This window comes from Mustela lutreola, chromosome 3 (genome assembly GCF_030435805.1).
Source record: "Mustela lutreola isolate mMusLut2 chromosome 3, mMusLut2.pri, whole genome shotgun sequence".
In the NCBI taxonomy this organism is placed as follows: domain Eukaryota; kingdom Metazoa; phylum Chordata; class Mammalia; order Carnivora; family Mustelidae; genus Mustela; species Mustela lutreola.
The window spans coordinates 45755574-45827662 of NC_081292.1; positions in this window are offsets into that span (position 1 = coordinate 45755574).

The window sequence follows — 72089 nt, forward strand, 5'->3', positions numbered from 1 at the left end:
TCAAATACGCAACATTTGTGGTCTTGCCTACTCCCCACAGCCCATCTGCTTCTTCCATTGTATATGCCACTGCTAGTGCTCTTCTTGTCCACTATTACCACCCCACCACCTTACTTCCAACCTTGAAAACACCAAGCTTTTTCCTGCTTCTGGGATGTCAACATGTCTTTCTATCTTTCTAGAAGCTCAGATCAAAGTCACTTCTTCAATGGAAAGACTTCTTTTCACCCCTCTCATAAAATTCAGTTGTAAATTTAAAGGCTTTAAATCATACAAAGTATCATCTTCAACTACAAGGAAATGAAACTAGATATCAACAACAAAAGGAAATATGGGAAATCAACAAATATGTGAAATTAAATAATACATCCCTAGGTAACCAAGGGGTCAAAGAAGAAATCACTAGGGAAATTAGCAAATGTTGAGGTGAATGGAAACGAAATACATAAAATCTCATGGGACGCAGCTAAACAGAGCTTAGAAGGGAATTATTAGCTATAATACCTATATTAAAAATTGCCAAATTAATAACCTAACCTTCCATCTTAAGAAACAAGAAAGAGAAAACAAAACTCAAAGCAAGCAGAACAAAAAAATAATAAAGGTTAAACTGGAAATAAATTTAAAAATAAGAAAACAATAGATAAGGCAAATGAAAACATCATCATGAAACATCCTTTGGCAACAAAACTCATTAAACTTTAATGAGACTGGAAAAGAAAAACTTAAGATGCAAATTGCTAAAATCATGAATGAAATGGGGGAAATATTGACCTTATAGAGTTAAAAAATTATAATGAAATATTAAGAATAATTATATACCTAAAGTTAGATAACCTGGATGGACAAATTCCCAGAAATACACAAATTACCAGATTTGACTCAAGAAGAAATAGAGAACCTGAATAGACCTTTACAAGTTAAAAAAAAAAAAAAGAATAATCAAGAGCACTTTCCACAAAGAGAAATTTAAACCCAGGTGACTTTACTAATTAGTCTTCTAGGAGTTTAAAGAGGAATTAGTACCAGTCACTCAAAACATTTCCAAAAAGAAAAATAAAGACATGAAGATTCATTCTATGAGGCCAGTATTAATCTGATAGGAAAATAAGTCAAAGGCATCACAGGAAAACAAAGCCACAAACCAATCACTGGTTAATATAGTTGTAAAAATCTTCAGCAAAATACCAGGATCCAATCACAGCAACATATAAAAAGGAATGCAATTTTATTTTTAAATACAAGCCATTCACTGTAATACACAATATTAGCAGAATAATGGGGATAAAAGGACATACTATCATCCCAATGGATGCAGGAAAAACATCTGAAAAAAATCTGACATTTTCATGATAAAAATCACTCAACAAACTAAGAAGAGAAAGAAATTTCTTTATCCTCATAAAGAGGATCTGTTAAAAAAAAAAAATCAACAGCTGGCATCATAATTAAAACTGAAAAATGGAATGTTTTCCCCTAAGATGAAGAACAAGACAAGGATTATTTACTCTTGCTCTTCCATTCACCTTTGCACTAAAGGTTCTAGCCAGGCAAATCAGCAAGAAAAAAGAAATAAAAGGTACTAAATTGGCAAGCAGTAAAACTATAATACAGATTATGAGATCACATACATATATATATGATATCATATATATAAATATATATACACACATACATATATATGAGATCATATGTAAATTATGAGTCTTAAGAAATTCACATTACAACTAATAAATGAATTTAGCAACATTGCTGGATATAAAATCAATATACATACAGGACCAACTATTTCTATTCATTAGCAATGAATGATACAAAATTAAATTAAGCAAACAATTTCATTTAAAATGACATCAGGGTGAGCCTGGTGGTGGGTATTAAGGAGAGCACATACTGCATGGAGCACTGGGTGTGGTGCATAAACAATGAAATTTGGAGCACACACACACACAAAATTAAATTAGATTTTTAAAAAAATGTCTTCAGGACCAACTGTACTCGAACTTTCTCACTGGGCTCTTCTGGGAAAAAGTAAGCTTCAGCTGAGGGAGAGTTTTGTCATAATTAACATTTGGAAATTTGATTACTACTTTCCACCAATGAGCCTAATTCCTGAACTAAAATGTTCGCAATGTAAAACTACAATATGACCATAGGAAAGTTCGTTACCTAAAGGTGGGCAGAAATATTGTAAGATTAAATTATTCTTAAACAAGTGTATTTGGAAGAATATAAAAAAGAGTTGTGCTCTGATTGTATTATATTCTGGACTGGTTCCATTTAATGGTGACAACTGGCAGGTTCAAGAGGCACACTGTCTGATTTGTTCTTTATTTATTGTTCAACACCTTTCCCAATGGCTGACCCATAGTAGTACTTAAACAGTATCTATTAAAACCAAACAAATGAAAGAAAAAACCATTAGAAAAGACTTCTAGACCCTACTTACATGCCCCATCGCAATCTTTTTTAGGTTGTATATCCTTCTCCATGACTCAATACTTGTTAACAAAAGATTACTGAATTCTGCCAAGAAAACTTATATCCTCAGAAATATTCTAATTTCCTGTGCACAGAAAATATGACTTGGCCAAATTTTTCCCCAGGTAACAGTGTCAAACAATGATGGGGTAAATACTTGAACCAAGAACTTTTTCAATAATGAATAAAAAAAACTCATTATTTAGACAATCCAAGACAAAAAGGCCTTTATGGTTCAGTCTTGTCCATCTCTCTTCATTTATGGATAAAACATTTGTATTAACTTGAGCTACTATAACAATTATAACTATAACAATTAGACTGAGTGGCTAAAACAAGAAACATTTATTTTTTCAGTACTGGGAGATGGAAAGTCCATGATCAATTTGGTTCCTAGTGAGAGCCCTCTTCCTGCTTTCCAAACCGATTTCTAGCTGTATTTTCATGTAGTGGAGAGACATTATCCCTCTCCTGTCTCTTATTAGAAGGTCAGCCCTACTCCCATTCATGAGGGTTCCACTGTCATGACCTAGTTTTCTCCCAAATGCTCCACCTCTAAGGGCCATCATATTGGGGACTCAGGCTTCAACATATGAATTCCGGGGGCATACAAATATTCAGCCCATGGAAGTATTTAAGATCTCCAAGAAAGCAGAGGAAAGGTAAGAATGCTTATCACCTACTGTGGGACATGAGATACTCAGAAAGCTGGGATGATTGGTTTCTAAGCCACAAGGCTGACAAGTGAGGTTTTTTTAGGTAAAACCCAGCTTTATGGCTTATTTCATTATTAACAATTAGTAAAAATAATAACATGTTTATTGGTCACTATAACTGCAAAACTCATTAAAGTGAGACCTTCAGGTTAGTCGGGTCAACCGCCATGATCTTCTCTGACTGAAGTATACAATAATTGTTTTTTTTTGGTTTGGTTTGGTTTGGTTTTTGCCCAGGCTGAACCATAGGCATGAAAGTAGTTAATTTGTATGTAAAGCCACAATCCTAATTTTTTAATAACAGCTTTATGGAAATATAATTCACATACCATAAAATTTCACTCTTTTAAAGTGTACAATCCAGTAGCTTTTAGATATTCACAAATTTGTACAATTATCGCACTTAGTACTTTCATCACCCCAAAAAGAAATCCTGTATCTGTTAATCCCTAGTCCTTCTCTCAGCTCCTGGAAAACTTTTTGTCTACTTTCTGTCTCTATTGATTTGCTTATTCTGGAAAATTCATGTAAATGGAATCCTAGGACATAGAGCCTTTTATGCATGGCTTCCTTCACGTACCGTCACGTTTTCCAGATTCATCCATGTCATAGCATGTTTCAGTATATCATTCCTTTCTTCAAACAATATTCTATTTTATGGTTATATCGCAATTTGCTAATACATTCCTCAGTAATGGATATTTTGGCCATTTCCACCCTTGCACTGGCATAAATAAAGCAGCTACCAACATTTGTGTGCAAATATTTGCATGTACATATGCATTTGTTTCTTTTGGATGTATACCTAGGAGTGGAATTGCTGGGTTTACTGGGCTAAAAATGCCACCCAAACATATCCCTTCATTTCCATACAACTTTTAGGATCACCCTGTCTATTTCTGCAAAAAAGACAGCTGGCATTTGGATTAAAGTTGCGCTGCATCTGTAGAACTACTGAGGAAATGCCATCATTTTAACTATAATAAGTCTTCCAATCCCTTAGCATAGAGTATCTTTCTATATTTTGAGGTCTTTTCGAATTACTTTCAATGACATTTTATGGTTTTCAGTATAAAAGTCTTGGGTTTCTTTATTAAATACATTCCTGTATATTTTATTCTTTTTGATGTTATGGTAAATGGAATTTTCTTAATTTTTTTGGATTGTTCCACAAGCCAAACTTAATTAACTTAATTAACTTTATCTTTTAAAAATCATTGCTAATGAATACTCTCTCTTTTCCACTTCCTTATCACTTCTTTCACTATACTATTTTTTTTAGGTCTTGGTCTAAAATCTAGAACTATTGTTATATTTTAATGCAAAAACACTCTCTTCTACAATGTATGGCTCCAGAGGATTTTGAAGAGTGTTAGAATGGAAAGCACATTGGTGATAATATAGCCCAATCTGTTCCAACACTGTTGGGAGCTATAGGGTCCAAAAGGTTCAGAATGTGAGGAGTGAATGTATGGAAAAAATTATTATTTTTACTCTCAATTTAGGACTATTTCTCTTTATAAGATCATGACTTTAATTTTTAGTTCTTTGATATTTAAGTTATTATAGAATGAGAAGTATGCCAATTTAATTCTCTCTGTTAAACACCTAACAAAACACATAGATGCTTTAAGTGGTTTTATTTCATTGTGACAATCACACCCATAGGACACAGGGTCCCATGGGCAGATTTTATGTTTTATGTTTTATGAAAATCATGCATTTTAATACTTTCTCAGATCAATTTCTGTGTACAAGGCTTGTGAAATATTTTCTTTCTTTTTCTTTACATAATAATTATGTAGTGCGGTATGACTGGGAAAGGGGACAAACACCAGCTTGATCCTCAAAGTTTGGGGGATGAAAACATTTAGACTTCTGGGTGTTTTTAGTTCCTTTTGATTAGAGAGTTCAAAAAGTTTCAAATACCTTGTTTTGGTGATAAGAACCACATATTACCTTTGATTTAATGACTGCCTACAGTTGCAATGACAGTACCTCATGCTAGCAATAGACTGTGTTTACCTCAGCTATTCAAATGCAGAATTATATCTGTGGATTAAATTGGATAAAATGCTCTACCAGCTGGACTCATTGGTACCAAATATAATTTTCCTATGGGGAGAGGATTCAAACTTCAGGGAGAGAAGTGAGAACAGTGGAAGGGGATAGTTTTGTTTTTTTTTTAAAGTGTGCAGTTAAATCTTATGTGAAGGTCAACTCTCCAAACATGTTAAATTTGAAGATTTTCCTAATTCAGTGTGTAAGATGCAAAAGTATAAAATAGTAACATGCATGATTCTTTCAATGTTTATATAACAGGGTAGTGTTTCAGCTATAGACAAGCATAAATAAGTGGCCTCTATGAACTCACATATATTGTTATTAAATAACCCAGAAAAACATATAAAAGCTCTTTGCCTATAGAAACAAATCTTTCTGGCACAGCAATAACATTTCCACCCACTGCTGAATCACCAGAAGGCTTTAACATCCATTTTTTGGGTTTACTTTAAAAGCCAAGCAGTTGCCAACAATTCTGCCACTGGGAAAACATACGTAGGCAAACTAAGTCATTGGTTAACCATCCTAGAGTTACTTGTAAGCACTGACAGCTTTCTAAACCAGTGAGTAATCTTAACACACATAGATAGATTTTAGGGTGTGCAGAAAAACTCCCATCCTGTGCCACTGGAGTCTACCCAGATAGCTGAGCAATTTCAGAGCCTTCTTCCTTTCCACTGTTTTTAAGCAGAGAGCATACTTGCTAAGTGATTGCAGAGCCAATAATGGCTTGAGTTGCTCATTTGGGGAATTCAGTAGGAAATGAGTACATTATTCCCATCTTATTGACTTATTTAAGTATATATGTGCAAGTTAAGGTAGAAAAGATGGGGACAAGAGGTGTGACAAGCATTGCTGAAACAGTAACTCTTTATCCCTGACCTAGCCATGTAAAAAAAAACCACTGTAAAATTTTCCTCAAAGGGAGCATTTTTTAACTCCAAACAATTTCCAAAGCCAGAGAGTATAATGTCTGTGGAGGATTCTTTTTTTTTTTTTTTTAAGATTTTATTTGTTTATTTGACAGACAGAGATCACAAGTAGACAGAGAGGCAGGCAGAGAGAGAGGGGGAAGCAGGCTCCCTGCTGAGCAGAGAGCCCGATGCGGGACTCAATCCCAGGACCCTGGGATCATGACCTGAGCCGAAGGCAGTGGCTTAACCCACTGAGCCACCCAGGTGCTCCTCTGTGGAGGATTCTAAAGGTGAGATATATGTATACACACATACACACACACATATATGTGTACACACACACACACACACAATACATATATATTCTAAAGGAGCAATATATATACACATATATGTAGTTTATATATATTAAATTACAGTACATTATGTATTTATAAAGGAAGGGGAAAAAAGTATTTGGGCAATTTGGTCTATGTTTTAACCTTAAGCTGACCCAGCAGATGCCGTTAAGCCCCTTGAATGATAAGAATTGTCATTTAATTGCTCTGATAGTTAATACCCAAACAAATATAGCAATAAATTAAGGCATACCATTTACTAAGGACCCATAAATAGACAAATAATTTTATGATTAGGCATCACTGTTTTTAAGACCTAATAATGTTAGAATTCTAAGCTCTATTTAGCATAAGCAGAAGGCTCTATCCTTTCCTTTCACAGGGTTAATATGCCTAGATTATGGACAACCAGTGGCATTCAAATTGGAAAGTGCACTCGTTAAGGGCCCCAAGGGTGGGGGGGGGGTGGATTTCGTGACCACCTTTGATCATTTCTTGTCATCTTAACACACTTTAAAATATGTTGACCTATTGTTCCTATCTTAGTGCACATACCTCAAAAGAAAGATGTTTATTTCCATGAGCAGACATTTTGTGAAAGGGGGTCTTCAAACCACAGGATTCTAAGAAAGTTACTATTTTCACTGATGCAAAATTTCAGACAGATTGATAATGTTTTTCCATGCCCACAAAGCCTTCTGCTAGGTAACGCTTAGCACATCAAACATCTTGGAGAGAAACTGAAGTGGAAATAAGAGTAACAATAATTTCTAGCTTTTTTTTTTCTTTCCTATTTCTCATTCAAGCTATAACTCTACTGATTTCAGTGGTGGTTTCTAATGAAAATTCTTAGAATCTCATGGCCATGAATGTGAGTTGGTTACAAGCAGATCATGTGAGAATAACCTAGGCATTCTTGATCAGGATATGATGAAGGATAGGGTGGATAACTAATAATTCCCCTCAACACATACACACACTGGCTCTTTTCTGGGCTAGTTTTGACTTTATTTCTTTGGGTATGATGGGGATATAACTTAGTTTTATTCAGTTCCATTTGTGGATGTCTGTTACCAGTTACAAAGTTGGTATTTCTCCACCTATGAATCCATGCATTGCCTTTTCATAATTAAATAATTGAACTTGAGCTCTCCTTCAAAAGTCTACATTCTTATCCTTTCCACCCTTCAAGGACACGTTGTACAGGTACAATAGCTCCTGACTGTGAGAAGAGTTCTGTGCCCCGAAGAGATGGCAATAAAGGTATTTTTTAATAGCATGTTCCTCCAAAGTGCTAACCAACTGCCATTTCAGTAATATTTGTAGAATGCCAGCAAGGTAGATAGTATCACCATCACCACTTTATGGATGAGGAAACCAACAAAGCATGACTAGATGACTCACCCAAGGTCAGGTGTGCTATTGAATCTGACTCCCAGGTAGCACCATTGTATGTCCCGAGAGTATTAATACATACAGTATTGCACTCTATTATTGGCTCACTGGATTTTCCATAACCTGTGCTAATGCCAACCTAATATTCTAGGAGTATTTTCTTATTGACCAATGAGAAACTTACAAGAATAGAGAGTTAAGGAAGCAGAAAAAGTTGAGGTAAGGTCTGTCTCTGAAATCAAGCTCATATATTCCACATAAAGTGACATTTCTAAGGCAACTTATTTTGCTAAGTTATTTAATTGGTTTGTGGAGTGTGCCAAAGTGGCATACTCCCTTTTCTCTTCAAGAGAACTAATTATCTCTGGGTTCTCATTCTCAAAACATTAATGTTTCTTCCATAATCACACAAGCAAGTGCCTCATTTTTCTCCTTCTACCTTGGAGCTATTAATGTTCCCAAAAGAAATGATTTGGTTCAAAATGGCCAAAACAAGTGCTCCTGATATTTTTTTCATTAAAATTAATCTTAAATACAAAAATTTTAAAAGTTTCTACCAGTCTGGGTCAACTTCCAAAAAGAGTCATCAGGCTTTGTATACTATGTCTAGTTCTTTAGGAATTCAATTCTGCTTTATGTGGCTTCGCACAAACAAGAACTTGGGTGATGTTGGCATAAAAATGGCAAGGGTCTCAACAAGAACTCAGGTACCTTGTGAGTGTGAGATCTAACAACATCTGCACTAATGGGCGATCTTAAAACCAGGAGACTAAAATCATATCACAGACATGAATCATAATATCCTCCCATTATTATAAAAACATATATATGTTGATGAGGTATTACCTTTATCATTTTTTAAAGCGATAACTGGCTGGTGGTAAGTGAAGAAAAGAATGAATCTTCAGATATTCATGTTCAGCTTACGGTCATACGACCTCTTCACCAACTGAATGCCAACCTTATGTTTCAAGTAAGAGAAAACTTGAAGCTGATTAAAGAGTTCCTCGTCCATCCTACATTCATACCACCTTATCAAAGGTGTTTTGTTTTTATTCTGTGAGAATATTTTATGACTTCTTTACTCACCTATCATTCTATGGCTATCACTTTAAAGAGTTATAATTTTAAAAAAATGATGACTCCAAAAATGAAATTTAAAAACAACTGCCTTGATAAAGCCTCTATTCAGGTAAAGGTTATTCAACTGTAAAAGGATTGCTACCAAAAAGTTTCATTTTATATCTGGCTCAAAGGGCCATCTTTAGTTTACAACTATGAATATTTAAAAAAAAAAAACACTTTATTTCCACAATTATCTCCATTTATCATTTTTCTTATTTTTATCCTAAAATGTTTTACCTATCTTCTTTCACCTGGGCACTGGCTGACTTTCACTAGAGTATGACTGTGTTGTCCTGACCCACAGGAGAAGGTGACCAAGCAAGAACACAGTGTTCTCCCTCTCCCCAGAAACTGGTTTCTCAGATTCTATAGAAGGCCTGCCTGGGGCTTTTCTCAGCATCAGGATTCATGTTCCTGCCTGACCTTTGCTGCTTGACTTCTTTTGATATAGAGTTGAGTTATTTCCAAGGTGCAGGTGCTTCCACTGTAATCAGCTCTCCAATGAGAGCTGACCTACAGATGTCCGAAAGGGCTCACTTCAGCAAAAGTAAAAAAGAAGGGAAAACATTTTTTGCCAAGTTTAAGGCTAGCCATCAATGTTACAAATTGTACTGGGAAAATAAAAACTTCCAAAGTTCAATCAACACCAGGAAGAGAGAGAAAGGAAGATAGGTTTTTTGGTCTTCAGAATAAATATGACGTTCTAAAATGGTGGGAGAAAAGATATGTTATGCTCCAGCGTCTTTGACTCGCTGACCTTCGAATACTGATAGCAATCTTAATGTCACAGAACAATGGAACTTTAAAATTAAATGGAAAATTGTGCACAGCAATAATGTTAACCCATAATGCCCGCAGCATAAATACTGCATAACTAGAGTAGAGGAAGGCTTGAAGGAAAGAGAATGGAAACTTACAGGAAATTTAGAAATTATGAGAAGAAAGGATCCTTGCATCAATACCCAAATGAATTTTATTCTCTTAACAAAATGGTAAAGCTATCCACAGATATTTATCTTTTTCCCAATTATGAAGCTATGAAAATATGCTTATGACAATCACTTTATAGCAGTTAATCCTCATAATAGGAACATTCCTGCCCACTGTCTCACTCTTAAGAGTCTAAGCAACTTAGTCAAGGTTATGCAATAAATCTGTATTTCCGTCACAGATATGAATCCAGATTCCAAAATCCACTCTTTATCAGGTCACTTTAATATCTCACTAGAGGAGTATACATAAATGACCACTCAGAGAAATTGAGTCAAGCATTTTAAGATCATTTAATTAAAGAAACAACTGATTCAAAACATGATCTATTGCTTAAGTCCTCCTGTGGACTTTCCCATTGCATCAGATCAGTTTGTGTGATGTTTAGGTAGCTTCACTTTTCAAACCAATGTAAGATAAGGCAACAGATATATCTAACTGGCCCCCTCCGGTGCCTACCATAGAAAAAGTTGCCATAAATGACTAACTAACATGTTAGTATGGCAAAATCTCCAAGAGAGAGTGAAGCCTCTTTGACATTAATCAGTATTTGTTGAATCCTTGCCCCAGCAAGATGAGAGGACAAATGAACAGAGAATGGGTCACGACTCATTAATACTTAGCTTATTTTAAACTGGAGCAGTTCAAAGAAGATAAATTTCTTATCAAATAGCTTTGGTGTTTTGGAAGATTAAGACTCAATTTCAGCATCTTGTTTATTGTCTTTCTCATTTTGAATATAGGTAACTTTATCATTCTGAATCTCCCCAATACGTTTCCTCTGTGTTAAAATAAAGAATAAACTAAAGGCTAAAAAATTCTTATCCTTAATACCAAATACAACACTAGTCATTGTATTAATCAAGTCTTTTGTGAGTTGAAGATTTATAGCTCTAAGAAGACAAGACATCAATTGTGAAAATAAGCAAAGGATGCAAATTAAGGTTGAGTGAGAAAAAGTTAATCTTAACTGATGTAAAGGCAAATAAAGAAGTTTGGTTTAATAAACTCAGTGATTACTTTAAGCAACATCAAATCTTTATAATGATGTCAGTAATGGAGTATATAGACTGAGGCTTTTCAATACACTTTAGTGACTGAAATAAAATCTGAAAAATATGATATTCTGAACACACACATATTCTAGGCAACAGTAAAATTAAAATTAGGATTATACATTTTATAAATTTTATAATCATCAGGCTTAAAAACAAAGTTCTACCTATCTCAACTAAAAGAAATGGTAGACAACACCTTGATATGAATATTGTGATAACCAAAAAATTCCCATTTATATGCAATGTGACAATGATCATAAATAAAATGTGACTAAGGTCGTGAGCAGGGTAAATTATTAATATATCCATTAATTGGGAGCTTATTTATAGTTCCATTTGGTAGGAAAAATTATTAAACGGTGTCTTGTTGTCTCAGAACTATTGTTCTGTTAAAAAGAAATGGATGACACTGGGGATTGGCTAGGGCATTCAAGACGTATGCAATGCACAAATCCATGCCAAGTTCAAATACACCAATCCCTACTAACAAACAACCATGGCACTAACAGATGGACTAGACTTCAGTATGAACAGATTATTTTAATTAATCAAAGAAAAAGAAACAGATAATACTTTGTATTGCAAATAGACCATTACAAACTGCCTTGAATATAGAAGCCTGGTAGAAATATTGATTAATTCAGTATGCTAATGGGATACCATAAATACAGAAGCTGCATCTAAGGTTATATAATACTTAACTGGCCTCTCCGCCCCCAACACCATGGACTTCCTCCCATTCTCTCAACTGCCTCCAACACAATCTGTCTAAAAATGAAATTTCTATCATGACAATTTTTTTAAAGATTTTATTTATTTATTTGACAGAGACAGAGATCACAAGTAGGAGGTGGGGTGGGGTGGGAACAGGCTCTCCACCGAGCAGAGAGCCGAATGCAGGGCTTGATCCCAGAACCCTGAGATCATGACCTGAGCTGAAGACAGAGGCTTAACCCACTGAGCTACCCAGGCGCCCCTCTCATGACAATTTTTAAAAAATACATAATGGCTCTCAGTACAAAACTCAACTTTCTTAGTCTATCTTCCTCACATGGCCCTTTGAGATTTGGTTCCTATATATCTAAACAGCCTTGGATCCTGATGCTTACACATGAGCTTTCTGCATTCCCAGAATGCTGAATAAACAGCAATTCCTTGAGTGTGCCCTACGGTGCTGTTTCATGCCTTGTTCCCGATAGCAGTCACCATCGGCACACACCTATATTCCCCCTCAGCACTCCCTCATTTCTGTAAACACCAGTCTGCTGGCTTTCACCTACAACTCTTTGCCTGAAAGCTTTTCCTGGTGACCAGAGTCCAAAGATCCTATGCCTATGGAACATCTACAATCCTGGAGAATTAACATCACCTGGCAGGATCTCTCAACCTTAGAATAACTGGAATTGATGAATAACTTCAAGTGATATGCCAGCATTCTCCCGGCATATAACTTCCCTGGCATTCTCCTAAGAGACTAATCCCCAGTTGATCACAGAGATTACTTTCTAGAAAAAATACTCTACAGTTGTTCTCATCTTCCTTGCTCTCACCTCCCACTACATTACCAGATCCTCCTCCCAAACAAGCTGCTTATACTCAAACCCTTGTCTCAGAGTCTGCTACTAGAGAGAATGCCTCTCAAGATTGTTCCCTTACATGTACTGTTTCCATTTCCTGAGAATATTCTTCCCTTCTTTCATAACCACCTGAGAATTACTGGGAATCTTTTAAGGCAAAATCTATTCCAACTTTAATGTCATACAAATCACCAGGAGACCTTACTGAAATGCAGATTCTGATTCGGTATGTCTAAGGCAGGACCTGAGTTCTAGAGTTCTACAGGCTCCCAGATAGTACAAATTCCCTGGTCTGCAAACCTTACTTTGAGCAGCCCATAATTCAGATACTGTTCTATTAAGCACCTTCTCTTCTGGAAGTCTTTCCTAAAACTTGTTCATTCCTGTCCTGATGACTATTTTACCTTTTCTCCTATGTTTTTATCATATTGTGTGGTAATTCTTTGTTTACAGGCCTTCCTCTCCAATGAGTCTGTTCCTTTAAGATGAAGATTATCTTTTTATCTAGGTACCCACAGTAACTACCATGTTGCATTACCCATACCTTATAAGTGCTTGTGAACTGACGGGTTAATGGACAAATTATAATTTTAAGGCATCCTTCACTAACATTTTTATATGTGTATCTATTGTACTCTGGAACATCCAACTAATTCAGTTAAGTGTGTTCTAAATATGAGTTACATAAATTCTTCAGCTTTCTATTTTATTTTTCATGGCAAATTATGGACTTTAGAACTTCTGAACAATAGAAAAAGTTATAGAATTTCTTCACTAGGGATATTTAATAAGATATATAAACATCTACTTGAAATGGTTTAGTTAACTCCTATTTGAAGGTCAGAAATAACAAATAACCACTGGAATCCCTTCTCTTTATTTGTATTTTTTAAAATATTTTATTTCTTTATTTGACAGAGAGAGAGCACAAATAGGCAGAGAGGCAGGCAGAGAGAGAGGGGGAAGCTTTGCTCTCTGCTGAACAAAGAGCCCTATGCAGGGCTTGATCCCAGGACTTTGAGATCATGACCTGAGGCAGAGGCTTAACCCACTGAGCCACCCAGGTGCCCCTCTTTATTTGTATTTAAAATCTGTAGGCGAATGTGTGCAAGTTAGTCAGTCATTGCATAGTGGGAAGCAGTGTTGGTTGGAAATAAGAGGAAGGTTACAATAAATTAGAACTATAGGAACATCTTAGGAAGAAGTACTTTAGGGATTATACTCCTTCACCTGCTACAGATTGCTAACAAATACCATTGTCCTCAGAATCTCAGAATTCAACTCTTTATTCATTCCAGCTGCTTCCTCCTTAAGAAAAACTCAGTATACAGTGGTGAAACTAAATCTATCAAGGGAATAGCCTATACGGTATCCTTAGATAGACAACTAACGGAAATAGTATCTGATCTTTCTACTTTAAGATGCAAGAACAGAAACTAGGGTGTTTTTAGCATATCAATTTCTGAACTAGATAATAGCCCTGATAATGGACTAAAGTCAAGTGAAATGTGAAGCCCACAGTAGTGTTTGCTGGAAGTCAGCTCCTATCTCATTCCAACCTAATTCTCTTACTATCAGAAATCAACCTTGAACATATGAGAAAACTAATCTCATGACAAGGAAAATGGCAATTGAAAGGCCCTGACATATTAAGATGAACTAGACCAGAACATGAATAATGTTTTATATTTTATTTGTATCTAGTACACTGTATTGTAACGCTTACTATTCAAGTCCATATTTTTACTTGTTAGGTCCTCAAAGGCAAAAATCATGTTAATTTTTTAGCCCAGAACATTGCCTGATCTACTGTAAGTATTCAGTTAACCACTGTTGAGTTAATTAATCAATCAATAATTGAATTATGGCCACACCATAATTTTTTAAACAACACTAAGCAGTAGATTAAAGGTTTAGGAACACATGGGGCACCTGGGTGGTTCCATTGGTTAAGTGTCTGCAGGGAAATAGAGAAAAGTTGTTTAATGAGTATAGAAATTAAGTGTTGCACAATGAAGAATTTTAGAGATAGACTGCACAAAAATATTAAACACTACGGAACTAAAAATGATTAAGATGATAAAGTACATATTATTTGGTATAATTTACCACAAGCAAAAGTAAAAGTAAGTGAGAATAAAAAATAGCAGAGAAGACTGAAGTTAGACATCAGGAGATTGAGGATAGTGAAGGGGATATGAAAATTATAAGTAGAGTGTGAATACCTATTCTTTCTTTAAAATTGGGGTTGAGGGAAACTGTTTGAACATAAAAGCTTTCAAGAAAAACATAAAGATCAACAAATCTAACCACCTAAAACGTCACACATTTGATAGTCAAAACGTCAGATGAAAGAAAAGAGGCAAAAGTCCAATGAAGAAAAACATTTGTTAAATCACCTATAAAGGAATAATATTCTTAATATTTAAATAGCTAATAATAACAGCATTATGGATCATCAACTATGTGCTAGGCACTGTTATAAGCACTTAACATATTTTATCTAGTTATTCCTCAGCAGTACTCTGAGACATAACAATAACAATTATTCCCCATTTTAGAGATAAGAATTCATGCATATGGTCACTTGCACATGCAACTTGAAACTTGGTGTCCCAAAGCAAGTGGCAGACCTAGTATGAGTCTCAGAAAATTCACTCTAGAGAGTCTAAGGTCTGAAACACTTAGCTCTATTAAGAAAAACACAAACACTCTAATAGGAAAAAAAAAAAGACACAGGATATGAATAGGTAATATTTCAGGAAAGAAAGAAATTGTCAAAAACCTAAATGTGTTCAGCTCACACACCATCAAAGAAATACAAATTAATGTGGTACCATTGTTTACCTTAAGCTGACAGAGATTTCTCTGTTAAGATATTCAGTGAACACAAAGCTATAAGACAGATTGTTGAAGAAATGAGTTGACCAAGATTGGAAATTGATGAGGCAAGTATTGTAAGAAAAAGAGACAGAGACAGGAGGAAAGGGAAGGGAAAGGACAGGAAAAGAAAGAAGAGGAAAAGAAAGGAAGGGAGAGGATAGAAGAAGAGAGGAGGGGAGGGAGAGAGGAGGAAGAGGAAGAGGAAGATGAAAGGAAGAGGAAGAGGAAAGGAAAGGAAGAGGAAGAGGAAAGGAAGAGGAAGAGGAAAGGAAAGGAAGAGGAAGAGGAAAGGAAGAGGAAGAGCAAGAGGAAAGGAAGAGGAAGAGGAAAGGAAAGGAAGAGGAAAGGAAAGGAAGAGGAAGAGGAAAGGAAAGGAAGAGGAAGAGGAAAGGAAGAGGAAGAGGAAAGGAAAGGAAGAGGAAAGGAAAGGAAGAGGAAGAGGAAAGGAAGAGGAAGAGGAAAGGAAAGGAAGAGGAAGAGGAAAGGAAAGGAGAGGAAGAGGAAGAGGAAAGGAAGAGGAAGAGGAAAGGAAGAGGAAGAGGAAGAGGAAAGGAAGAGGAAGAGGAAGATGAAAGGAAGAGGAAAGGAAAGGAAGAGGAAGAGGAAAGGAAAGGAAGAGGAAGAGGAAAGGAAGAGGAAGAGGAAAGGAAGAGGAAGAGGAAAGGAAGAGGAAGAGGAAAGGAAGAGGAAGAGGAAGAGGAAAGGAAGAGGAAAGGAAAGGAAGAGGAAGAGGAAAGGAAAGGAAGAGGAAGAGGAAAGGAAAGGAAGAGGAAGAGGAAAGGAAGAGGAAGAGGAAAGGAAGAGGAAGAGGAAAGGAAAGGAAGAGGAAGAGGAAAGGAAAGGAGAGGAAGAGGAAGAGGAAAGGAAGAGGAAGAGGAAAGGAAAGGAAGAGGAAGAGGAAAGGAAGAGGAAGAGGAAGATGAAAGGAAGAGGAAGAGGAAAGGAAAGGAAGAGGAAAGGAAAGGAAGAGGAAGAGGAAAGGAAGAGGAAGAGGAAAGGAAGAGGAAGAGGAAAGGAAAGGAAGAGGAAGAGGAAAGGAGAGGAAGAGGAAGAGGAAAGGAAGAGGAAGAGGAAAGGAAAGGAAGAGGAAGAGGAAAGGAGAGGAAGAGGAAAGGAAAGGAAGAGGAAGAGGAAAGGAAGAGGAAGAGGAAGAGGAAAGGAAAGGAAGAGGAAAGGAAAGGAAGAGGAAGAGGAAAGGAAAGGAAGAGGAAAGGAAAGGAAGAGGAAGAGGAAAGGAAGAGGAAGAGGAAAGGAAGAGGAAGAGGAAGAGGAAAGGAAAGGAAGAGGAAGAGGAAAGGAAGAGGAAAGGAAGAGGAAGAGGAAAGGAGAGGAAGAGGAAGAGGAAAGGAAGAGGAAGAGGAAAGGAAAGGAAGAGGAAGAGGAAAGGAGAGGAAGAGGAAAGGAGAGGAAGAGGAAAGGAAAGGAAGAGGAAAGGAAGAGGAAGAGGAAAGGAGAGGAAGAGGAAGAGGAAAGGAAGAGGAAAGGAAAGGAAAAGAAAAATGAAACAAAACAAAATGAAACAAAACAAAAAGAAAAGGAACGGAAAAAGAGAGCAAGAGAGGAAGGAAGAGAAGGAGGTAAGGAAAAGAAAGAAAGAAAATAATACCTCAAGCAAAGGAGAAAAACCCTGCCATCTCTCTCCTTTTACTGTTTTCATTTCCATAGAAGTACATGTATCTTTCAAAATAACCAGTGTCCCCTATCACTGTAGGGAGAAAACTGCCTATTACAGAGGTGTTGAAAAGCAAGCATCCTCTAAAATGTCGGACTGGGAGGCTACTTCCTATCCAGGGATGCTCCTTGTCATCATCATAGCCAATAGAACCAATTTTTCTTCCCGTGACTGCCTTACTCAACTGCCAGCTACCCTGAGCTAGATATTGCTACCACAGCCTCACTATGTTGGCCACCAGTTTTTGTTTCTGCTCACACTTTTGTGTAATTTACTGTAAATAAGCCTCTACTCCATCCTCCATGCTCCGCACATCTGCTGGCTTCCAGGGACTTCAAGGATGAAGACGGACATAGTGCATGGATTCACCAGAACAGCTTCTGGGAAGTGACTCATTGCTTTCTTTCAGCTTCCTTCCTGTGGTGATCATTTATTAATAATGTCCTAGTTATACTATGACCCACGGCACACTCCTTCCCAACAGGTGTGATCAGCTCTTCATAATTTGTCTTCTTTGTTTCTTCCCTTCAAAACTGAAGAGATTCAAAAAGCAGAAGTGCTCTCATTCCACCCTATTTTGAGAAGGCTGGAATGTGATAGAGTAATCATTTCTTAGGCTCAGATTGTCTGCAGGGAAGCAATCATTTTAAGTATTTTCTTTTTTTTTTTTTTAACTGGAACTTAAATTCAGTACATAGTGGCTATGATTATCCAACCAACAATCTCTTATCAAAGAATCATTTAGCACCAACAATTTAGAAAGCATAGTTCTGGATTCTCAGGATACATGTCATGAGATAATGGTTCAGCCCTTGAGAGCTTCCAATGGTAAAGAATATACAATAAACAGGGAAACAGTAAGCTTGAGTATCCTAAAAAATAGAAGTGATGAGCCTGGTGGTGGGTATTAAGGAGGGCACGTATTGTGTGGAACACTGGGTGTTATACGTAAACTCCAATGGATCTTGGAACACTGCATTGAAAACTAGTGATGTATTTTATGGTGACTAACATAACACAATAAAAAATAATAAAATGAAATTTTGCTAAAAAAAGAAAATACAACAGAGGAGGTAGGAAATAACTTGTTTAGATAAGAAAGTTCTGAAGTCTTCTCTGACAAGGTAGTATCTGATAGGAGACTTGAATGTTAGGAAGGTGCCAGTCTTAATAGCTTCTGGACTCTTCAAGCCAGGAGTGAGTGAGATCCAGATGGCTGAGAGACTAAAAGAAGTCAGGGAGGCTGTGACTCAGTAGATGACAGGGACAAGTGGAGAAGATGAGGTCAAAGGGGCAGAAGTAAAGTTTAAGGGCACAGTGAAAAATTTAGACTGTCTGTCACAAACCATTGAGGACTGAGAAGAAAGTGATGCAGTTGCCTTCCTGGAACCGTGAGGACACAGGAAATACTTCCCTACATCCACCACGGTGAAAATAAAGCTGGTCTGAGGGCAATCATTCAGGGACCAGACAAGACCTCCTACCCTGAAAGAGCTCCCACGTATCCACATACTGCCTTAAGTTTAAATAACAAAAATTGATTTTTTTTTTCACTTTTAGAAATCTCTACTGCGATGTGAATACTAGATCATAGTAAACTATTGAAGTCTTTAGCACATCAGCGTGGATTAATGAGTCAGTTTGCATCCCTTGAAGGAACAGGCAGGTTTGGGAGTAAGGGGGATGTAGAAGATGAAACTCCTTCAGAATGGCAGTCCATTGCCAAAATGGGGGGAAGTGGGGGACGTTCAGGCAGTAGAAGTACTGGTACTGGAGCAAGGAAACACCCAAGGCAGAGAAGATGGGCCAGATGGCAAATAGACACAAAGGACAAACCCGAAACGCTCACCATGAAAAGAGTGGTTAAAGCTAGGACCATGCTTTTGGTGGGAATGGCTCAAACAGTCATATATGGCTCTTGCTGGTGGCTGTTACTGGCTATAGACCAGAAATCAGACTTTGAGGAAACCAGAATCTTTTATCTTACCTATCTGATAGATGAAGGGAAAGAAAAAAATCAAGAAAGCATCACTTTCCTACCACTTACACCTTACACGATTTAATGAACAGCTAACTGCTTATATCAAAACTGTGAAAGCAGAAATACCAACACATTTAAAGTCCCTCCCTCTATTCGGTTCCAAACGTGGGAACCTAAGCCAAAATCTCCTATCCAAGAAGATATTTAAAGATACCCTGCTGAAGAGTTCAATAATATTAACCCATACTGACTTAAAAATCTAAGGAAATTTCAGGGCTGCCTGAGTAGCTCAGTTGAAACATCTGCCTTAGGCTCAGGTCATGATCCCAGGGTCCTGCATTGGGCCCTGGATCAGGCTCCCTGCTCAGTGGGGAGTCTGTTTCTCCCTCTCGTCCTGCCCAGACCCCGCATTTGTGTTCTCTCTCACAGATTCTCTCAAATAAATAATCTTTTAAAAAAAAATCTGAGGAGCTTTCCTAAAAAGCTTAAAATGAATCTTTGTATTTCTTCAGACAGTCCTGTAGATACTCCTGAGAAAAAGCAACATTTTCCTGGGAACTTTCAAACAAAAACAATTTTAAAACCTAAACGTCTTTTGCTTTTTGTTTGTTTTAATTAGAAAGCTAGCCTTAGAATCTATGACAACCAATGTCTATTTTTTCATGTTTACCTTATCTCCCCCATTTCCCTGTAAAATCCTCAAGGACAGGTGCTGTTTCCTTTTAGAGCTCTCTAGAATACACAGTGGACACTCACTAAATGCTGTTGACTATCTATCTGACACCACACAAACATGGAACAAAAGTAACTGACACCATCCTTACAGAAAAGAATTAAGGAGACAAAAAATTGGCATTTCACATGGTTGATACCCACCTTGCATCATTCACAGACGAAGCAGAATTTCTAACTTTAGAGTGGCTCCACAAATCCCAAATAACATTTTGAGTTTGTTATAGAATTAAGATTTTTTTTTATCCATTTATCATGATCAGCAAGCAATAAATTGACCTGGATAATATGTGGCCAAATTTAGACCAGATAGATGAATCTGCATGTTGTTAAATATTTGCTATTTGTTTTTAAATTTCAAAGTCAGACACTTTATATAGAGTCTTTTGCAGATGCCTTCCTCTGCTTTCTTCCTATATAACTGGAATCTTACTGTGGATTTATCTTCTCTTGGGCATTTTAGCATTACTGGGGAGGAAAATGCATGCATTGCTATGGTCAAGTGTAATTCTCTTTATATATTTAATAATCAGGAAAATCAAGGCCATTTCTTTTTTATTTCTGTATCTTTTACTCTGTGGATGATTCATGATTATGCATAATAATGATGCAGTCTTACTTGATCATATTTATATCCATTTATATTTTAAAATTATCATGCTGACTTGATGCCCATTTGTCTTTCTTATTCAGTGATGATAAGATAGTTGATTGAAAGCAAATGTGTAAGAATGCTTAATTTGCATATTATCTGAATGCCTTCAATGTTTTTTCACTTTCCTCTCCAAGCATCCTCCCTTGTTGACAGGAAAAATTTAGAGAGAAGTTCCTGCTGAGCAGCATTTCTGAATGACGAGCCAATAATATCCACAAACCACAGGCCATTTGAATCCTGCAAGGAAACCACGGTGGGACTATATCTAATAAGCACCCAAAATTCTGATTTCAAAGCCTGGTTCTAAAGGAATTCCAGTTCTTCAGAAAGACATTCTATGGGAAAGTAGAAGTCTGACTCAGATGTGGGAGCTGGTTGCCAGGGGTAACTCAACTGAAAAAAGAAAAGATTATATTTCAACTACCTGTAAATTTCAAAGAAGGTGCAACAACCTAATTTTCCTGGTGGGAAAAAGATCCCTTTCTCCTTCCTTTGAGAGTGAAAAAAATGTCTCCTCTTGCTGATGAAAGACCCTTGTCGGAATTCACGCTGTTGACCTCAAGCGAGACTGTAATCTCTTTGCCTGTCTGTGCTAAGGAGAAATCAGCAGAAATTCAGAGGGAGGTTCAGGGCTTACTAGAAAATGAAAAGGCTAGAAAAGAAACCCCAAACTCTATTTGCATCTACCATCTTCCCAATGAAGAGTCCATGTGCTAATGAGTAAGAGGAGTATAAGGAATTGGAGAAGGAATGCCTTCCCCAATAAACACTCGAGGGCACACTGCTAGGAGTCAAGCTTTCATCAGTAAACAAGGCCATCCAATCCTTGCCTTCATGGAATTTATGGGTTAGAAGGGAAGACAGTCTTCAAGGATGCTATTGTCATCTAACTTCCTTTCTGAGATCCAAGCAGATTGGCAAAAGAAAATTATGTTTAAGCTCAGATCTAAAGGATAAGAACCAAGAGGCAGACACAGGAAAGAGGGGATTTTTAAGACAGGGGTTACAGCAAGTGTGAAGTGGCTACAAAGATGAAAAAAAAATTAAAGGCACTTTGACATCAAACTTACATAGCATTGACTCTTCCTTGGAGATATATAGAGATATACATTTGTGGACAGATACAGACAAAACCTCCTAAAGTATTCTAAGTGCTTTAAAACATTAAATCATTTGAGTTTCAAAACAAAACTATGAGATAAGTACTCTATATCATTTTTCAAGTGAGGAAACAGGCATATAGAGTTTAAGTGAAGCTCTTGAGATCACAAACCTACAAATGTAGAAGCAGGCATTCAAACCAATGTAGTCTGCTCCAAATTTTGTGTTCCTAACCACTATGGTAAAAATCACTCCATATACCTTCAAGCAAAGCATAGTAAATGAACCTAAACCTAAAACCTAAACCTAAACCTAAACCTAAACCTAAACCTAAACCTAAACCTAAAAATCAAAACGTGATTGGGCAATGACCTAAAATGCCTCAGTATTATGGATAAACTACCTATTACACTTACATTAAAAAAAATAAAGTTCTACCATCAATTCACTTTTAGAAGTTCTGGATTCAAAAGTCTAATAATGTGTGTATTATACATATAACTTATTGAAGTCTCAAGAAAACAACATCATGAGCTAGGCACTATTATCCTTTCTTTACCAATTCTATAAATTAGGGTTCAAAGAGATTTAAAAAACTACCAAGGATTGTACTTTTATAAACAGTATAACAGGAAATCAAACCAGATTGGCCTTGTTATAAAAATCTGTATTTATTTTCCTATTACTGTCCGTTATAAACTAAGCAAAAAAGTTTGTATAACATTTAGATCTCTAAGGGTGACCATTGTATTTTACAGATTATAGAGATTTTTTAAAACTATCTATTAACTACCAAGCCTTTCATCTTGTAAGGTCGCAGGGAGAACACAAGCATAAGAAAACAGCTGCAGGATCAACTCTGACTTCAATTTACACATAAATTCAGGCTTTTTTAATCAGAGGTAGAGGTGCCAAGAAAAAGTAAAGGTAAAAGAGCTACCCAAGGAATTAAGAAAAATAAATAGAGGAGCTTAAACGAGAAAAATCTGCAAATGGATATAAGAACAATAAACAATGATATGAGCTTATGGGAAAAAGATAAATCCAGAGGGAGAAGAACTCTGAAGGTTGAATCAATATCCCTAGGTCAGTCAGAAGAAAAGAAGTATGTTTAAAACCCTTAGAAATGAGAAAAGGCAGTATCTGGCTAATCCTTCCTTAAAAGTTTCAAGAGATTTGCCCTATAGAGATCAATGAGAAAAAATAAAAAATAAAAATCTTGTAGAAAAAAATATTTTAATATTTCTTATTTCTGGAAATTTAAAAATTTATTAATCTGCTTCTGAAAGCTGACAAAGGTGTATTAAGTTTTTGAAAGTTTTATGAACATTTCATAGACATGGAAAAATATTTACAATTAATGTTTTCTAATGTAAGTTAACTTAAGAAAAATGTAAAAAAAAAAAAAAAAAAAAAAAGGTTGACCCAAGAAAAAGGTCTTATTTCAACTGGGAGAATTAAGCCTCTTATTTCTAAATTGTATTTGTCCTTCCATAAGAAAGATCCCTTAGCTCCCAGCTTCTCCCAAGGTGGGAAGGATTTGGTTTATGCATCCAGTACCTCAACTTTTTCAAAGGGACTTCCCACAGAACTGGTTTCTTGGAACTTTTCAGTCTCTGATAAGCTTGACAAAGACTAGCTTCCTGAGGGAGAAAAGAGAGACAGTGGCTTGGGTTGGTAGATTGCAGAACCCCTCCCTCCAGTTAGTAAGAATAAGAGAATTAAAAATCCCATTCCCCCCACCCCACCCCAGCTGAAGGCAGGGTGAGGGGAGTTGCTATGTACATCTGAGGCCCCAATTTTTCTGGGGTTGTGCAAAGAAATGGCATACAACTTGCCCATCTCAGAGTACAGATGGGTCCAGAACAATCTGGTTGCCTGGAGGAAAACAAATTTTTAATTGATAGACACCATAACTTCTTCCTTTGACTCAAAGAGTAAATGGACAATAACCACAGCTGTCTGCTTCTCCCTGGGGAGAGAAAGAATTGGTCTGGTCATTCAATTCCACAACTTTCTTACTCATTGCACAAAGGATAGACTTCTTACCTGTGTGTCTCAGAGTGCTGAGGATCTGACTTAATTTAACTACCTGGGGCAAGTAAGAATAGGGACAACTGTCAGCACACTGTGAGCAGATTAAAACACCACAGCAACAAAAGCAGCTACACTCTTCTGGAGAAAGAGTTAAACAGAGCATCTAACTGTCCAACTTTTCTGCAAATGCTCCCCAAAACTGGCTTCCATCTCATTTGTTCTGGTGCACTGACAGAACCCAGCATATTTTAGATAACTGAGGGCTGTAAAGAACAAAGAAAACAGGTTGGAGTAGCATCAAGATTTGAGAATCTCCCAGAATCTTTGTTTAGATTGATTGGTGGGGCTATTTTCCTGTATAAGGCCAATCCATGAAAAAAAGGAGAGGTGGCTACTTTGTTGAATGTGCGGACACCAACACAGAGAGTCAGGTAAAATGAAGAATAACCCAAAAATGTTTCAAACAAAGGAATAAGATAAATCTCCAGAAACAGACTGTAAGGCAATAGAATTATGTGGTTTACCTGACAGGAGTTCAGAATAATATCACAAAGATGCTCACCAAAGTCTAGTGAACACATGAACCACGTGAGAATTTCAACAAAGAGACAGAAAATACTAAATAGTACCAAATAAAATTTATGGAACTAAATAATACAATACCTGAGAAAAGCAACTTGTCGTATATATTAGGGAAACTTCATATGACTATAACCTACTTCTTCAGCAGAAAACTTGCAGGCCAGAAAGTAGTGAAATTATATATTTAAAGTGTTGAAAGGAATTGCCAACCAAGACAATTATACCTGCCAACACTCCCCTTAAAAATGAAAGAGAAATAAAGACTTTCCCAAATAAAAGCTGAGAGATTTCATCACCGCTAAACTTGCTTAACAAGAAATGCTAAAGGGAGTTCTTCACATTGAAACAAAAGGATACTAAACAGCAACATGTCAGCATGAGAAAACAACAAAGTCACAGATAATGTAAAGAAACATAGAATACTGTATTACTATAATGGTGATAAGTCACTTTTAATTCTAGTACAAAATCTATAATAAAGTACTTAAAAAGCATAAGTACTTAAAATAATTGTAACTAAAAAATGTAACTAATAAAGGTAAATTGTGACAATAAGGTGAAGTGGGGGGGGGGATTTAAAATGCAGAGTTGTATGTAATTGAACTTGAGTTGTCAGCAGCTAAAAATAACCCACTGGAACTATAAAGTATTTATGGCAACTCTGAGATAACAATAAAAAAGAATACCTAGAGAAGTAACAAATGAAAAAGAGCAAGGAATCAAAGCATATAGATACCAAAAATCAATAAAACACAAAGGAAGAAAAAAAGGCAAATAAAAGAACTACAAGACAAACAGAAAACAACAAAAAGGCAAGAGTGAATCTTTCCATATCAATATTTACTTTCAATATTAATAGATTTAATTCTGCAAACAAAAGACATATAGTGTGGCTAAATGGAAACAAATAAACAAGACCCAATTATATGTTGTCTATAAGAAACTCACTTTAGATTTAAGGATATACATAAATGAAAGTGAAGAAATGGGGAAAATATTCCATACAAATGGTAACCAAAAAAGAGTGGGGGTGACTATACTTATATTAGACAAAATAGACTTTACATCAAAAACTGTCACAAGAGACAAAGAAGGACATTACATAATGATACATAAGTCAATCCACCAGGAAGATACAACAATTATAAATTTACATGCATTGAACTTAAATACATGAAGCAAACATTGAAGAACTAAATGGAGAAACACACAACAATACAAGAATAGACTCTAATACTCCACTTTTAATAAGGGACAGCCTATCTAGACAGAAGATCAATAAGATTAGCAAGAAAACAAAGGACTTGAATAACAATGGATTGAATGGACTTAACAGACATAAACAGAACATTCCATACAACAGCATCAAAATACACATTCTTCTCAAATTCACACAGAACTTTCTCCAGGATATAGCACAGGTTAAGTCACAGAACAAATCTTAATAAATGTAAAGACTGAAATCACACCGACTGTCTTTTCTGACCACAATGGAATAAAATTAGAAAACAACAATAGAAGGAACGCTCAAAAATACAAACATATGTGGAAATTAAACAACACACTCAATAACCATTGGTCAAAGAAGAAATCAGAAAGGAAATTAGAAAATAGCTTGAGACAAACACAAATCAAAACAAAACATGTCAAAAAGTATGAGATGCTGTAAATGTAGTTCTAACAAATTTCATCACAGTAAATGTCTGCATTAAAAACAAAGAAATATCTCATAAACAAACCAGCTTCTACATCAAAGAGCTAGAAAAAAAAAAAAAAAACTAAGGCTAAGCTTAGCAGTAGAAAGGAAATAAGATTAGAGCTGAAATCAACAAATAAAGGGCATAAAGTGATAGAAAAAATTAACAAAACTAAAAGTTGGTTTTTTTAAAAGATAAAATTGAAAAACCATAGCTAGACCAAGAAGAAAAGAGAAAATACTCAAATAAATAAAATCAGGAATAAAAGAGGTGATATTACAACTGAATAATCTGGAAGAAATGAAATGGATAAATTCCTAGATATATACAGACTACCAAGACTGAATCATGAAGAAATGGAGTTTGAAGAGATATATAGTCTCTATGGAGATTGACTCAGTCATGAAAAATATCCCAACAAAGAAAAGTCTAGTACCAGATGGCCTCATTGGTGACTTCTACCAAACATTTAAAGAATTAATGCCAACCCTCAAACTCTTCCAAAAAATTAAAGATGACTGATAACTTCCAAACTCATTCTATGAGGCCAGCATTATACTCATATCAAAGTCAGATAAAGACACCATAAGGGAGGAAAACTATAGGTCAATATCCCTGATGAATATGGATGAAAAAATTCTCAACAAAATATGAGCAAACAGAATCTAACACCATATTAAGCATGAGCATGATCATATGTCATGGTCAAGTGGAATTTATCCCTGGGATGCAAGGATGCTTTAACATATGAAAATCAATATGACATGAACAGAATAAAGAACAAAAATCACATGATCATTTTAAGAGATGCAGAAAAAGGATTTGACCAAATTCAACACCTTTTCATGATAAAAACTCTCAACAGACTAGAAATAGAAGGAAGGGTTATATAAGAAAAAGCCCATAGCAAACATCATACCCAATGATGAAAAGCTAAAACTTTTCCTCTAAGATTAAAAACAAGACAGGGACTTCACTTTTGCCACTTCTATTCAACAAAGTACTCTAAGTACCAACCAGAACAATTAGACAAGAAAATAAATCGTAGGTATCCAAATCAGAAAGAAGTAAAATTGGAGACATGACCTTATATATAGAAAGCCTGAAAGACCCCATTAAAATACACCTTTTAATTTAATTTTTAATTTTTTTATTTTTTATAAACGTATTTTTTATCCCCATGGGGTATAGATCTGTGAATCGCCAGGTTTACACACTTCACAGCACTCACCAAAGCACATACCCTCCCCAATGTCCATAACCCCACCTCTCTTCTCCCAACCCCCCTCCCCCCAGCAACCCTCAGTTTGTTTAAAATACACCTTTTAGAACTAACAAACTCAGTAAAGTTTCAAGGTATAAAATCAATATTTAAAAACCAGTTGCATTTCTACACACCCAACAACAAGCTACCCAAAAAGGAAATTAGAAAAACAATCTTACTTACAATAGCATGAAAATGATAAAAAATTTAGGAACAAAATTAGGAATAAAATAAAGGAGATAAAATATTTCTGTACTGTAAGTGACAGAACACTGAAAAAAAAGATATTTTAAAAGATACAAATGGAAAGGCATCCCATGTGCATAGACTACAAGACTTAATATTTTTAAAATATCTTCACTATGCTGAGAGATCTATAGATTCCATTCAATCTCTATCAAAATCTCAATGATATTTTTTATAGAAATAAAAATAATCTAAAATTTATATTATACCGCCTAAGTTTCTAAATACCTAAATCTGTCTTAAAAAATAAAAACGAAGCTGAGTGAAGTCACAGTACCTGATTTCATAATATATTACAAAGCTCTGGTAATCAAAACAGTATGGTTGGCATAAAAACAGACATTTAGACAAATGAACAGTAGCGAGAACCTAGAAATAAATCCATGCATATATGGTCAATTGATTTTTAACATGAATACCAAGAATACACAATGGGGAAAGAATAGTTTCTTCAATAAATGGTGTTAGAAAAACTGAACATTCCCATGAAAAAGAATGAAACTGTATCTTTATCCCATACCATACATAAATATCATTCAAAACAGATTGTGCTAACATAGAAGAAAAGTTTCACAACATTGGTCTTCAAAGAGATTTCACATATATAACACCAAAAGCATAAGCAACAAACACAAAAATATACAAGAAAAATAAACAAACAGAGGCCCCCAAACAAGCAAAGAACAAGTCATATTAAAAAGCCTCTGCACACTAAGGAAATAAGCAACAGAATAAAAAAGCACTCTACAGAACAGAAGAAAATACTTGCAAACCATATTTCTGATAAGGGATTAATATCCAAAATATATAAGGAAATCTCACAACTCAACAGCAAAAAACCCACTAATAATCCAATTTTTAAATGTGATAAAGAATTGGATAAACATTTCTCCAAAGAAGAAATACAAATAGCTAGCAGGTATATATTTTAAAAAACTATTCAACATTACTAATCATCAGGGAAATGCAAATCAAAACCACAATGATTTATCACCTCACACCCATCACAATGGCTATCTTCAAAAAAAAAAAAAAAAGAAAAAGGACAAGTATTGGTAAAAATATGGAAAAATAAGAACCCTTGTATACTATTGACAGAAATGCAAAGTGGTACAGCTGCTATTAAAACCAGTATGGAATTTCATTAAAAAAAAAAATTTACAACTGCCATATTATCTAGCAATCCCACTACTGGATACTTATCCAAAAATACTGAAATCAGGATTTCAAAGAAATATTAGCACTTCCAGTTTCATTGCAGCACTATTCACAATAGCCAAGAAATGCAAACAAACTACATATTCATCAACAGATAAATGGATAAACAATGGTATATATACCTTGGAATATTATTCAGCTTTTAAAAAGAAGGAAATTCTGCAAAATATGACACCAGGGATAAACCTTGAAAACATTATGCTAGATGAAAGACAAATACTGGGGCAACTGGGTGGCTCAGTTGGTTAAGCATCTGCTTTCAGTTCAGGTCATGATCCCAGTGTCCTGGGATCAAGCCCCGTGTCTGGCTCCTCACTCAGGGGGAGTCTGCTGCTCCCTCTCCCTCTGCCTCTCTCCTAGCTCATACTCTCTCTCAAATAAATAAAATCTTTGAAAGATAAATACTGCATGATTCCACTTATATGAGGTGTCTAAACTAGTCAAATTCACACAATCATAGAATGAAAATTATGGTCACCAGGCACTGGATGAAGGGGGGAATAGGGAATTACTTATCAAGTTTCAGTTAAGCAAGATGAGTAAATTCTAGAGATTTGCTGTACAACATTGCACCTATAATCAGCACTGATATGCTTAATAAACTTCTGGAAAAATTTTTAAAATAAACATAATGAAATGAATACATTATTTCAGGTATTTTAGAGATTAAATATATAGATCAATAACATCAGCAAAGTAAATATTACCAACTTTATGTCAATACATTTATACATTTATAACTAAAATGAAATGGACAAACTCCTAGAAACCCATAAGTGACCAAAAACTAACACAAAAAGGAAATACAAAATTAGAATAATTCTATTAGAATTAGATAAATAAAATCAGATGTCAAAACTTTTTCCAAAAAGTATATACCAACCTGAGGTCATTTAACCGACAGATTCTGACAATATATAATTTTCATCTTATAAAGCCATAACAGAAAAAAAAAAATCTGACCAAATGAATTTTATGAGACTAGCATAACCTTAATGCAAAAAATTGACAAGGAGAATACAAGGGAAAAAGTACAATGCTAACAAGGTATTAGAGAAAATATGGAGTTACAAAACTAAAGTTACAAAATAAAGCATTGGCAAACTGGTTCCAACAATATATGAAAAGGATATTTCATCATGATCAAATTGGGTTTCTTCCAGAAATGTAAATTAGAAAATTGATTAATATAAATCACCATATGAATGGAATATAAATTTCTTTTCAAGAAATTTCTTGAAAAGAAATTTATATGTATTCACTTTTAGAGAGAGAGAGGGTGTGCTAGCAGGATGAGGGGCAAAGGGAGAGGGAGAGAATATCGAGCAGACTTCATGCTGAGCACAGAGCCAACATGTGGCTCGATCCCACAATCATGAAACCAAGAGTCACACACCCAACTGATTGAGCCAGCCAGGTGCCCACATGTGAATGGACAGTAGCAGAAAAATATCATGTGATTATTTCAATTGGTTGAGAAACAGTCTTCAGTGAAATTCAACATCTGTTAATTTAAAAACAAAAACAAAAGCAAAACCTCGATCATCAGGGAAAGTAAAATTAAGTCACCCATTTCACCCACAAGTTTGTGGAAAATTTAAAGCCAGAGATTATTAAATACAGGCAAGGATATGGGACATTTATAGATTGCAAGCAGGACTAAAATTTGATATCCTTTCATTGTGTTAAAGATGCACCTCCCTTACCACTTAACAATCCCAGTTCTATGTACATATACTAGAGGAACTGTTGAACAGATACACCAGAAGATGGGCAAAGAATATTTATAGCAGTATAAATTGTTGTAATGAAGAAAATGAAACCAGTCTATAGATTTATCAATTGTAAGATAAATAAAGTTTGTATGAAAAAGTCTACAGTAGCAAAAATGAATGATTTACAGCCACATACTTCAAAATAAATGAGGCTCAGGGACATAACATTGTAGGGGGGAAAAAAGGCAAATCACAGAAGAGTAAACACAGTATGATTCCATTTCTGTAAATTTCAAAAACCTATAAAATCAAACTACATTAACTAGATAGAGATACAAACACATAAAGTAGAGGTGTGGAATTAAGGAAAGGCACACAGAAAAATTCAGATGTACTGATAATATTCTAATTCTAAAACTGGTGATACCCAGATGTTTATTTTATTACTATTCTTTTTATCTTACTCAGATATTATTAATATTCCTTTCATCAACTTTATATTTAGAAACAAATTAAAATATATCAAATGAAAAATATAAGGATATAGGTTTTTTTCCTGTCCCAATGTGACACAATTTCAAGTTAGTATTAGAAAGCTGATGCGGAGGTTTTCTTCTTCATAATGAGTGGCTTCTAAAGAATTTAGTTCTGCACAGCACACAAATTGTTGGCATAAAGATGGCTGCAGAGTATGCACAATTTATTGTCCTTTGAAAATCAATGTGCTACTTAACCACTTTGCTAAGTAACAGAAAGATGCACAAGCAAGAGTTTGTAGATTCCCAAATGCCCTGCCTGTCTGGTTCACTTTTGCTCATCTTTCTATTTTATGTAACTCATTCTGTACAAACATATTTCTCATCTCTTTTTTTCTCTACCCGAAATGCTCAAGGACATAATGGATAAAATGGAAAAATTCATCTTCAAATCAATACAGTTCTAAAAAATAATCTGAAAATATTGCAGTAGTCTTGTATTTTCATGTTGATGGCAAATTTTGTACTCCCATGGTTTTACACAGCAATATTAAGACTTGAGTTACATGAGCCATACAATGAGAAACTTGCCACAAGAATAAATTAATATTAAACATTGATATTGACACAATGATTTTTATTACTATTAAAGTAGTAAATGCAGTTAACATAGAGTGCCTGAAGTCAAGCACTCTATAAGAAATAGCACATTTTCTTATTACTAAGATATAGTTTTATATTCCAACAGTGTTGACAGAGCAATTGTTAGTCTTTTATCAGTAAATTAATTCCACTTAAAATACATTCTACCTTGGATATATAGTTCCATTTTAATATAAATACCATTATAAAAATATACTCTGTAGTATTAATTTGGAGGATCTTCAACGTTTAAGGTGGTATACCTTTTTGTTCTTAAAAATTTGGTTAAGGTTCACCCACTTTCAACATAGCCATTCAGTTTTTAAAAATTCTTGCGAGCCTGCAAATTAAAAGTATGGTAACAAGGACAGGGGATGGAATACAGAAGAAAAAGAAACACTCCATACACTCTCGTACAAGGCAACACATTAATTTTTTTTATTTAAATGATAATATAAAGCAACAAAGAGACATCACAATGATAAGAAAATTATTCTTAAGTGTGTAGAGGGGAAGAGATTATTGTGGATTTTTACATTTTTTTTAAAGATTTTATTTATTTGAAAGTGAGAGAGAGGATGTACATGTACATGAGCGGGGGTAGAGGCAAAAGGAGAAGGAGAAGCAGACTCCCCTCTAAGCAGTGAGCAGGGATACCAATGCAGGTCTTGACCCGAGCACCTGGGATCATGACCTAAGCCAAAAGCAGACACTTAACCTACTGAACCATGCAGGTGCAGGTTTGACCAATCTGGAAAGGCTAATGAAAGACCTGATATGAAAGTTAGATATAAAAGAATGAGTACAATGTAGATAAGTAGGGAGACTTTCATGCTAAAACAATAATCACATCAGAGAATGAAGACAGACAAGCATAAAATAAAGAAGACAGTGAGTAGAAGATTATAGTCATTGTATTACCGTCTCTACCTTCTCAGAAGAATGAAAGACTTATGGCATGACCACATGAGCAGGTGACTACTTCTGGCCTACACATTAAATTCTCGTCCAAGACCTACCACCAGAACTTCTTTTCCCTTAGCCACAATGGCTGGCAGTGTTTCAGAAGTGTTTGCTCTGTCAGTCTGGGTCCCAAAAAAGAACAGTGTGGATTAGAGGACCAGCTGAGCTTCAGAGACAGGTAGGGGGCATGCATCTCTCATTTGAAGTCACTGAGATTTAGGAGCTGCCTGTTACCACCACATAACCCAGCCCATTTTGACTCTTTCACAGATGGAATACTTAGAAGAACAAGGAGACATGAATTTAAACAAGAAGATTATGAAGAAGTTTAAGTGCCAGGTGAAAATATTTCAAGTTTATTAAATAAGTAGCCTATAGGAAATCATTGAAGTTTTATGAAGAAAGAAAGGGACTAGTCAATGTAGAGTTTTAAAATAAGTGTGGGCACAGCAATAGGATGAATTATACAGAAGACAACAAGAGATACAGAGATCAGTTAACAAGCTATTGCAGTAAACAAACAAACAAACAAAAAGATACATTTCTGAAGAGAGAATAACTGATAATAAGACAAGAGAGAGGAAAAGTGAAAAATGCATCCAGCATTTCAAGCCTGAATGCTTTGGAAAAAACATAATACAATTAAGATATATAACAATCCAACTGCAAGGATTGTCTCTCTCTCCACCTGTGTTAATAATAGTGTCATTTTCTTAAACTGATTTTGACAGAAAGATTACTACAGATGTGTCCAGTGTGGGGTGACAGTAGATCAGATAAGTCTGTGTCCAATAAGGATGTGGAGATATGGAAACAGAAAAGTTCAAAGGTCAAAGCTAGAGAATTAGATCTGGGAGCCATCTGCATACTGGCTGGCTTTGGATAGTTGTCTAGATGGTGATGACATTCACGAGGATAGACAGTGCACGGGGAGAAACCATTTCAGGAGTGTCTCAGTCAGCATTTGATGTAGGAAGCAGAATTCACAGATGAGTAACAGCTGTTTCCACCCAGAGATAAGGACTCTGCTGCCAACACCACATCTGGGAAACTGACAGGTGAACACAGAGCTCCAGCTGCCAGCACTCATGTCTGATGGAGATGTTTTCAGTTCAAACCACTGTAGAAAAGAATGACTTTCACCTTCCCAGCAGTTCATGAGTGCATTTCATTGGCAGTACCTCCATCATATCCAGCACCCCAGCCACAAAGGAGTCTTCCAAAAGCAATGTGTAGACTAATAGCCCTCTAACTTGCGAAGGGGGTAAAAGTGCTGAAACACAGAAAGGGAACAGAAATGGGTGTTGCTTATTGCAGCGAAATGATATCTAGCCCAGGGAGTAATAGTAATAAGCTTAGTTTCACTTGTGCTGAATTCAATGGTTCCTCTGAGACTTCGAAGTGAAGAAAAATAATATCCCTCAGACAGTTATAAATAAGATTCAGGAATCTTGGAGAAAGATTTGGAATGAGTATCAACATTTAGATGGTAGTTGAAGGAACTGAGACTGTTCAGAGAGAATATGATCATTTGAAGTGTTAATTCTCCTTCCAGATGACTACCAGTATTCAAAAGGAAAGCCTGCATTCAAAGGCAGAAGGAAAGAGAAATCAAGAGTATTTGTTCCATATTAAGATTTAGCAGTACACCATTCCTAACACAGAATTTCCAAGTACTATACTCAAAATAATATAAATCAATCCATACATGCACACAAAAGTGGTAGCTAAGAAAAGTGACAGATATATTAACTACCTTGATTGTGCTAACCATTTCTTGATATATACACATGACAAATTATCATGTTGTATGCCCTAAATCTACAAAATATTATTTGTCATTACATGTCAATAAAGCTCGAAAAAAAAATAGTTGGTCATCCTATTTTTAAGACAGGCTGACAAACCCTATCACGGTATTCTCACCACTAATGCATTTGAGGACCAGATAACACAAAATTGTGGCCAAAAACTGTCCTGGAATATTCTTAATGCTTTTTTTTTAACCCCCTTACCTGCTTTCCCTTTAATATGAAGAGTTCAGACTTTCATCCCTTGGCCTCGATTCTGATACAGACTTTGACTCTAGATTTGGTGTTGCTCTTTTGTTGTTGGGCATTTTACTTTCATTGTCTATGTAACTGGACTTGAACTTATCCCCTTGACTCCCACATGTTCAGTGAATGCAGCTGCCAGGCTGAAATGCTGTGCAGCTAGCTCAATGAGAGCAAACTGTCCTTAGGACTTGTACCTTGTTTCCTGTTAAAGTCTAGTTAAAATACAAATGGTAGCTATTTCATTAGGCAAACCTAAAAATGGTCTTTTTGTACTTGTAATTTCTTAGTGTTCAGATTTCACTTTTGAACTGAACTACAAATCAATAAAGCAACATTAAATGCCTGAGTCAAACAATGAGGCACAGTAGTGTGCTCTAAGTCACAATTTTCCAGGTTTGTGCAAATGGGACATGCCTAAATATTTACAATACTATATATATATTTGCTCTACTAATGAGGTCTTGCACACACAACACACACACACACTGCTATGTGTACATATGTATGTATGTGTATGTATCTGTGCACACACATACATACACATACCTATATACACATAGCAGGTAGTAGGAAAGTAAATTTTTTACTTTTTTAAAGGTCAATTCTTTTTTTTTTAAATTTTTTATTTTTATAAACATATATTTTTATCCCCAGGGGTACAGGTCTGTGAATCGCCAGGTTTACACACTTCCCAGCACGCACCAAAGCACGTACCCTCCCCAATGCCCATAACCCCACCTCCCTTCTCCCAAACCCTCTCCCCCCAGCAACCCTCAGTTTGTTTAGTGAGATTAAGAGTCACTTACGGTTTGTCTCCCTCCCAATCCCATCTTGTTTCATTGTAAAGGTCAATTCTTATGCCCCAAGATAAACAATATTATCATGTGAAAATATGGAAGTCTAATGTAGGCACTGTGGAATTTCAACCACATTTGAACTTACTTTATAAATTTTAAGTATACAATATTTTCTGCTAACATCACCATTCTGTATATTAGATTCCCCAAACTTACTTACCTTATGATTGAAAGTGTATCTCCTTTAACCAACACCTCCCCATTTTCCCAACTACTCATCCTTTGGCAACAGCCATTCTACTCCCTGTTTCAAAGAGTTTGACCTGTATAGATGCCACAAACAAGAGATTATATAGCATTTGTCTTTCTCTGATGTATTATTAAGTGTAATAATATGGGTTTAAAAACATACATTCATAATAAATTTTTATAATATTTCTGCCTTTTGAAGAGCAATTTATCTTTTCTTTTCAGGCTTTATGGGATATTTAAATTTTGTAGCCAAATTATTGTGTACTCTTAAGATACATGAATGGAAGTCTTTAAAAGGAGAATGTAAATATAATGGGACTAATTAAACATATAAATTGGCCCAAATTTAATTTTTTTAAGAATTATCTTGACATGCTGCTTTTTTCCCTAGAATGTTTTACTCTTATTTCCTTTTCCATAAATACTTCTCTGCGATACAGAAAATGTGTAATACACATTACACTATTCTTGGTGTTCATCAAATGTGATGATATCAAGTTCAATATCCTTGGAACACAAGTGTTTGATCATGGAATCATGGATTTTACTTACTAGATCTATCCAGCTTTCCAAAAATGTTCATCCACTTTGTATCTACAGACTTTTGGTAGACCATCTGTTAGTCAATCCAATCTTTTTTGCATCTATATAGTAATTATAATTATTATACATGTCTAAAATGGCCATCATTTCTGGGGCACCTCAGTGGCTCAGTTATTGAGTGGCTGACTCTTGATTTTGTCTCAGGTCATGATCTCAAGGTGCTGGGATTGAGCCGTGCATCAACTCCTTGCTCAGTGGAGAGTCTGCTTGAGATTCTTTCTCCTTCTCCTTCTGCTCTTCCTGGTCATGCTCATTCTCTCTCTCTCATGCTCTCTCAAATAAATAAATCTTTTAAAAAATAAGTAAAATAAAATGGCCATCATTCTTAAATTCCTCAAAGCATATTAGATGTCATCATGCATTATACTTCTCTTTCTCAAGACAGGTAATTTGTACTTGAGAAATTGCAGTTGGATTCCAAGTAAGTTCGTTTTAGTAAATTGAGGAAGTCTGGGGGCACTTGGGTGTCTCAGTCATTAAGGGTCTGTCTTCAGCTCAGGCCATGATCCCAGGGTCCAGGGATTGAGCCTCCCCATTGGGTTCCCTGCTCAGTGGGAAGCCTGCTTCTCCCTCCCCCACTCCTTCTGCTTATGTTCCCTCTCTTGCTGTGTCTCTCTCTGTCAAATAAATAAAATCTTTAAAAAAAATTTTTTTTTGAGGAAGTCTGGCTTCCCTCTTCTGGTGACATTTCTTTCTTTTTTTTTTTTTTTTCTTTTTTTTAGACTTGAAGCAGTTTATTTCCCAAAAATAAGTCACATTTTTGCTGTATGAGTATTTTCTGTGACATAAGATAACATAGACTGATGTCATTAGTCTGTCTTTTTCTGGGCTTCATATGGCCATCCAACAATTCTGGAAAACTCCATATAAATTTCTCTTTTACTGTAATTCTTTTTTCCATTTTCATCCTCGATGTATTTCCTCATTTGGAAATCTTTTCTCTTAATTTCAGAAAGTCATTCTTTGTGTTTTTTTGTTTTTGTTTTCTTTTTTTTAAAGAACATTTTATTTAAAATGGCAGTAAATACAATATATAGCTCCCTCCAAGTCCTTCTTTTTGCCTCATACTTTGAAAACATGATTTTACAGCAAGCCAGCATTTTAAAATCTTTTCTATGGCCAGCAACAATGATATCTCTCTTAGAAGCACATGTCTAATGAGGCTATCTCCTTTCATTTCTATAAAGTTGAATATATCATTAAGTGCTTCTGTATATTTTAAGGAAACTGAAAGATGGGCATAAATATTCATCATAAATGTTTCAATAACACAGGTGAGTGTAAAGATAATATAATATGAAACTATTTTTAGAAGTCTTGTGTGCAAGGTGCTCAGGACATTTAGCTGGTAAGATCTTTTTCATTATCCTTGGGAAGAAGTTTACGGACTGAACAGAATTTGTCAAAATTTATAACTGTACTGCCTATAAAATATGAAGATGCATGAGTAAACTCTATTTTGTATTTGGACAAGATTTCAACAGTCTTTTGTTTTACATTTTCTGAAGCTTTACTAAAATCTTCAGAGAAATCAAAATGTTTTGAAACTCCATTTTCAAATCAAAGTGCCTAAGAGCTGGTAGGAGTCTTTTTCTGTTGCTATAATTTAAGACCTCACTTAATATACTATGGAAAGTATGAGCATTGGTAAGATCCAACAGATCAGCTCAACACACTTATCAAAATTCTTTATGTTTATTCTAGGACATTCTGAGTTTAGTTGCAACCTCAGAAAATAACTTTATTTACTTCCATAGGGCAATTAGGTAATGATACAACATGTACACTCTTTCTTGTGGTATTCCAAAGCTAATTCAGGAGCTACTGTTTTTTGCTGAGTGTTGGTTTCTTTTTGGGAGATGGAAAGCTTTTGATTGATTTAGGTATACTCGCCTGTCTTATCCCAACCTGTGAGATACATTCCTCGTAAGATTTTTCACATTCCCTTGCTTAATCCCAATAATTTTCTGCATATTGAGCCTTCTTTGTTTCTGTATTTGCCTTCCTAATACAGTTGTATGTACCATTCCATCTATTCTTTTTTTTCTTTTAAGATTTTATTTATTTATTTGAGAGACACAGAGAAAGAGCACTAGAGGGAGAAGCAGACTCCCCACTGAGCCCACTGAGCAGGGAGCCTGATGCAGGGCTCAAACCCAGGACCCCAGGAACAGGACCTGGGCCGAAGGCAGACGCTTCACCGACTGAGACACCCAGGTGCCCCCCTTCCATCTATTCTCAAAATAACACAATCATTTAGACTTTTTCATGATGTCTTAGTCATGTTGGAACTGGTATTATAATCATTCCCATTTTCACTTTATGAACTCTAAGAAAATATGGTCACTCTAAGGTTGTGAAGAACAATAACATTTCATGGTGTTAAAAATTAAAGTAACACTATCTCAATACAAAGCACAGCAGTTAATATATAGGCAAAGACAAAAACAGAGTAACATACTCACAATAGCAACACACTTAAATTATATACTTTAATTGCATCCATTGCTGTAAACCACAAATCATGGTTTCCAGCATCAGTGACCAGAGAAAAAGAAGGGAAGGAAAAAACATGACAGCAACCATAACTTATGCCATATTCATTTGACACTTAAAAAAAAAAAATGTTGCCAGCCCCTAATTTTGGGGCTATCATGTGCATTTTATACTTTTTGCTGTCCCTCCTCATTCATCTCTAAAAATTGGGACTTCTCACATTCTTAGGAGGGGTTTCCTAAGACATAAGATTTTTAGTACTAAAACCTGGATGATTAGTCACCTGCTTTAAAAACCAGAGAAAGACTTGGTAGCTGTCAGTCATATCTACACACAAAACCCATCTGAATCAGCTGATAAGTTAACTCTCCGGTTGTTTGAACAATTAGGCCATTTAATCAGAGTGGTTGTCGTTTCTGGACACAAACCGGGCAAACACCTTTGGAAGAATGTAGCATCTTCATGGGGGCCTGATCCACCCTGGATAGGAACTAATCTGACTTCCTCATAAAGCCCAATAGAACTGGAAGTGTTTGAAAATTGTCTCGATGACCAAATGTGAAGGTTGGGGTTTTTATGCTATCATACCTCTAAACTCCAGGAAGCTCAATATTTGTCAATGGAACTTCCTTACAATGTTTTAAGTTAGCTGTCCATCTCTCAGATCACAGGGACCACATTAATCTAGACTGCTTGCCATCTATATACGTTTAATAAAGCCTTTAGTGAAATGAACTGGACCGGCTCTTGTACAATTTTGCATAATCACAGACTATTATACATACCTATTCTTTTGGAAAGCAGCTTCATAGGTAGGATTTCCCCACAGATTTATAGTTTCTACTTAAGCCCTTTATAGATCTATAAATAAAAAGCTAATAAGCTAGAAAACTTGGCTCTTACACACTCATGCTGTTTGAATTTTTAATGCTTACTGAGAGCTCTTCGTTTTGGGATCTTGCTGAATTAGGAGAACTTCAGATCACCAAGTAATGAATGCTCCATCTTCTTGTAACACAGAGCTTGAACAAAGTGTTCCTTAACCCAGACCAGGGTAAAGGGCCAACACCTTTACTCTGAAAGACAGGTGGGTGTCTAGTTTCAAGCAGAAATTCAGACAGCTTTACAGAATCCAGAGTCCCAAGCTTCTGTTATGAAATGAGCCCAGTCACTGAACATATGCAGTATGTTCACTATTTCATTTCCTTCCTCCCCTGAACTCTAAATAAATAGTGCCATTGAGAAAGCTATGTATTTATGTTATGGGTACTTTTAAAATCTATAAAGCAGCATATTTGGTGAAATGCCTCTTTTCAACTTTTGTTATGGAATTCTTTTTACCTCTTAAGAACAAACTAGAAGTCAGAAAAACCAGAAGTTAGTCTTATCCCAGCCACTCTGTTCTGACCTTGAGTGTGTCAATGATCTCACTTTCTATAAAAGCTCCATCTTCCACCAAGTCAGTGAAACAAAGTCTAAAGAATCAATGCCTCCTATGTATACTTCCCCTTCCAATCAGGGATAACTGTTAAGTAAATCTTTTCAAAGTGTTCCTGGCAACTATGCTTATTTTCTGTGCTTATAGTGCTAAAGACATTGTCTATGATATTTAATAGTATAGAATATGTAAATAAAGATATATGATGATTATATAGATGATTATTTGTATATATACAAATTAATAATGCCAATATACAAATAATGTTGATTATTTATATATCTACAAATTAAAATTGAAGCTTGGATATACAAAACTATTATATAAGTAAATTATATCATGTCATTTTATCTAATACTTGTAAGCTTTGACCCTAAACAGACTAGTTGTTTATAACTAGTATGAGGATTAATTGCTTGGCTTTCAAATATTTTAAAAATCCCCCAAATGATGAAAAATAATTAAACCCAATACTTACTGAATCCTTAATATAGGCAAAGAACTGGTTTTGTATATTATGTGTATTGACTCATTTATTCTCAACAATCTTTTTAAATAACTATCATTATTATCCCCATTTTGCAGATGAGAAAACTGAAATGCATAGAAGTTTAAATAACTTGCATCAAGTCATGAAACTGGCAAGTGAAGAGTCAGGATTAAGCCTGTCTGATATTATAAGAACATTTGACAATGAATTATTCCCAGTGGGTCATAACTGTAAATATTTATGTTCCTGAAAAGAACACTGAATTCCAGTGGCATTTCACTAAGACTTGTCAAACAGTTGGTTTGGTCATAGGTTGTCTTGGACAATATGAAAAAATCACTGAAATCATTTAAGCCCCACAAGTTTGAACAGACTGCCCTTGAGTACATCCATGCATGCCCCAGTGAATTATTAACTATTCAGCTATCTTGTCTCAACAGCCTCTTTAACTTTTATAAGGCATTTGGTAAAGAAACTCCAGTTTTAAGGCCTAATTCTCTGGCAGAGAGCTATTGCCAGCCAAGTCTTCTTGAGAATTTCTAGAACCACATGTCACTTATGGAATCACACAAACAAACTGGATCACAGAGATTTTTCAGTTGAGTGTGTCCACTGAACATTATTTCATCTTGTAGCTCTCCAATGATATTCAGAATGCAGGGGGGTCTAACGATTCCCCACAGCCTCCTTGAAGCCAACACTGGGATCATTCTTTGAGTCTTTGCTTTATGTGAGCAAATAGAGGCCAACAAGATACTTAGTGTTCTGACACATTCAAACTAGCCAATCACAACATGGAAACCACTCAGCTAATTATTAACATATACTTTGATCATACATTATACTCATCCTTCCAGGTTCTAAAGGTCTTTATTTTAGATACTAAGAATCAAAACTGCAATGAACAGGGGATTGAATGGAGGCAAATAGGAAACCTTAAGCCTCAACTTTAGGAAACAGCGCTACCAGCTCTAGCTGATTGTTTCCCAAAGGGAAGGAAGGCACAAAAGCAGAAATCTGAATTGTTATTTATAGCCTCTCGATTTTTTAAATGTTGGCCCTTATATTTCTATGTCAACAAAAATTAAATATATGAATGTGGTGACAAGTCCCAGGTTCAAATATTCTCATAATAACTGAAATTTGCTATTGTTTTTGGTCTACTTTTTCAATGGGTACATTTACCAGAGGCTTTATACCTGAATATTTTTCATCATATTGGGAGGCAGGGGGAACAGAAAAAAATCCTGGTAAAGGCTAGAATTCAAAATCTTCTGTCCTTACCATTCCCTGAACACATTGATTTTAAGAATTATATGGTCCTGGGGAATGTATATTATCTCCAGATTACAAAGAAGACAAATGAGAACTTCCACTCAAAAACTTCAATCTGTACTGGAAGTTTTTAGATATGTATGTAAATATAGTTCTTAAGATTCAAGAAATTAGGTGATAATTTCAGGTCTGTAGTCACTTGGCTTAGTACCTAGCCTCCCTGGGTCCCTTAATCATCAAAGTAACAAAAATATAAACCCAAAATCTTGTCCCTACAAGGTCGTGAAGAATCATCCAGAAAAGCCTCGCTGGGCTAGTGAAGTGCACAATGCAATGCTGTGATTTCAAATAATCGACATATAGCTGTTAGATCACCAGGGGGAGAATCATGAGGCAAGACACAGCCCATCCCCTGCCACATAAATGATTTAAGGGTTGAAAAAACAGAACTAGGGGAAAGATAAAAGGAGCCAAGGCTATTGGTCCCCAAAAAGAAAACTCTTTAGTAACTTAGTAACTATTCTCAAGACTTACTGTAAAGGTGCTCCTGACCAGCTATTTTCCATCTATTATCACCATAGAGACTGAAACCGAAGTGAATGAAATTAAAGTGCACTAGAAATTTCAAATAAGAAAATTAAGGGTCTTTTCAAGAAGCGATGGAACTAGAGCGTATCATGCTTAGCGAAATAAGTCAAGCAGAGAAAGACAACTATCATATGATCTCCCTGATATGAGGAAGTGGTGATGCAACATGGAGGCTTAAGTGGGTAGAAGAATAAATGAAACAAGATGGGATTGGGAGGGAGACAAACCATAAGTGACTCTTAATCTCACAAAACAAACTGAGGGTTGCCGGGGGGAGGGGGTTGGGGAGAAGGGGGTGGGATTATGGACATTGGGGAGGGTATGTGATTTGGTGAGTGCTGTGAAGTGTGTAAACCTGGTGATTCACAGACCTGGGGATAAAAATATATGTATATAAAAAATATATGATTATAAAAAATAAAAAATTAAAAAAAAAAAAAAAAGAAGCAAGTGTAGCTGACAACAGTTGCTGTTACTAGTATATTTCCTTTCAAGTGCTGCTCAAAGCAGTCTTCTCTTCTAGATGAATTGTATTTTATTTCATTTTTTTCTAAGTCTGTGTTTTCGTCTCAATTATTCTTATTCTTTTTAAGAGTCATGGACCACCTTGAGAATCTTATGAAAGCTACATATCATCTCAGAAAATGTATATGTTCACACACACCTTGAAATTTTTTCTTTTTAAGATTTTATTTATTTATTTGATGGAGAGAGAGAGATCACAAGTAGGCAGAGAGGCAGAGAGAGAGGGGGTAAGCAGGCTCCCCACTGAGTAGAGAGCCCGATGCAGGGCTTGATCCCAGGACCCTGGGATCATGACCTGAGCTAAAGGCAAAGGCTTTAACCCACTGAGCCACCCAGGCACCCCGCCCTTGAAATTCTTTAAGAACACCTGGATAGGATGATACTAGACATTCCTTCCAGCTATGAGTTTTAGCAGGATACCCTGAGATGCTTTTAAGAAATGAACTCTGTGTTCTAAGTATCACACTATTTTTTTTTTCCAATTTTCTCTGACTTCTGGCATCAGGGCTAGAATCTCTAAACCATCATTCTACCTGCTCTGTATATCATCTATCCACTTGAAGTCAGCAGCCAAAACAACGAAGCATTCTGCAGGAAAAGGATGGGCAAAAATAAACTCTCATTAAAGCAAATATAGGTCTTTACTGTTCCAGCACACACCAAACATGATTCTCTGAGGCTCGAAGCCTCAAGACCCACTCTTGGGAAAGCAGGGAACCATGGCCACACCCACACTCCATATGCCCCTCATCAGAAATCAGACAGAACAGCCACAACGGAACAAACACTTGAGCACTAGGGAGAGAGCCATTAGGCCCTTCCTAAATCAGCTTCGCCAAGCACATTAAGGTTGACCTGGCTTAAGTGTTTTTTCAGTGATAGGTTAGCTTGAGGGTGATGGGTAAGCATTTGCCTTAACAATTGAGTACAGAGCACCAAATATCAAAGTCTGAGAACAAGTGAAACTAGAAGACCTTCTGCTTAAAACTTGTCTCTCCTCTGGTGCTAGGTAAGTTTCCTCGAGCCAGAGTTCCCAAGCACCCATTAAAATCACCACCTTAAACAAACAAAACAAACAAACAAACCTGCAAATTTTAAACTCTCCGTCTTCAGAATATTTCCATCAACGATCATTCATAAACAAGTTCATGTTTTTGTTTTTTTAAAGATTTTATTTATTTATTTGACAGAGAGAAATCACAAGTAGATGGAGAGGCAGGCAGAGAGAGAGAGAGGGAAGCAGGCTCCTTGCTGAGCAGAGAGCCCGATGCGGGACTCGATCCCAGGACCCTGAGATCATGACCTGAGCTGAAGGCAGCGACTTAACCCACTGAGCCACCCAGGCGCCCACAAGTTCATGTTTGAATGATGTTTTACAAGGCCTTTAGAGAGGCACTACGGTATTGCAGCAAAAAGCCTATACTCAGAAATCAGCCTGCATCAATTCAAATCCCAAGGGTGTTGCTAGCTTGTCACTTGAAACAAGTTGCTTGATTTCCTTGTATTTTAGTTTTCTCATATGTTAAGACAGAGAAAGTAATAATTCTCATTTCACAGAGCTATAAAGATTAAATGAGATATAAGGGCATGAAGTCCTTAAGAAAATGTGCCTGGCACATAGGAAGTGCTCTCTGTAGTAGCGTTACCTATTAATATTTTCAAACACATGATCTCATCTGATCCCTGTAACTGCACTAGTGGAAAGAGCAGGGCAGATCTAACTACACCTGTGCTGGAAACAGATTCGTGGAGGTTGAGTCACTGGCCAAGTTCACACAAAGAGTGTTAGTTACTATTTCCTTTATACCTTTGGCTCATAAACTTTATTAGGTCATAGACCCTCTGAAAATTTTATAAAAACTGTGTACCATTTCCTCTGCCTTACCCACCAAAAATGCATACCTAAAAGCCACCCCAATTTTGCCTATACTGTTACATGAAGCCCATCTATGAACCCTCCACGGATCCCAATTTCAGGATTTCCTTTTCTTTTTCCACAAAAAGCATTATTTTTAAAACTGCTTTCTTCAAATTTCAAAACCCCTTTTTATCAATGATTCTTAGACAACACAACAGCTCAAGGACTTAAAATGCAGCTTGAATCACGAATCCCCTGACTTGACGGCTTCTACACTGAAGTCAACAGGTTCAGCTCATCTCTTTTTGGATCATTCATACCCATTACCTCAGTCTCTGGGTCATTTCCCATTTGTTTCCTGATTGCCTTCTGCTTCTTTAAACAAAAGTGAAGGTAATGACTAACAGCTGCATTTCCACTCTAACCTCGTATCCTATACCAAAATTAGATAAAACTGGCCTGGCCAAAAATAGCAGGAATTCAAGCAACTATCAGTCCTTTTTTTTTTTTAATAATTTTTTATTTTTTATAAACATATATTTTTATCCCCAGGGGTACAGGCCTGTGAATCACCATGTTTACACATTTCACAGCACTCACCAAAGCACATACCCTTGTCCACAATCCCACCCCCCTTCTCCCAACCCCCCTCCCCCCAGCAACCCTCAGTTTGTTTTGTGAGATTAAGAGTCACTTATGGTTTGTCTCCCTCCCAATCCCATCTTGTTTCATTTATTCAGTCCATTTTTTAAAAAAACTTTTTATGGAAGATTAAGCTATATCACATATGAATTCATTTTAGCAAATCTTTAGGATTTTGTTTGTTCTCTTATGACCACCATTTTGCTTTTTAAAACGTCTTTGGGGAAAGTCAGTTGGCATCACCATTAGGTTTAGATTATATCTTTTTACTGTTTCTTCCGATGCATATGGGAGTAGAGGGTGGAGAGAAATAATGTATTCACCAGGAATTTGACAAGATAGTCTTACTTATGTTAGTTACTCATGTGAATGAGTCATCATCTTGGAAGACAAGCAGTTATGTACATTTGCACAGCTGATGTCAGCGGAATTCTATGCAATCTCAGAACACAGAAATAGCAAAAGTCCAATTCTGGAGCAATTGGCATTCATTCATAGATGACCCATAGTAACAATTCCTTAAAAACAAAAGTATAATTACACATTGAGCAAGAGCAACATAAGCTTCAAACTTCCTAGGAAGGAAAACACTGATTGCCAAACTATAGAGAGAAATTTGGTATTAAGACAGTTAACTTTCTGTCTCAATTAAGATTGTTTTTATCTTGGTAACATTACTCTGGAATTCTAAAAACTGGAGTACACAATACCTCCTGATTCATCTGTTCTTAAAAAAAAAGTTATATTTCATAATCTAAAGTAACGCCGTTTCTATGAATTTATGAGCCACCGTGTGATATTCTCCATGAAGAATAAAAAAGAATTTTTTAAACTACTGTAAAATAAATAAGGACATCATTAGCTTCATTGTCATGCAAAAAGGAAGACGTAAATAAACCTTTTGAATGATGTAAGATGTTTTCAAGAAAGAATATAAGAGTTTAATAGGGAGAACACAGTCTCCAGTGGTACCTTTATCTTCTTTACTCCATGATTACTTTGAAAATGAAAAAGAGGTCTACACTGCAGACAGAAGGTAAGCATGGAGCTCATTTGGGAACATAGGCACTTCCCAGTCATTACCAGTAGCTCTACAATATACTACAATCTTCCCAATACATTACCATTACAATGTACTACAATACATTACCAGTAGCTCTACAATATACTACAGTCTTCCCAAGGGTTACCATGTGGCCAAAGTTTCCTTGTTTCAACATTTACTGAGCACCTACCAGGTGTCAGACTTTGCCCTGGGCAGAAGGAACATAAAGATATGCACAACATCTCTCCAGCCCTCAGAAAAACATAAATAACAGCAGGAAGCATAATAATGCTTTAAGATACCTGCTGCTGAGGCATCCATTGCCTAACACTGTAAAGTGTAGTAAGCCAGCAAAGTGCCCCAAGACCACAGTGTTTATGTCATCCAGAACCCTTCCATGAGAGGCTTCCAGTATGGGTGGTCTTCCAGATCCTTTGAGGTTGTGGGTGTAAGAAGTCAGTACCATTCTAAAGCCAGCGCTAAAATACAGGACATGGAGGACCTTGAATGAAATCCAGTACTACCCTTTTAACCTAGTGAATGAGTAAATGCAATCTACACTTACAGAACATCTTGTATTTTTCAAAAGTCTTTCAGAAATTTTTATTCTAATGTCATTTGTGATGTTAGAAGACATTATTATTTTCATTTCATTATGTATTACCTGCAATATGTCACTTATTACATAACAGCTTTATATATCTCATTTACCTAATTATGTATCAACACATACCAAATAATACAGATATATAAAGCACATATTCATTACATAAAAACAATAGCATATTATAAATCAAAACCACACGTTTGCATTTTAATTGTTTAGTGTTTGCCTATCCCTTCTGAACTAAACCCCTGAGGGTTTGTCTGTTTTACACATTTTACATGCCCATGCTTAGTTAGAACAGGGCCAAGCACACAGTCGGCCATCATTACATTTGTGTTGAACGTATATTTAATAAATTTTACATTTGAGAAAACAAGAGTCAAATGACCTAAACATAGTAAATTAGTTGGTATATGGAAGACACAAGATAGAACAAAAGTCTCCTGGCTCCTTTCAAGCTTCTACCAGCAGCATTCCTCACAAGGCAATGGAGGATAATAGAGGATGTTTTTGAATTCCATCCCACTCTCTGCCCAAACTCTCTTCTCTCTATTATACATACCCTCTCACCACAAATGGATCCACTGATGACAGAGGGCCTGTGGATACCAGTTTGAGAAACAGCACCAAGGATGGGCTTGATTTAACAATCTGATAAAGCCAGGCTTGTGATTCCCATGCTGTCTCCCTCTCCTTTGCTGTTGTGAGCTGGTAGGATATGCCTTTGATTAAATCCTACCTTTATTTTCAAGACAAGATTTTTTCTACAGCCTTCCATTTGACTTTGGAATACTCTGGTAAAAATATCAGAAGCAGAGTCAGACAAAGATACCTAACACCCTCTGCAATAACATTGGCATTGTTTTTAATAAAAGAACTTCTCTTTATTTTGACAATATAGAATAGCCAGGTCACGGTGTTTTTTAAAAACATGAGCTATGGGATGAAAGCAGGTACCAATATCAACTGTGACCTCAGTGGACAGAATTACACTGGGCTGTACTTGAGCATAAGAAAAATAAAGAAGATCCTTCTTCCCCCAGATAGCATATCCATGGTCCCTGGCTTTGTTGCTTGAAATACACCAATGGTCTTTTGTGGGAACATCACCAAGAAGTATTGTATGCAAAAGAAACTTTCAGTCAAATTAAGGTATCAGAATAGTTAACAGCTGTGAACAGTCCTTTCAAAGAATGAGATACAAAATAGGGAAGTTTATAAGAAGGAGGAAATTACAAATGGCCCCTTTCATTCGTCTATTCCCAGCCCCACTATCCTGGTGTAAGTTCTCATCATCTTTTATCTCAATTATTACTTAGTTCTCTGCCTCTAGTCTCTTCAAATTTCCAAACTTCCTATTCGTCCCTGGACTGCCAACACAGTGATGAATGTAAAACATAAATCTGATTGTGTCATTATGATACTTAAAATTCATTTGTAGTTACCCATCTCTAAAGCTGAAATCTACACTACTTAGCATGTAAATGAAATGGCCAGTTTCTTGCCTACTTTTCAAGTCACATCTACTCTTCCACAAGCACCCAGATACTTTGTTAACCATTTCCAGCAAAGGGGAATTATACACACACACACACACACACATAAATTTTATTTTTTTTTTCAAGAGGAAATTAAAGCTTTCAGTAGTTAAGTAACTGCCTAAATTGGTGGTATATCGTAGACCTAAACCTCCAGCTCAGGCCTGCTTAAAAACAAAATGCAGGCTATTAACAACCATGACATAATGACTGCTGAACGCAAAGAAACACACTGCAAATGTAAACTCAATATAACTGCATTCAAGGCTCTGGAAATGAAGTACAATTCAAACTCACCACTTGACCTCATAGTTGTCAATGTATGGCTGAAAGAAGTATTTTTGGAAATGTGATACTCATAATGTAAGGTATAATATCTTTTTAATACACTATCATATATCAAGTACTGAGCCCAATTAAAGGTTCATTGTAGATAACCAATATATGTGGAGTGAATAAGTAGAAGATCAATTCTCTGAAAATTCTGCAGTCTACCCTTTACTCTGGATTCTTAAAATATACCAAGCTAAGCAACACCGGAAAAGTACTAGGTACTTAGATAATATATTATCTCTTCTAAGAATTGCTAATAAGAATTGTGGTGTGGGATGATGCCATTGGTCTGGTGAGGGACAGTCTAAAGATTTGGTGAAGGCACAGCATTGGGTTTCACTCTGCTTTTTCGTCTTAGAAATCTTGGGAGAAATGGCTCTCAAGAACTATTTTGCTTTGAGCTCGATATACTGTTTTGCCTTAATTTTGGTTCTATAAATCACGGCAATCACTATTTTTTTTCTTCTCACATTATCTTCTTAAAGGCTTGGAGTCAAATATCTGATCTACCTTAAGCAAAAGCACTGAAGTTCACAGTACATAATTTATGAAGTAGCCTAAATCCTGACTTCACTTTATGACTCTAATTTTATTTACAAGTTGCATTTTTCTCAATTACATTCCTTTATGCATTGTGCCATTCATCCATTATTCAACCAATCTTCCATAAGACCATCTATGTGCCTTAAGTACTTTTGTAGAGTTTATTTTTAATTCTTATTTTTGGTTTATTTATTCAACACATAATTGTAGCTCACATATTCTGTATCAAGAACTATTCTAGGTTCTGGGAATAATACAGAAATGAACAAAGCAAACAAACCCTAAATAATAAAATCCAAGGGTTATATTTTAATTGGGGAAGAAGACAACAAATAAGCTAAATAATTAAAATATTGAGAATGGTCGGTAGAATTAATTGTAAAGAAGAAAAATTTATCCCAAAAGCAGGACCTAGGAAACTTCAGGGGCTACAAGGGTGAGGAACAAGAGTATTCTGAAGAGAAAGACTCATCAGGAAAATTGAATTTGAAGTGCTCCTGAGTGGCTCAGTTATTTAAGCTACCAACTCTTGATTTCAGCTCAGGTCATGATCCCAGGGTCCTGAGATCAAGCCCCACATTGTGCTCCATACTCAGTATAGAATCTGCTTGAGATTTTTTCTCTCTTTCCCTCCACTCCTCTCCTTGCTCTCTTGTGCACATGTGCTCTCTCTGTCTCAAAACAAAAACAAAAACAAAAACCACCCCCCTTTTTTTTAAATAAAGTAGAATTTGATGAAAGATTTGAAGCAGGTGAGACAGTGATCCATGAGGATATCTGATAAATAAAAATTCAGAGAACTAACAGGGACCACAGCATGTAAAGCCTTGAAGATTATTTTTATTTTTATTTTTTTTTAAGATTTTATTTATTTGACAGAGAGAAATCACAAGTAGATGGAGAGGCAGGCAGAGAGAGAGAGAGGGAAGCAGGCTGTCTGCTGAGCAGGGAGCCCGATGTGGGACTCGATCCCAGGACTCTGAGATCATGACCTGAGCCGAAGGCAGCGGTTTAACCCACTGAGCCACCCAGGCGCCCTGAAGATTATTTTTAAAACGTTGGTTTCTACCCTGAAGGGGTTGGAAACCCAATAAAGAATTTTGAGCTAAAAATTGATGTGATCTAACTTATGTTTTAATAGGATCACTGGCTTCCCTGTTGAGAACAGACTTAAGACATAAGGTTGAAAGCAAAGTGACCTATTAAGATTAATTGCATAATCCAGGCAAGTGGTCATGGTGGCTTGGACCAGGAAGGCAGCAGTGAAGGTGAATTCACTAGATTCTGGACATATTATCAAGGTCAGCCTATATCATATTGAACATTGGTTGTCAGATAAAGAGAGGAATCCAGAATGATGCCAATGTTTTTGGTGTGAGAACTGGAAAAAAGGAATTGCCATTAACTGTGGTGGAAAATACTGTGAAAGAAGTAGATTGGGGGGTGGCTAGTAATAGTAGAAGTTCAATTTTGTCCATATTAGCTTGAATATGTATTATTTATCCAAGTGAAGATGTCAAGTAGGCAACTGAATACACTTCAGAGGAGAGGTCTGCGATGGATTTATGGGATAGAAAGGGAGAAGTAGATTTGGAAACTATGAGTACAACAGATGACTTTTTGAGGAGTTTTGTCCCCAAAAGAAAAAGATAATAGCTGTGAGGGAAAAGATTGGTCTTTACAATTAGGGAAATAAGAGCAAGTTTTATCCTTTCAAGAAGGGGAAATCTGGTTTCCAGCAAGAAAGCATGGAATCTAGTGAACAAGTATAGGCTGCTGCTCAGAGCAGAGATGGATCATAGGGAAACCCAAGAAAAAGGTAGAGCACTCAGGACAGGAGCAAGGGGGAGAATAAGGCAGTGCTGAGAATTTGGGGAAGTTTTCTTCTGTCTGATTCTATTTTCCCAACAAAATAGGAAGCAAACTCATGAGTTACAAGTGAGAATGAGCACAGCAATCTAAAAGGTTTGAGAGTACTAGAGAAGGTACGAAATGGTTTAAATCGAGGGAGAATGAACAGACCAGAGAAACACAGCACACTTGCTGACTAGCATTAAGCGTTCACTTGATCTTAGTGACCATGCATGCAAAGTACATGTTTTTCCCCAGTAGTCTTCCACTGTGCAGGTCTAGATGCAGAATAGAGGGTGGGAACCAACGTAGTTTAGGAATTCACCAAGAAAGGTGAGAGACAATGATAAGATAATAAAATACATGGACTGAAGGTAGCTAGCAAAAGACTGTTGACCTTTCAAAGAGGCCATATTCCCTGAAACTCTGAAAGTCCTTTTATATAAACATTTTTTAGATGTGAGCATAGCACAGAAAATTAATGAAACTACATTCATGATACCAGACTTCTATTTGCAGGTAGAGGTCACTCAGATATCTCTTCATCTGCCCTTGGATATTACTCAAATGGAATTTGTCACAGTCCATTTGCTGAGATGTATATTCCATTAGATTTTTGAAATGCTTGATGGCACTACTCTCAATTTTTCTTTATATTTCTAGAGCTAGAAAAATGCTAGGTCATGGGCTATTTTTAATTAATATACATACATATATTTATGGATGGATGAATAAAAATCTATTTTTGTATATAGCAAAGTGGTAACCATGATAGCCCTGCTAGGTACAAACCTGGCTTTACCTCGTATTAATTATGAGTGTTTGACAACTTAACATCACTATGCCTCAAGGGACATAATAGTAAACTGGCAAAAAAAATTATTATCAATAACAGTTCTTTGCAAGGATAAAATGAGTTTAATATATGCAAAGCCCTTTAGAAAAGCTATGATCCCATAAGTTCTCCACAAATATTAACTCTTTGTATAGTGGTATATCCTTCTTCTCTTCCTGCTCTCTCAATCTGTGAAGATTTTCTTATTTCTCCTCATATCCATGTAGAACCTAGTTTATATCAACAGAATAATATATACCCATTCTGAAAGACTTTAGAATGGTGTGTGTGTGTCCCCCCACCTCCCTTGAAGCACGAATTGTGCTTTATTCAGTGTTGAATTCCCTCGGCCTATAATAGTTCTATCATGAAGAATACAATCAAACATTGTGTTTGATGAACCAAACTGAACAGGGCCGGGTAAAGCAGTATATTTGGTGGATGACTGGGCAACCCAGAGTGAGTAATGACGGCCCTGACAGTCATAGGTAGGGAAAATAATGGGGAAATAATACCTACAGAAAGAGAAATAGAAAAGCAAGGAATTACAACTTTTCTACCCCACAATTTGGCTTGGCATTGAGTGGGAACTCTTCCTCTCATCCCCTTGGTAACAGCCCTGTTTAAAAAAACTGGCCATTTATAACAGAATTTTTGCTAGCTGTCAAGTTGGATCAAAACAAATATTCACCTAGACTGAAGGGGAGGCATTAGAATGATTTACCAATAACATGTCAAAATCCCATCCAGAGGATGTTTGAGGGTAAAGAGTAGTGATGGAGTAAGAAACATCTTAACTCCACATTTTTTCCCTCTCTCCCTACTACCCTCTCTCTTTTCCACAAAATACCATAATTCCAAGTAAAATACCACCCACTCCCACTTTTGCTCTGTCAAAGGCAGTTTGTTACAGGTACACCGAAGAAGGCTCTTTCAATTCCAAATATGAGTAAGTCCCCTTGAACAAAGATGCTAGGTTAGAGGGAGGGATAGTGTGGCTGGGTTATGGACATTGGGAAGGGTATGTGCTATGGTGAGTGCTGTGAATTGTGCAAGCCTGATGATTCACAGATTTGTACCCCTGAAGCAAATAATATATATGTTAATAAAATTTTTTAAAATCATTAAATGTAATAGCCATATTAATAAAGACAAGAATTTTCAAGAAGAGAACTAGGACACTTTAGAGCCAGTTGCTCAAAATAAGGGGGAAAATGTAGCTGCTTAGAAGGGTTTATGCTAACCAAACAAGTGAATAATGCAGGGGGAAGTGTGGGCTTGATAGGATAAATGTTGGTTTCTCACTGAAATGATAGCTGTCATCATAAATTCTCCTACCAAAGTTATACTCATGATGCCAGGCCTTTGTCCAAATTACCTCTGAAGAGTTATAGTGATAAGGTCTGCTATCTTTTAGAGCAAATATTGCATTTGCTGCTGTTCTCAGGAAAAAATACTACAAGTGCCTACTCAATTGTCTTCACTTTATCCATATGGTAAGATTTCTCATGCATTCACATGGACAAAGTGAGATAAAGTCAGTATTTGTTGTGAGTATTACAATATATCTGATATTTACCAAGTAGTGTGCAGTTAAAACCATTCTCTGGAGGAAAAAACAACAACCCTGATTTGTAGAATTTGCCAACTTCCTTGGTATAAATAGTCCCACTATGGCCAAGCTACCAATAAGATGTCACTGAATGTAAAGTTGCAAGCCAGTATCAGCTGACTCCAGCACACCGCTGGTTCTTATTTATAAACTAATTGCCTCCCTCTCCAGAATTAGAGCTGAAATGGATATTAGATGTTATATAGGCTAACCCCTCACCCATCCAATGACAAGAGAAGGGATATAAATAACAAAGCACCTAGGTTTCCTATCTCAGGGTTTTCTTTGAGATAGAATAAGTCCTTAGAAAAAGATGAGTTTGCAAGTAGGAGAAAGGTCATGGAATATCCCTTCAAGAAAGAATAGGTCTTGTTGGCTGGCATCACTTCAATGCACATTCAACGGCACAGACGCTAGCCATGGTACTGAAACAAGTTTCTGAGGATTAGGTGCAGGTTCTCTCTAGGTTGACCACTCCCTTCTTGTTCCCACTGACCACAAGGCTAAATCCAGAGCAGTCACTCCACTGGTCTATCATTGTGAGAAAGAAGAGGTGTCTAAAAATATAAGGGAAATAATTGCATTACACTTGTTCACAACTCTGCCTAGAACAGAGATCCTATAAAACTGACCAAAACAACAAGGTCAAGGGGAATTAAATGAAGTCCTTGCATACCGTATTTCAAGGAGATCTGTTTTATTTCTTGGTATGATTTTCCTGCCACAATAAGCACCAATCTACTTTTAAAATCATGCTTTCAATACTTGCCACTTCATGGTTTCCTGGGCAAAGATTAACTAATATTATCTCAATTGTGACAAGCTTTCTATTTGTGGCTGCAAACAGATGGACCCAGTTCTGTGTGTGCTTCCACTGCAACCATTCTGCTCTAAAATTCTTTTAATTGTGAAAAAAAAAAATCCGAGCATTGCTTGTCCAAGGCTCTGTATTTCCATCTTGCCTCAGTTACACCCAATAAGTAATCTCTATTACATATTATCAGACATGTCTCTGGAAATTTAAGAAATCATGTTTCTTTCCCTTCTTTTATTTTCCCGAGTCTGGTTAAATATATAAAAATCTGTTCCTATTAACATCCTATGCCCTAATAAAAAGCATATGGCACGCCCTAAGGTCAGGTTGTTAAATTTGTTCAGAAAATGAAGCTGATTTTTATAATAATAGAGCATGAGTGATGGTATAGTACACTCTGTTTTCATAAGATAATTTTTAACATTTATGATCATTTCTTTGAAAGTGATTCTAGTTCTAGTGAGAAATATTCACAGAGGACAAGGAGGCGAGCATCTTTTCTCTGTCATAAGACAGCTATAAGCATGAGCACATAAAAATAGTTTTATTTAAATTTTTCAATTCTCTTAGCTTCTATTGAGTCCTTTGGTACCTTTCTTTGTGACACTTTATCAGTTTTAATATACGCCCTCATTTGATTGTCAGTTTACACACACAGGTTTTACTTTCCCCTCACTGAAATGCCTACTCCATAGGGTATTCACAGTATCAGTCTCCAGGTCCTTTTATCCTAAGTGTCCAACACCAGGCCTGGCACATCATGGATTTCCAAGAAATATGTCAGTATTAGTACATTCCATCTGTGGGGACAAGGTGTTTGCTCAGTTCCTCCATTTTTTCTTTACTACATTTTCTGTATCAAAATAATACCTCTCTAAAGGACTAACTACAATGTGAGACAGACAGTGAAGAAACCAGACATAGAACTAGACCCTGTTGCAGAGTCTACTGGGGAATCCTACTTCCCACAGAAGAAATCAACATTAGGGATGTTCAAAGCATGGCAGCAAAGGGCAGAAACACCTGGAGGAAAAGACGTAGTGAAGAGTGCCAGGCAGGCAAGGAGCATCTGGAAGTTCTGGAAACTGAGCAGTTCCCAAGATTCTGACTCAGACACAGAGCAAGATAAAGATCCAGTTATTAAAAGTGTGGAGCCTGGCAGGGCTCAGGAGTAGAAAAAAATACAAATATTATAATTGGTGGGCAAACTCAGAGCCAGACTGGGCATGAAGGAGAGAATGCTGATCTCAAGAGCATGTATCCACAACTCTCTATATCCCTTATTGGTAGGGTCATGACTGAATCTGAGCCTCAAGTGAGGCTTGACTTGAGTATGCAAGTCAAATGGTCCCATCAGCTAAGGGCAAAGCATGGTAGCTTATTACAATGTAAGACACCTATTAAAAATCCCAAACAGCCAGCTCTATGAAGTATCAGAACACGTGGGGGTGTGTGTGCGTGCCTACACACACATGCACACACGTGTACACATTTTCCTCCAGGACACTACATTGACTTTCTCACATCAATTTGACCATAGTATTCTGGAAGAAATAGTTCTCCTGCAGTTAGTCCCACTTGATAGGAAGGATGGTGAAGTCATGCAAAACTCACACAACGGTATCCATGTGGTTACTAGAACTTCGGTCCCCTGAGTATCTGGCTCAGTGTTCTTTTCAAAAGATGCTGCTAATTTCCTTTAGTAATATGAACAAGGAAATTGATGTTCTTGAGATTACACTGTATTCAGTGGTACCTTTAAAAAGCCACCAAATTGTTTCTATGTAATCAAATTTGTAAGTGCAGTCACTACTAACAATCACTTATGACCAGCTGCCAACTGCCCCCAAACTGAGCTCTGAAACCTGTGGAGATGTTTATGGCTCTAGGAACTCATCAAGTAGAACTGTAAAAATATTCCTGCTGATTATGCAGCAGAGTCTCTGGGAAATAATTAGCTCTAATAGCCCTGTCCACTAATTCTCCAGTTAAAAGGCAAACTCTCTGACGAGTATACTGTATAAGTACCAGGAAGTGGGGGCACACATGTGCACACACACTCAGGATGACAGAATACCGCTGCTTTCCAGGGATTTGATTTTACAGTTCCTTGACTGACCAGAAATCTTTGACAAAATCTTTTTCCTTATTTCAATATTAGCTTGTGTGTATGGGTGGGGAAAGGGGAGGAGAAGAGGGGAGGAGGCTATTTACCCTCTTTCCTCACTGAATTCTTTTGTTTAAGGAACAGACCCTTACCTTAGTCGCTGAAGAGGCATCAGCATTAGTCCCAACCACTGCTGCATCAGGATTCCCAGCTTTAAGCAGTTATATACCCTTTATATTAATAACTTTATACCTTACAAAGAAATTACCTGGACACAATTTCACTCACCCTTCACAGTAACCCTGTAAGAGAGGTATTACCCTCATTTCGAACGTGAGGTTTGTCACGTACCAGCCACTCTTCAAACCCTAGGGTTGAAAAGCAGAGTAAGACTGAAAAGCCTTTAAGAAGTTCACATTGTAATGTAGAAAAACAAAAAGACGACAAATGAAAATAAGTAAATGGGATGGACCCAGGTAGTTTTAAGTACTACAAAGAGAATAACTGGGGGCAGAGTGCATAGCAGGGCTCTTGGAGATGGTGACAACTGAAGTGATATTTAAATGACAAGGAGGCAACCATACAAAGATCAGGTAAGATTTATTCTAAGAAGAAGAAGCATATCGAAAAGTCTGAGACAGGAATGATCCTGACAGCTCTGGGCAGTAGACTGGAGGTCCGTGTGGCTGGGCGGTAGTGAATGAGAAGGCAAGGAGAGAGAAAATTAGGATGAGCAATTAAATCAAAGACTTGGGCATGGCCAAACCAAGTAGGGTCTTGCAGCCCTGGCAAGGAATTAGATTTAGTCTAGTTGTAAAAAGAAGCCTTTAGAATATTTTAACCAGATGGGTGACATGAAAATAATCAAGATCAGTGTTTAAGAGCTCATGTAAGAGAGCGGGGTTGCCCACAGTCACATCCTGCTTCTGTCAATTATTAGCAATAAATCCTTGAACAAGTTTCTTATCTTCTCTGTGCCTCAGTTTCCTTATCTGTAAAATGGAGACAGATATAATACCCATCTCAAAGGGGTTAAAGGAACAAATACAGGGGCACCTGCGTGGCTCAGTCAGTTGAGTATCTGGCTCTTGATTTCGGCTCAGGTCATGATCTCAGGGTTGTGAAATTGAGCCCTGCATCAGTCTCTACACTCAGCAAGGAGTCTGCTTGGAATGCCTTCTCTCCCTCTCCCTCTGCCTCTGCCCCTCCCTTGCTTGCTCACTCATTCACTCATTCACTCTAAATAAATAAATAAATAAATAATAAATTCTTTAAGGGAACAGAGACCTGTAAACAGCTCAGAACAGGACCTGGTAAATAATAACTTCTCAATACATGTTAGCTATCATTATTAGAGAAACCATTCTCATTGCTCTCTGGAAAATGGACCATAATGGGCAAGTGTGCAAGCAGAGAAGGCAGTTGGGAGACTTTTGTGATAGTCTAGGTGACACATGACAGAGGATTACCTATGGTCATAGCAGTGGAGAAGTAACTGAATTATGAACCTATTTTGAATGTTTTGCCAACAGGACTTACAAACAGAGTGGAAGTGGTGTGAGGGAGAGTCCCTGTTATTTTGTTTTTTTCTGAGAACATGAAGAGAGTGCTCAAAAGCCTGCACAGGAAACCAATGGCTATTAAATAACCAAATGAAAATAAACACACAAGTCTAAAGCCCAGGAGAGAGCTAAAAGTGTGGGATTTTTAAACTGTGGGATTAGTTGGACACTAAAAAAAGAATGTCAACAACAGAAAGAAGAGGGCCAAAGCCCAAGAACTGAGACCTTCCAGCATTTAGAGGCAGGCTCAAGGGGGAGGAGGAATTAGAAAGGGAGACTGAGAAGGAGAGGCTAACAAGATAGAAAGAAGTCCAGGAGCATGTCACAGAAGCCTAGAGAATAAATCATTTCAAAGACCAGAGAACATCTACATCAGTTACATCTGCAAGATTACGAATATAAACGAAGGGATGTAACCTTGACATTGGCTAAGTATAGATCATTGGTGACTTCAGCTCTGCAAAAAATGTCAGTCTCAATGAAGTCGGAGAAATGGTGGGATAGATTTAACAGAGTAAGGGAAGTAGAGGAATAAGAGAGTTGACTGAGAGAGATTTGGGAAGTGGCATTATTGGCGCTGGTCTAGAATGTGATAGCTGAAGGTGACTGTTGCTGGAGCTGAGAAGATCCAGCTGAAAGACCAGCAACTAAGACTTGGGAAGAGGAAATGGCTTGTCTAAGGAAGTAAGCTTAGCAATGTAGCATTGGAAGATTCAGAAGGAATCCCATATTCTTCACATGCTGGTGCTGCAGCCCAAACTATTACCAAGAATGGAGGGGGCATGTTACCAGAGGAAATGCTGAGAGTATACCCTATTTTGACCATGTTTCAACTATGTAATACAACTTGGATGTTAGTTAAAAAGCATCCTTTCATCATTGAAAAGGGAAAGAAGTACTTCAAAGAAAGAAAAAGCTAAACATCCAAAGATGTACTTTGCCTCATTGCCTGTAATGAAGAAAATAGAATTGAAATGCAAGGGAAAATCATTCAGCATTGTGGCATACTAGAAGGGACCTTCAAAGAGCAGCTGATGCACCCACAAAAACTAGAAAGTCATCCTCCACTTGTTCAAAGAAGAAAACACACATGCTGTGCTTAAAGAGTTACAGGACAGAAAACATCTTATAAAAAAAGAACAAAGACAGTGTGTTCAAACTTTTTTCAATTCGAAATAGGAAGCAAAATATTCCAGAAAGTTTAATTTCGGTGCTAATGGTATCCTTCTACTAATCAGTTGCAGCATAATTATAATCAAAGTAAGCTTATGTTTCACTTTTAGAAAAAGGGAATTATCTTGTTCTTAGTTTCTAAAAAATATATACTGTGACAGCCTTGTAATTGATTTTAAATTGACTTTATTTTCAGCTCTATCTTTAAATAGATACTTTTTAAAATAGGTATTCTCAAAGTTTTCTTGCCAGAATATTTTTGAAAAGTAAATTATGTAAATAGAATGTTTTTGGAGGGGAGACAGGTGAGGGCTTAGGTGGCCTGGTGGGTATTAAGGAGGGCACATATTACATGGAGCACTGAGTGTGGTGCATAAACAATGAATCTTCAAACACTGAAAAAATAGAATGTTTTAAAAAAAAATTTTTTTAAATCTAAGAAAAAACCACAGAAGATAAGACTGTGAGGCCTAGAATGTAAAATGTTATTTGCTAGTAATTTGCTTAGAAGTGATTTCCAAGAATATCCCCAAAGGTATCTGACTTTCATTTTAGTTCAAGAAAATATCCCTTAAAAGTTGTCCCTCTTGGAATTAAAACATTAAAAATTGTAAGCCTGTCTGGGTGCTGAGGGAGGGGAAGGGTTGCTGCCTTTCATGATGCATGACCAACTGAAGACTTGGACAGAAGCTTACGACTTGACATTGCAGGGGTTCCGTTTAAAAAACTTCAAAGTGCCAAGGAAACAGAGTGGAAAGCCAGTGCCAACCTAAAGGAAGCTGGTTTTTCATCTGCTTTCCAGCATCTTCCAGAACACTCTCCTTTTCCAACTTCATGACAACCACTGGCAGAATGTCATCACCTTGCTATCAGATTGCAAGCTCTTTGAGGATAAGACGTTTTATTATATCACCCACAGAAATGCACAGTGCCTGAGAAAACTGAATAGTCTATTAATATCTTTTAAATAAAGGTCTGAATAAATTCCTGAAGTTCTGGCATATAATGTGCACACCTTCTCTAACTGCTTCCTGTTAAGAGTTTCTAACCTTTAAAATACTAAATTAATAAATTTAAAACAGAACCTGATCTTTATAAGCTTACCTAAAAACATGGAAACACTTTGACTCTTAATTTGTTAAGGTCTTAAGTTGTTAAAGTCTTAAAATTAAAGAAAAATGTAATCCTATTTTACAAATGAATCAACATCAAGCTTGTTGCTCCAAAAGGATATTGTGAGTGGAGACTGTTAGCTGTCTACCAAAATCTGCCCTCCCCAATATACTTATATTTCTCATTCTCCACTGCAGTTGAGTATAACCAGGCAACTATGTTCTCTCTAATGGAGTAAGAGGGGAAGTAGGGTGCCACCTTCAGATCTGGTCCACAAAAAGTCTCCCAGAAGGCTGCCTTTGTACTCTTCCCTGCATCCACTCAGCTGTCAGGGAGAGCACCACAAGCTGGAGGTGGCACCACACGTTTACCCTGGGTCCCTGAATGCCTGTGTGGAGCAGAGTCTCCTCAGCCGGCTTGGAACATCCCCTATGAACTGTCATCTAAGGGAAAAAGAAACACTCTTGTGTTTGAGCCACTGTATACACACTGAGTCGATTTATAAGAGCCCTTGAGCCTATCCTAATTCACATGAGTACAACTTAATGAGCGCCTATTCTTTGCTAGGTAGTGTGTTAGGGAGGGATTCCCATGAACTTTCTAAGACACTATTATTAATCTTGTACTTACTGAGCCCTAATATGTCAGGCACCAATAAGCATTTTCTGTTATGACCTCATTTATCCTCACGATAGCCCTATAAAATAGGTCCTATTTTTCTCATTATACAGATGAAGAAACTGAGGCTTGGACAAGTTAAAAAAAATTGGCCCAAAGCCACAGCTAATAAGCATTAAAGCGGGAACCAAGCATAAGATACACAAAGTCCATTGGGTTAACCTCTAGGCAATGCTGCCTCGGCCAGGTATTATATCAATACCTATATAGGTATAGATGTATATAGGTATACATATAGGTATATAGGTATACATATAGGATATAGGTATACATATATACAAGGGATATATCCGAATGCAACAGAAACATCAAGAACAGTGTCAAAGAAAGTAAATTGTGCAAAAGACTCTGATTAGTGTGACTTCAAATAGGTATGTTTCACCACAATTGAAATGATCATGTTCTGTCTGTCTAGCCCCAATGGTACACTTTCAACTCATATGAATGCTCTGAAGCCTACAGTATGCACATTGGGGCACTGGATGAAGGAGCTGGAGCTGCTAAAAGGTCAACAGCCTAGACCCTGACCTTGAGGAGAGACAACACACAACAGGTACCTACAGGAAGCAAGCAAAAGGAGCAGTGTTCTTTGAAAGATTTCTAGTGGTAAGTGACCTAGAGACTAAAAAACCTGTAACATAAGTCAGGATTAGGCTTTTTCAAAATTGACCTCTACTATGGAAGGTATTTTCATAAGTAGTAATTGTTTTGGTAAATATTGAGCTTTTGACACTCTTTAGAGACTGATCTGAGTATAAATCACTGGACACAAGAGCACTGAATGGGGCACTAACTGGTTTGCATTTGAGTATCCTTGTATAATGTTCTTAGAATGTTGGTTATTAAGGTATTTGAATTTGCTGAACTTGGTAAAATCAAGGCCATCATCAAGGGATACATCTGTACATGGATACACCTAGACTAATTCCTTAAATCACTCTCCAGTTGCAACTTACACTGAAATTCGTCTATTTTTAATTAAGGCAGGTTCTTGTTTTGCTATACATTTTATTACCGTCATTGAAGCCCATAATATAAGTGGCTTTCAAATAACAGAGGGCCTTTGAAATTTGAATTCTCTTACCTGGATTTATATTTGCTTGGCTTGAGATTCTGCCTTTTGTAGCATCAGCCTTTGGCTCAGACTTGCCATTTGAATACAATCTTCTGCTGAGTCTCCTGCCCCCTAAAGAAACAGGGCTACTTGACTCATTTTCCTTTGAAGAATTTTTGGCCAGGTGTACATCATCTGTGTGGGCACTGTAAATTAGACTATCATCCGATATAGCTTCCTTTTCCTGAACTTTTATACTTTTTTGCAGCCCTACATGATCCCCAGTAATCCATATAGAAACTTGGGCCCTGAAGAAACAGACAAGAAAGGCAGAAGATTTTATCTTTGTCTCTTGAGGGCACCCCAGCTGAGTGCCCTCAACCACAAGCTTCTCTCTTCCTACTTCCTATGGAATTGTTCAGAGTTGTTAGAGTCCAGAACGTCATTCACTGGACCACAGTTTTTAATGAACAGGTCTTTTTTTTTTTTTAATACCTTAACAGATATGTAGCTACTCTCCACTTTGTCTCTTACATATGTGATTTTATTTCCATGTGGTAAGTTGACCTAGGCAAGATCTGCCTTCTTGTACAAAGCCCAGTGTGTGTTTTTGGTTGGTGGGTCAGATGAGTCCTCAGAGAAGCAGATGCAAAGACAGAATTTAAATGGCAGGAGATGAATTGAGGGTGATCCATGTGAAAGATAAGGAGGAAACAAAGACAAGTTTCTGAACAGTAATAAAGGCCTGACCCCCGTGGAGAGAAAAGGGAAAAGAAGGATGAGTAGGAAGAAGTCTCATACTGTGGTCCTGCTAGGAAGAGCCTCTGACAGCACAATGGGCTGCCAGCGTAAAGACCACCTGTGGAAGCATCCTGCACTGGACAGAAACAGGCCCAGCTGCCCCACCAAACGTGCTCACTGCCCAGGAGCTCTCAAGGAAAACACGGACTCAGCTCAGACACAGCAGATCCTAAGGCCTAAGGCTGGGGACTTGTCGACTGTCTATACACCTCAAGCCAGGTTTTCTCTTAAAAATAAGAATTGGGTGGTAGGCTTCCAGGAGGGCCTCATCAGGGTTCAAACTGTGAGGGGGGGGTGTTTAAATGATTTATTTGGGAGAGGATCCCAGGAAACCTCAGCAGGGGAGTGAGAAGGTGAAATCGGGGAATGGAAGCCACCAGGAAAAGGAGCGTCACTGTATTAGTTTTCTGTTGCTGTCATAACAAATTACCACAGACTTAGCAGCATTCATCGGCACGGATGTAGCATCTCCCAGTTTCCAGAGATCAGAAGTGCTGGCACAGCAGTGCTGAGTGGATTCTCTGCTGAGGGTCACATACGACTAAAACAGGTATGGGTAGTTGTGGGCTTTCATCTAGATGCTCTGGGGGAGACTCCCATTCCAGGCTCATTTGGGTTGTTGACAGAATCCAGTTTCATGTGGTGGCAGGTCCCATTTTACTGACTGTCAGCTGGGGAGCAACCTTAGCTTCTGAGGCCTTTTTCTGGTCCTGAAGTCCCAGCAATAATGCATCAATTCCTTCACAAGTTTCAACTCTCTCTGACTTCTTCTGCTATCTCTCTTCTGCCTTCAATGAAGAAAATTCTAAGTTTTTAGGGCACATGTGGTTCAGCTGGACCTACCTGGATAATCTAGGATAATCTCCATATGATCTAGAACCTTAATGACATCTGCCAACACAATTTCACAGGTGCCAGGGATCGGGATATAGACATCTTGGAGACCATCCTTCTGCCTAGTACAATTTTACAAAGCAGTTTACCATTGTAGGCAACTGGGTCTCAACTCTGCTGGAGAACTCTGGGGGAAAGTATAGACAATAGCCCAGACGTGTCCCACCTAAGCAGTCAAAACTTCTAACACATACAGAGAGCCTTTGTTTGTAATGTTCCTATGAGTTGGACCCAAATTTAAATTAAGTGTGGTGATGTCATCCCTCATCACCCTAACTTTTCACCCTGGACCTGCTTGGGTGCTAGAAGGTACTCTGGGTCTGCATACCCTGGTTCCATGTCAAGTCAGAGTGGCTGTTCTCTACATCACCAGGAAAGAAATGTACTTTAAGCCTTGTAGACAGAAGATTCTTTACATGCACAGTGGAAGTTATTATTTACCCAACAGGAAGTTTACCTTTTTGGGTATTTATAAGTACCAAGATCTCATTATCAGGTTTAGGAAATGAAAGCACTTTTTTTTTTTTTTTAAGATTTTTGTAGTTATTTGACAGAGAGAGAGAGAGAGGCAGAGCACAGCAGGGAATAGTGGCAGAGAGAGAAACAGGTTCCCCACTGAGCTCCATCTCAGGACCCTGGGACCATGACCTGAGCTGAAGGTAGTCGCTTAACCAACTCAGCCACCAGGTGCTCCATGAAAGCACTTTTTAGTACTAACTTATTACCTAATAAGGAAGGACATGCTGCTACAGCACCTTTATTGTTCATCAGAAAATAAGTTTGAGATCAGTTTTTCCGTGCTCCTGCTCTCAGAAATTGGGATAGCTATGAAGGACTGACTGTGGAAGTGTCACTTTCTGGATGTTTAAGATGCATGTGCTTTGATCTTCTCCTTTATAGGTCCATCTAATTTCCCACATCAAGCTTCTGTAACAAATTTCCAGAAATTTAGGTTCTCAGAATGTGGATTAAAATGCCATGTTCTGTGTAGCAAGACACCTTTTGCTAAGTTTTGTGTCAGCTGTTTTTTGAGTGGTGCATAATAGAGGATGTACCCAAGCTGTAGGTTTTTGGAAAACTGAGAACCCTGACATTCAATTACCATCTAAGGCATGCTTTTGTCTTGCTCAAAGTAAATTTAGTGACAATTTTGACCACATAAAACAATATCTGCAGCTCGAAAAGATCTGATAGACAAGTACAATGCTGTTGTCTAAATTAATATAACATTTTAGAGGCAAAGTAAATATATTTACTGAGTTCATTGTGAGTGAGTGAGATCAAACATAGTTACTGAGATCATTATGCCAAATGCTACAGATGATTTTATAAAATACAACCAAAGGGCATATAATCTAATAGAAAAAAATAAGATTAAACATACTAAGCATTGAAAAGTACACCATAGCATACGATTAAGTGCCAGTTGGAATACTTGTAAACATTCTTAATAAAATTAGAAGAACTTCAAGATTGTCAATGAAGAAGAATCTCCTTATGGGGAGCTTATGTCCCTAGTTTTACCTTCTTTCTTAGGAGTTAGTGCTCCTATTCTCCTTTCTATAGAAAGGAGAAGAAAGGTCCAAGTAGTGGGGTTTAAGCAATGTATAACCCTAATAAAGATCAAGTTTAAATCAGGAAAATCCCAATTTCCTTCATGACTCAAATGAAGGAAAATCTGTAATAAGGTGGAAAATTAGACTGAAAGGAAAAAAAGGGAAGAACAAAAGGGAATTACTTATCATTTGTTAACTGGAACTATCAGCCATAATTTATATACAAATATCTTCGGTAGAGGTCCTGCAGGACAACCTCTCAATCTAGTAGCTAAACAACTAGCTTTTCCCTCCCACCTGAACCTCAGTTGGACCCTTGTAAGTCCAGATTCCTATGATAGGCAGGAGTTAAATTTTCCTGCTTCTAACTCACATCCCCTAAATTCTGGTTTCCTTTCTGAGGGTCTTGTGTCCTCCCCAAGTAATTGACATAATGCCCACCTCATTGAGGATGGACCCTACCACTCCTCCAATGTCACTCTATTTCTATTACTTGTAGTGTTACTGCTGATATTACTACTAATAATAATAAAAGCTACAATTTTTAAAAATTTTTTTTAAAAGACTTTATTTTTTCAACAGAAAGAGAACAGGAGAGCACAGGCAGAAGGAGCAACAGAGGAGGAGGGAGAAGCAGAAGCAGGCTCCCCACTGAGCAGGGAGCCCAACCTGGGACTCAATCCCAGGGCCCTGGGATTGTGACCTGAACTGAAGGCTGATGTTTAACTGACTGAGCCACCCAGCTGCCCCTAAAAAAAGCTAGTATTTATAGAGCACTGACTCTTGACACAGCATTAAACTTTTTATAAAAATCATTTTATTCTCACTATGACCTTATAGAAATACTATGATTTAGAGAGGTTAGGTAGCTAGGCCAAGGCCAGGAAGTAAGAGAGCTGGAATTTTCTTCAAGGCCTGTCTGATTCCATACCTAATGATCCTAACCATTACACAATACTCTCCCCTTAAGGCTCATCCTATAACTTGAAGACAATTATATCAAACCCTCTCCATTCAAAAAACACAGACATGCATAAGATGGTTTGGATTGGGTGGTGATTTATTAACAGGGCAAAGACAAGACAAAAAATATGCTGTGTAGATGGTAATTGTTACCTAAATACCATGTTTTTCTTCATCCCGGTGACGAGATGATGGGGTGCCATCATTGGTTAAGGTAAATAATGGCCTGTTAGTGGCCCCAGACACTTTCAAATAAACATACCTGAGCCAGGTGGGATTCAGACATTGGGAAAGACAAGACCCTGTCAAGTCCTTGTTGTTCCTGATTTTCTCGTAAAGAGGTATAATTATTCTCAAGCTCAGCTTCTGACACCAAACTTTGGTTTTCAATGACTCTCATCAAATTCCTCTGATTATAGGTTTGTTACTCTTCTCAGTCCTCCCAGTTGTGCTTGGCTTCCTGCCACACAACCTGCCATTATCACCACCAGGATTTAAATAGTACCTCTTTAGACATAGTAAGCCTGAGACTCTCATATTTATAAATGAAAGATATAATTGGCTTTCACAATGACCACCAGCTTTGGATTCTTCTCACAAATACAGAGATTGTCTCATCAAACTTTTCCAAATAACAGGTTGGGTATTTTGTCTCAGTTCAACAAACATTAATTGAGGACTACAGGGCCATTCACTATGCTAGGTGCTGGGGGTAGGAAGATAAATGAGCTTTATGACCAAGACTTGTCTGGCAATAGAGATCATTACACATGACATAGTGTCAGCAGAACAGCCTCGAAGATGAGACAGAGGGTCAGGAGTGCTCTGCCAACATAGGGAAGTGGCATTTACAGTGACTTGTAGGTTCAGGGTTTCTTAGCAGAATCTTTGTGCATACACTTTACTAAAAAGCCATGCATTCATCAATAGCTGGAAAAATGACACCTGTAATCAAAAATAGTCATGAAAGAAAAGACAGTCTTCACAGATGCTATAACTTTGTTATACTTAGGCGGTGATTCTTTATCAGCTTCATGGCTGTCCCCATACAGGCTAACAGTATGTTCTGGCAAAATAGAGGACTCTCAAAGAATGAATTCAGAGCACCCTTATTTCCACTAACCCTCTGCAGCCAGATTTCACAACCTGAAACCCCTTTCTGAGTACTTTCTGGGAACACCCTCAGAGATAGAAAATTTAAATATAAGCCCTCTTGAAAAGGATGCATGGGGGGAAAAAAAAAAACCTAAAACAAGGGCCTATCCCATGGCAGGCACTACACTAAATACTTTTGTGTAATCATCACATTTAATCCCCACAGTAGTATGAGCTAGGCAGCAGCCTTCTCCCCCTTGGCAGTTGAGGAGACTAAAACAGAGCATCAGGGGGTGGAGAAACTTCAAGTAGCTTATGTGAGGATGCAAATCCAAGACTGGTCATCTTCGGAGGAATCAGGTCCAGGTGGCACGAGTAAATAGGGGGCAAAAATAACTGATGTCCAAAAGTTTCCTAAGGATAAAAGGATGAAATAGATCTAAGGGGGGGGGGGCACTGAAGAAAAGAGAAGGATGGGAAAGGAAGGTGCTTAATAAAATTCTACCTTTTGGTGGGTTCTGCTGAGAAAGAACCCTTCCCATATCTTACTAGAGCCTTCCTGACCCTTCTCTCAACCCCAGGACACATGCCACACAAACTCTGCAGAGGTGTGAAATCCAACTTAATTTTCCACCTGAGAAATTCTAGGACCAGTGCACATTAGACTTACACTAGGCAAAGGCCCAACTCTCCCCACTCATTCAGCAGGCACATTTGGGACACTAAATTGCAGGAAGCGATTATCCTTATCGTTTCCATCAAAGGAATTATCTTTAAAAGCTAGTCTTATTGTGAACAATTACTGAAGCAGCTGCCAAGCATGGACCTTCTGCCAAATCCTAGTCCACAAAGTAGGTTTCTATGATGTGAGGACAATGGTTCTGGGAACCTATGGTAGTCATTCTATAAGCATATTTATATATTCCTCAAGGCCCCTCATCACCCTGTCCAGGAACTAATAGACTTTTCACACAAGGCAAAAGCTTTCAACATATTCTAGAAACTGAACTACATAACCAACATTCTAGTCTATACTCTTCAACTAATTAGCATGTGACCTTTAGAAACACATTCTAAAATTCCACTGTATGTGAGAGGAGAGCTACACGATTTCCGAAGTTTTTTCTACTTTAACCATGTGACTCTAAGAGATGTCATTTTAACTAATACATCAGCATAAATCCACATAGGGTGCGAGATACTGTATCATGAGGTGAAGGACACAGAACAGGTAAACCATCCCCCCATGTCCTCAGAGAGTCACTTTGTCTTGAGAACTGTTAGGAATACTGAAATTATAAAATTATCACTGTGATTTCCACAGTTCAACCTTTACTTCTTTCCATCATAATCCTTATAGAAAATTTAAGATACAGAGTGTGTATATGTGTGGGTATATGCAATCCTATCTACCTCAAATTATGGTTACAGGATTAAACCTAGAAATATGTGGGGAAAAAACCCTAGAAATATGTGAAAAATGCCTAGAACAAGTAAACATTAGCTAATAACAATAACTAACATATGTTGAGGCTTTTCTATATGCCACATATTTGTAGCACATTATCTTGTCGTAAGTTACCTAAAGCTCCTGACAGTCTGAGAGATGTGTAATCCTATGCCCATTTTAAGGATGAGAAATGTAAGGCTTAGAAAAGTAAGGAGCTTGCAAAGGCCATGCAAAACAGCAATTTAAATTCATCCCTGATTCCAAACTCATACATTTAACCAACTCATTTTCCTCTTTGGTCATTCTTCCTCCACGCAGCTGGCCATGTTCTACATGTCTAACACCATGGTCTCAGTTTTTCATCAGAATTTCTAAAATACATATCTAGTGATCTAGTGTTAGTAATGGTAAAGGCTCACAGTTTTAAACCTTTCCAGGTCCTTTATTTATTTTTTGAGTATAATTGACATATAATGTATATTGTTTTCAGGTGTACAACAGAGTGATACCACAGGTTTATACATTATGTTATGTTCACAAGGATAGCTACCATCTGTCCCCATACATGACTATTACAATATCATTAACTATATTCCTTATGCTGTGCCTTTTATTCCCATGACTTATTCTGTAACCGGAAGCCTGTATTGCCCTCTCCCTTCATTAGCTCATTTTGCCCAACCTCCACACTCCTCCCCTCTGGCAACCATCTGTTCATTTTCTGTGTTTATAAGTCTGATTCTTCTTTTTGTTTATTCATTTGTTTTTTGTTATTGTTGTTTTTAGATTCCTAAATGTGAAACCTGAAAGCATAAAAACTCCCAGAAGAGAACAGAGACAGAAATTTCTCTGATACCATCCATAGCAACATTTTTCTAGGTAGGTCTCCTAAGGGAAACAAAATTTAAAATAAACTATTAGGACTACATCAAAATAAAAAGCTTTTGTGCAGCAAGGAAACTCTCCTGTTTCTTTTTTAAAACATCTCTATGACATCACTCCATCCATTCCGTGGATCATTTCACTTTTTCTTACCGTATTAGGCAACATGCTCAAAAGTCACGAGAATTTTGAAATAGTTCTGTAAGTGTCTCCACTCACCATCACCATCATCATCAACCACTGGTTAAAGAGCAGTTATCTTGGGGCGCCTGGGTGGCTCAGTGGGTTAAGCCGCTGCCTTCGGCTCAGGTCATGATCTCAGGGTCCTGGGATCGAGTCCCGCATCGGGCTCTCTGCTCAGCGGGGAGCCTGCTTCCTCCTCTCTCTCTCTCTGCCTGCTTCTCTGCCTACTTGTGATCTCTCTCTGTCAAATAAATAAATAAATAAATAAATAAATAAAAAAAAAAAAAAAAAAAAAAGAGCAGTTATCTTTCTGGAGAAATTAGCACACACTGCTTGTACAATTGTTCGCAAAACACCTCTCCCTCTGGGATATTCTTACTGTTAATCACCTTCCTGTCTCCCCACACGCATTTAAAATTTATATTTATGTCTCAAGTCCACTGCCATCTGCTTTTCTCTGTGCTTGTACTCAGCTATACAAGGTCCCTTCTTCCTGGTCGTCCCTCTTGACAGGTTTTCCATTCCTCACTGGTCTAATAGGATTCTGTCATAGTCATTCTCATTTATTGCCACACCAAACCAGTGCTAGAATGTTCATTCCAGCCTTTACTACCACAAGGTTAGAAGAGTGGCATCTTTCCCCTTCCCTGTGTCAACCTCAATTCCATCTATCACATAGATCTTGTCAACCTTAACTGCCCACCCCCTTGCCTATAAATAAATTCTAGGCTCTTGACATGCTTATCAGAAGTTTTAAAGTGGGACTTAGGAATCAGTTTCAAGGGCTCTGGAAACCTCCTGAGCCTAGAAAAATGCTACTTGTGTTGGGTAGATGCACTTTTCTTTTTTGTTAAAGATTTATTTATTTATTTATTTATTTGACAGAGATCACAAGTAGGCAGAGAGGCAGACAGAGAGAGGAGGAAGCAGGCTCCCTGCTGAGCAGAGATTGTGGGGCTCAATCCCAGGACCCTGGGATCATGACCTGAGCCGAAGGCAGAGGCTTTAACCCACTGAGCCACCCAGGTGCCCCTGGTAGGTGCACTCTTCTAATGAGAACATTTATGCTTTCATGGGTTCATAGAGGAATCCGTAAACAAACAAAAATCTGAAATCTTAGATGTAGGTATAAATAGAATCAGAGAATGTTGAACCTAGAAAGTATTTTAAAGAGCATCTAGTTTGTTGCTCCATTATGGAGTCCATGGACAGTTGGAATTGTGTAGTGATAGCAATAGACCTACTTCACTACTTCAAATATTTCAAGCACAATGGGAATTACATCTTTAGCTGCGAAAGAGACTGTGTAATACAATGGCCATGTCTAGTTACTGTGTTTTGTACTAGGTACTTTCCATCTTTATTACATTTTATCTTTGAATAGTATCTTTTACCCATGTTTTCTGGATGACAAAACTGAGGCTTTAAAGAATTGCTCACATTGCCCATGGCCAAACACATTAGAGAGCCAGGATTTGAATGCAAATCGTCTGACTCTAAAGTGTGCACAGCTGATGGCTGTGGAGTGAGGGGGTCCTGTTGGCTTCATGCTCCAGTTGTCAGTAATCTACATTTGGACTAATAAAAATAGAAAAATGTACTACTACTTAACAAATGGATTTTCTTGAGGGCTTTTTCCCCCCTTAAACCAATGGTTCTCGGGATGCCTGGGTGGCTCAGTCGGTTGGGCATTTGCCTTCAATTCAGGTCATGATCCTGGGTCCTGGGACCAAGTCCCACATTTGGATCTTTGCTCAGTGGGCAGCCTGCTTCTCCCTCTGCCAGCTGTTTCCTCTGCTTGTAGTGTCTCTCTCTCTCTCTCTCTCTCTGACAGATAAAAGGATGAAATCTTAAAAA